Source organism: Miscanthus floridulus, chromosome 15 (genome assembly GCF_019320115.1).
Source record: "Miscanthus floridulus cultivar M001 chromosome 15, ASM1932011v1, whole genome shotgun sequence".
Taxonomy (NCBI): Eukaryota; Viridiplantae; Streptophyta; class Magnoliopsida; order Poales; family Poaceae; genus Miscanthus; species Miscanthus floridulus.
Window position 1 is genome coordinate 45,432,280 of NC_089594.1, and position 72,089 is coordinate 45,504,368.

Sequence of the window (72,089 nt, forward strand, 5' to 3'; positions counted from 1 at the left end):
GCTTGAGTGATCCATCAAAGTACATCTTCCAATGATCAAGGATGGTATTTAACATAGGTTGTTGAATTTCTGTCCACTCAGCAACAAAATCGGCAAGGGCTTGAGATTTAATTGCCTTTCGTGGGGTGAAATCGATATTGAGAGCACCAAGTTCAACTACCCACTTAGATATGCGGCCTGTTGCATCTCTGTTGTGTAGGATGTCTCCGAGTGGGAAATTTGTCACCACGGTAATCTTGTGGCTTTTAAAATAGTGGCGAAGCTTGCGTGAAGTGATCAGGAGGGCGTAGAGTAGTTTTTGCACATGTGGGTACTAGATTTTTTATTCTGACAGTACTTCACTGATGTAGTATACAGGTCGTTGTACTTTATATACATGCCCTTCTTCCTCTCTTTCTACGACAATCGTCGTGCTGATCACAGTAGAAGTTGTCGCAATGTATAGCATCATGTCTTCATATTTCTTTGGAGGTGTGAGAACGAGCGAGGAGGTGACATACGCCTTGAGCTTTTTGAAAGCTTCGTTGGCTTCTTCTGTCCACTTGAACTTATCTTTCTTCTTTAGTAGTTTAAAGAAAGGTAACCCTTTTTCGCCGAGTCTTGATATGAAGCGAATGAGGGCCACCATGCAGCCTGTTAGTTTCTGCACATCTTTGACACTTCGAGGAGGGCCCATCTCTGTTATGGCTTGAATTTGCTTGGCGCTTGCATCGATTCCGCGATGATTGACCAAGAATCCAAGTAGTTGTCCTGAAGGAACCCCGAATACACACTTGTTCGGGTTCAATTTCCACCTCCATCTTTTCAGGTTTTCGAAGGTTTGCTTCAAGTCTTCAATTAGTGTGTCCGGGTTCTTTGTTTTTACTACTACATCATCCATGTATGCCTCTATGTTTTCTCCAATCTATTCACCGAGGCATGTTTGTATAGCTCTTTGATAAGTGGCACCAGCATTCTTTAGTCCAAATGACATTGTCTTGTAGCAGTAGGCACCGAACGGAGTGATGAAAGATGCCTTGCTCTGGTCTTGTTCTTTTAATGCAATCTGGTGATATCCTGAATAGCAATCAAGAAAGGATAATAGGGCAGATCCTGCTGTTTGGAGGGATCACCGGTGCCCAGGTCGATTTGCTTGACGTCGGCTTCTTTTGGTCATGCGAGGATGCTGGGTTTTTTAGTTGGTATCTCTAGCTCTTTTGGGCTTATTTCTGCTGCAATAGTGGCTATTTCTTTTCTACCATTGTCGGCTTGTGCTTTTGCTGTAATTTGGATTGCCTGAATGTCATAGTCAAAAGCGCGCTTCAAATCACTTTGAAGAGAAAGGACACCGTTGGGCCCTGACATCTTAAGCAATAGGTACAGATAATATGGTATCGCCATGAATTTTGCTAGTGCTGGGCGCCCTAGGATTGCGTGATATGATGAATCAAAGTCTGCAACTTCAAACTTGATGAATTCTGTACGGTAGTTCAAGGGAGTTCCAAAAGTAATCGGTAGAGTGATTTGTCCAAGTGGCATTGCTGCCTTGCTGGGTACTATGCCATAAAAAGGAGTGCTCATTGGTGTAATCATTCCATCGAGTTGTAGTCCCATCTTCCTTAGAGTTTCTGAAAAAATGATGTTGAGTCTGGCTCCCCCATCGATTAGTACTTTTGTGACAGTCATTCTGGCAATAGTTGGATCTAGAATCAGTGGGTAATAGCCTACGTTTCCTACGCTAGTCCATTGGTCTTCTCTTGAAAATTGGATTGGATACTATGACCAATTGAGATATCTTGGAGTAGCCAGTTCTGCTGCCATGATGGTTCATAGTGCTAGCTTTTCTTGATGTTTGCTTTTGGAATCTGGAACCCCGGTGAAGATCACTGCTACTGTCCCCCTAGATTTTTGGAATCCCTTGTCTTCGTGGTTGTCTTCTTCTTTTTTCTGATTGTCTTCTTTAGTGTTTACCTTATTATCTTTTCTTATGTATCGCTCGTTGAAGGTGTAGCAATTTCCGGTGGTGTGATTTCCTTTAGGGTGCAGAATGCAACGCATGTTTTCAATGTCTTCATACCGTCTGGGTTTGGAAAACTTCCTTGATTTATCAGTCACCGCCACGGTGTTGTCTGGTCCACGTTTTCTTTCCCGTTGTCTAATGTTTCGATGATTTCGCTTGTTCGGGTTGTCTTGGTTGTTTCTATCCGGGAACCTTTCTCGTGTCTTCTCCTCTGCAGTAATCATTTTTTCTACTATGCGTCTAAATTCATCATTGTTTCTTGGGTTTTCTTTGTAGAAGTCCTAAAATTGCCACCTAGCCATAATTCCATGAGAGAAAGCTTCAATTACTTCTCGTTCGGTGATGTCATGTACTTGAGCACGTAGTTTGCCAAATCGTCGATAGTAATTTCTGAGATTTTCACCTCCTTTCTGCTTGAGTCCTTTTAACTCTGCATGGGTGATTGGGTGTGTAATGATACCCATGAAATTTTCACAGAAAGCTCTTTGCAAGTTCTCCCAGTTTCTGATTGATCCTGGATTCAATTTGTCAAACCATTGGAGGGGCATGGTCTCTAGGGCCATGGGAAAGAATAGGTTTTTGATATCGTCGTCTCCTCTGGCCAGTTCAATCGATTGCGAGTAAATCCTTAGTCACTACCTTGGTTCGGTCTTGCCATCATAGTTAGAGTGGTTGGATGGCTTGAACTTGTGAGGTAGTCGTATTGAAGCAAGTCTGTTTGCAAAGCAGGGGAATCTATTATGCGTTCTGGCTTCTGTGTATTCTGATTCAGCACCCCCTTCTCACCAACTGTTGTCTTGGTGAGAGTAGTTCTACATGGCTATCTGAATAGGTGCTTTACTTCTAACCTTTCTTGGTTGTTCGACTCGGTCATTTTGAGTATGGTCCCTTCTACTTTCTCTGTTGTGACTTCCACTTAGTCCAAGTCTTTCGAAAGCGAATTTCCTTTGATTTTGATCTTCCTACTCATGAGATATTGACCTAGCAGGTAGTCTTGAGCGGGTCCTTCCGTTGTGTGTCCTTAGGACTGTTGACCGAAGAAAGTCCCGAAGCTATTCTTGTTTTTCACCGGGATGTGAGGTCACTCTGAGTTCTTCTAGTGCTTCTCGGATCTTATCGTAGGGAGTATTCACCGTGCGTCTTTCTTTGACTTCTTGTTCTGATTTTCTTCTATTGTACTTGGCCAGATCTGACTCATATCTGATCCAAGCTTCCTTGCGCTGCCTAGCACGGTGTTGATGTCCCTATTTCAATTTGTTCTTTCTTTCTCTAGCTTGCTTCTAATTCTCGGTCTCACCATCGTGCCTTGGGTAAAGGGTGATATGTTGGACTCAGATTCATCTGATGACCTGATGTCGGGCGCTTCTAGGGGGGACCACTGGTGATTGAGAGCGGTGAACCATGAGTACTTCTCGTGCATGAATTGCTCCGCTATCAGCGTCGGTTTTCACACTATCGGAGTAGTTGATAACTTTAGTAGAGGCTTCAAGGTCACAGATTGAGTCTCCTTGATAGGGTAGAATTGTTGTTGTCGTAGTGCCGACTAGTTGGGTGCCGCTGTCCTCAGGAACAGAACCTGGCCAATGGACGATGCAGTCTTGAGATGTTATAGTTAGTACGAGACCTTCCTGAGCTCCTTTCAGTGGCATTCTAAGCACTGGATCGAGGGATCCTTCAGGCCGTGTCTGATAAGACGTTGCCATGTTGTGGAGTCCGAACGGAAAAGGACCCAACTTCTTGAAAAGACTCTGAGTGTACTCCGAGTTGTATTCTTGATAGGCCAATGCCGTGTTCTTAAGCCCCATCGGAAAAGAACTCGGTTTCTCGGAAGAACTCGGGTAAGACTCCATTTCGGATGCCGAACCTGAGTTTGAGTTGGATGTGCAAAGTCACGAACTCTAAGTTGGATCGGACATCGCGAGCTGCACGAATCTTCCAGCAAGTTGATATGTCGTAGTCGCTGAAATAGAATGGTCTTCATGGTGATCTGAATCTTTGAGAAGACGGCCTTAAAGCTTGCCATTGTTGTCTGCCTCGTAGATCCATGAACCGAAGATGAAGGTTGATCCCGTCGAAAAGATCATGCTATCGAGGTCCGTCGAGCTCTCAGATGCAAATTCACCGAAAGCCCCTACCTGGCGCGCTAGCTGTCGATGTTTCACCATCGATAGCCTACCACGGGGGTACCCAGGGCAGTATGTTTGGGCTTCAGCGTATGCGGAACTCGACGATTAACGCAAGAGACAGTCGATTTATCCTGGTTCGGACCCTCGATCGTAGATCGAGTAATAGCCCTACGTCCAGTCGGCGTTAGCCTTTGTGTTGGATTGATTGTAAAAGTGTTGTGTTGTCTAAGTCTCCTCTCTAGGAACCCTGCCCTCCTTTATATAGCCAGGAGGTCAGAATCCTAGTCGGTTTACAATGAGAGTTCCTAGTAAGATTACAGAATAATACTACTTCTAAGATTACATGGGAAGAATCCTAGTTGGACTAGATCTTCTCCCTTCCTTGCGGGGTATCCTATGGGTCCTGCACCGACAATAGGTGTACAAGGTCAAGCGGGACGAGCACGGTGCCATTGTCAAGCACAAGACGCGCCTCGTCGCTCGAGGTTTTTTTCCAGCGTGAGGGCATCGACTTCGAGGAAATCTTTGCGCTGGTAGTACGCAGAGTCTATCCAACTGCTGCTGGCTTTGGCAACAGTGAAGGACTAGTGCGTCCATCATGGACATAAAATTAGCCTTCCTCAAGGGTGAGCTGGCGGAGACGGTCTTCGTCAGGCAACATCTGGGTTTCGCCATCAAGGGAGCGGAGCACAGGGTGCTCCGACTGCACAAGATGCTCTACGGGCTGCGGCCGGCCCCGTGAGCATAAAACGCCAAGCTTAACTCCATGCTGGGTAAGCTTGGGTTCACACGATGCGCAACCGAGCACGTGCTCTACACACGGCGACGGGGAAGGAGGAGCTCGTTGTCGGCGTGTATGTGGATGACTTCATCATCACCGACACGCGTACGCAGGGCATCAATAGCTTCAAGAGTGAGATGGCGGCTCGTTTTCGAATGAGCGATCTCGGAGTGCTCTCCTACTACCTCAGCATCGAGGTGAGACAGGGGAAGAAGACGCTCATGCTCGGTTAGAGCGCGTATGCCTCGAAGCTGTTGGAGCGGAGCGGGATGGCTGAGTGCAAGCCATGCGTGACTCTAATGAAGGAGCGGCTGAAGCTGACGAAGGCTAGTACCGCGGCGAAGGTAGATGCAACACTCTACTAGAGCATCGTCAGCGATCTACGCTACCTAGTCCACATGAGGCTGGACATTGCGTTCGTCGTAGGCTACGTCAGCCGCTTCATTGAGGATCCCTGAGAGGATCACTGGGCCGCGGTGAAGCGGCTGCTGCGCTATGATAAGGGGACGGTGGATCAGGGGATCGTCTTCCCCAAGACCGGCGGAAGTAGGCTGCAGCTCACTGTGTTTAGCGATGCAGACATGGCAGGGGACATCGACGGACGGCGGAGCACCTCTGGCGTGCTCGTCTTCCTCAGGTCGGCTTCAATCTCATGGTTGTTGCTGAAACAGAGGGTGGTGGCGCTGTCCACGTGCGAGGTAGAGTATGTGGCGGCGGTCACAGCGACGTGCTAAGCTGTGTGGCTACGCCGACTACTGGGCGAGCTAACCGATGTGGAAGCTCACCTACCAGAACTGATGGTGGACAACCAGCCCTCTTTCGCCCTCGCGAAGAATCTAGTTCTCCATGACCGGAGCAAGCACATCGACGTCAAGTTCTACTTCCTTAGGGACTGTGTCGATGAAGGGCAGATCGTCATCGAGTTCGCCGAAACTGGTCGGCAACTCGCGGACGTCCTCACCAAGCCGCTTGGCTGTCTTCAGTTCACAGAGCTGAAGACGATGATCGGCATGGTGGAGGTTCTAGGGTTAGTAGCAGGATTATGGAAAGAATTGTAAAGTAATTTGCTGCTCTCCCTATGTACGCGCGGCAGGGGCAGGCGTCGAAAGGGCTCCCCTGCTGCTGCACTGTAGCCGCAGCAAGGGTAGGCGTCAAAGTCAGCCCTGCTGTCACATTTAGCCACTGTAGCAGCTTGACATGTCTGTGTACTGGGGTTAGATGGATAGAGTTGTATATATTGCTTCTCACTGCAACACAGTAAAGGCAGTTCAGTTTGCCACGTCCAGAAACAGAGCTTTCAGCCAATGCTGGGCTTATGCGGTATGTGTGAGCTATTCTTAATATTTTCTTCTATCTCTGGCTATAGTCAATGAGTGTGTTAATAAACTTACTCCTTATCGATGTAGGACAATTGAGGGACCGACAGATCTACCTATCTAGTTCTCATCGTTCTCTAGATACTTTAGCCTTTATAGGCCCCCTTGAACGTGTTTGGAGTGGTGTGTGTGTGTGTTTATGTTTATAGATAGATAGATATAGATAGATAGATAGATAGATAGAGAGATAGAGAGAGAGACATACAAAATGTCGCATCGCAGTTGATCCCTTATCCTAGTCCAGTTCATGTACGGAGACCGGAGAATTTCGAATCCGGGTATAAGGCTATCCCCACTCATCGACTTCTATTTCCATCTCTTAAAAAGAATATTCTATCCTAGTCATCAAGATTCTCTACTCTATACATATTTCTCCCGCACCTGTGTTGTCTCTATCCCATACTCTATACCAACTACTCCATATTTTATTCCCCTCCCTCCCCATTTCTCTCTCTCTGCTACAGTACATTTAGCGTGTAAACAGTGAATCTCTGGAAGTAGCGCTCCACCGGCCGGCCGCTACGCGCGCGCGATACAGGCACGCGGTGCGGGCGCGCACGTACGCCACCGCCTGTGCCGGCCGGTTTAGCGGTCCGCGGTGCAGATAGCCTAAGTCGCACGCGGACAGCGTGAGTAGCCCGTGGGAGAAACTTTTTTTCCGTATAAGAACGGGAATTTTTTTTTTTATTCCGGTGGGCACTTCCCTGCTGTTCATAACGTGTGTCCACTGTCCACCACCATTTGGAGAGCACATCCGCCCGGCTCCGATCCCAGCGCCGTGTAGGCAAAACAACATTACAACAACAAACCTGAAAGGAGTCAACGATGACAACAGCAACAAAGAAAGCAAACCAAAGCGACTACCAAGACAAAACGATAGGCACTGACAAGAACAGAAGACGGCTTATCATGGTCAGCAAAGTCTAGCGGAAAGACAAAGAGGTACACCGCGTCACCGCCACAAGATCCCACAAAGCACGACCTATGCATGAGTGACTCTGCATATTCTTGTAACAAAGCACGACCTTCTCTGAGCGGTGATTTGCACGGAGATCACTGGAAGGTGCTACGCTCAATCCTTCCTCTATACCAGGCCATAACAACTGTCCAAATCGGCAATGGTGCAACTACATCCTTCTGGGGGGATGTTTGGCTTGGTGATGAAGCACCGGCAGAAGTCTACCCTGCGCTGTACAGTCACTGCACCCGCAAAGAAACAATGGTCAAGGAGGTGATGGACAGTGGGCTACAAATACTCTTGGTTCCACGGCTGACACCACTAGCTACACAACAGCTCAACACGCTCCAGGCCAGTTTGTCACCCTATTCGCTTATGCTGAAATTTGGTTTATACTGATACTTATGCTGATTTGTTGTGAGAGAAAAATATTGTTTATTTGCTGAAAAGCGAAGGGTGCTATCAGATGAACAGGATCGCAGGCTATCTCCTTTCAGTAATGGCGATGCGAAGCTTGACTCTGGAATGGTATACAGGCTTCTCAAAGCTCGCAGCCAGGGAACCAACGAAGGATCTGCATTCATTTAGAAAAACTCCGCGCCACCGAGGGTCCAAATGTTTACGTGGCTGCTAACTCAAGGCCGGATACAATACCAAACCAATCTGCAGCGAAAGAACGTGCCAACGGCGCCGTGTGAAGTGTGTGAGCAAGCTGATGAAACCCAGAGCACATCATCAATGGTTGCCCTATTACCATGCAATTCTGGGAGAAGATCGGCGTTACCATGGCTCCGGACTTCACAGTAACGGAGCTGTGCAAGACCAACCAAATTTATATAATAAAATAATAACATTTATTATACCAAACAAGTATCACTAGCTAGATTCTTCATTAATAATATTTTCATATATAGTATACCTATTTAACGTCATAAATATTTATAGTTTTTTCTATAATTTTGATCAAACTTGAGATGCTTTTGACTCTTAAAAAAAATTAGAATAACTTATAGTTTTAAATGGAGGGAGTACTTAGAATACGAACTAGGGGATCCTAGAGGGATCTCTTCACAAGACGAAGAAGAACAAGGAAGGACAAATGTTTGAGTAAGACATTCGACAGTTCAGCTGCAATATCATATGATTTATCAATTGGGGCTTAAGCATTTCTACCCCCATTTTAAAGCGTAATGGTGATTTTGCCCTTATTTTTTTAACTTTATGATTTTACCCCTGCGATTTCAAAACGAAGACACACTTTACACCTACTCTGTGAAGTCTCTCTAACGGTGTTAACTTTTGGACCAAATGATACCTTTGCCCATTATTTTTTTACTCTGTTTTATTTTGATATTATGTTTTTACCCCTATTTATGAAAAGATCTTCCTTCTTTAGAAAATTGCATATTTGAGATTCTAATCATTGTGCTTCGCGTTTCAGGATTTCAATCGTCGACTCCGTAAAAATAACCCTCCAAACGTTGGACTCTTTATTTTCATGATATTATATGTATTTTCTTTTTTTATCTTTATACATGTATTTGGCACCGTACGTACTTGGGAAGGGAAGTCCGGGCCGCCCGACGTTGAGAAGCCTTAACCCTTCGTCTGTTTGTATCCTCGCCGCCCGACGCCGCGACGTTTCTCCCCACCGCGATCCCAACTCCGCGGCAGCAGCCATGAAGGCCCAGCCTCCCGTCGCCAAGGGACAGCCTGCCGACGCCGCGGCCATGGAGGGTCAGGCTCCCGACGCCATGGCCACGGAGGACCAGCCTCCCGATGCCATGGCTGGCCCTTCGCTTCCCCTGGCCGTCGAAGGCCAGGCAGCGGCTGCAAAGCGGCTGGCCACGCGTGCCCGAGATGACCTGACCACGACGGACGCCCCAGACCTAGACGCGACGGACGCCCGAGGCCTGCCCGCGCCGATCGCTCAAGGGTTGGCAGCGGCCGTTGACGACATGGCCGTGCCCGAGGGCTCCATGGATGGCGAATCTCCACCGCCAGCCACTGCTATATTCAGGAATTTTAGCAAAAAATCCAGGCGGTGGCGGCGAGCCAGCCCGCCCAGGCAGCAAGGGCGGCGGCGGCCAGGAAGCCTGCCCAGGCAGCGGTCTCGACCGTACGTACGTACTTACGACAGTAAGAGAAGGAGCGGTCTCGGCCATCAAGTCTCGGCAAATACATGTATAAAGATAAAAAAGAAAAGAAAATACACATAATCTCATGAAAATCAAGAGTCAAAAGAGTCAAGAGGATTATTTTTACAAAGTAACGATTGAAGTACTAAACCTGCGAAGCGTGATGATTAGAGTCTCAAATATACAATTTTCTCTTTCTTCTTCCTCTAGCCATCCATGGCCATGGCAGCCATGGGAGGCTGCTGGACTTGTGCTCGCGTTCAAGGGGGAGGGAGCTCCTGACGGGGTGTCTGGACCCACGGCAGAGGCGCGCCGGGCCACGCCCGCGGCGGTCAGCGGTGCCGGGCTGGGCCCGCTCGGCTTGCACCGGCGCGGGGAGGGGGCTGGGGGCCGAGCGCGGAGGCGCGGTGGCGTCCCAACGAAGGGGCGCGGCCGGGGATGACCAGAAAGCGGAAACAGGAGAAGAAAAGGCCGCACCAGCGGCGGTGCAGACCAACACCGACGCACGGAGGACAGTGCCTCCGCGAGCTCGGGGAAAACTCCAGAGGCTGCGACGGGCCGATTCCAGCAGGGGCCTGCGGCAGGCGCGCCTGATGCCCGTGCCCTGCGCGGCTGGCGCGCCCGACGCCCGTGCCCTGCGCGGCCGCTGCTCGTGCCCTGCTGCCCGATTGGGGAAAAGTGAACGAGTTTGCCTATGTTGGGAGAAGGGATAAGATGGGGGCAGTGTGGTCTTTTTACATGGCCTACTTTTCTTCTTCTAATTTTTTTTGTTATTTAATTCACCAACATTTAACACCGGCACAAAGTAAGGGTAAACGGTAGCTTCGTTTTAAAGGTCCCGTTCGGCTTGCTGAATTTTGGCTGAAAAACATTATTCTGGCTGAATTGTTGTGAGAGAAAAATACTGTTTCGGCTGAAAAAAAGAAGCCGACCAAGCCGGCTTCTGGGTAAGCTAAACATGAAATCATAAGGATAAAATCATAAAGTTAAAAAATAGGGGTAAAATCACCATTGGACTAGAGTAGGGGTACGAACACCAAATTTCCTTATCAATTCATCAAAAGGTTTCTAACAGTTTAGAGACAAGGGATATTAATACTAGGAACAACCCTCCTGTTTAGGTGTGAAAATGAACAGAAGATAGGCTATGTGAAAAGTCTCCACAACATGGAATTCCACATAGTCTCACGCGTCTGTTAGCCTCCTGAGGAGTCTCAACTAATTTAGCCATAACTCTTTATTGGGAAGTGTAAAAGATGTGTCGTTTGTTGCGTTGAAAAGTTAACTTGATTATCCTTCCAACCATATATATAGCATGCACCACAGAACTCTAGTGGATGGTACAATTGAATGAAAAGTTGTATCGATTCAATTCCCAAGAAGAATGTTGACCTTCTGACTTAGTCTAGAAAATTGGTTGCCTAGTCATATTGCTCAGAAACATTGACGTACGAACGCACTTTGCAATAGTACGAGGCTTATTATACATTGGTTCCAAAGAATGCCATTGACATAAAAATTATGTTGGGCTAGCATGTTGGAAAGCGAGGTTTTCTACCTCGACCACCCTTATGCCAATTTGATGATAAGAGGTTCCCTTTTAGTTTAAGAGAAAGTCGGTCTCCATTTGGCTCAGCTTCGCCATGACCATCGATAATGCACGGAGGCAGATTAACATTGGAGGGAACTTGCCGGAGTGTTCTCATATGGACAATTGCATGAAGCGCTCCACATCAAGATCAGACATTGGCCCCGTTCGCTGGTCTGAAACTTGGCTGAAACTGGCTGAAAAACACTGTTCCGACTGAATTGTTGTGAGAGAAAAACACTGTTCCGGCTGAAAAAAGAAGCCGAACAAGCTATTTTTAAGACAAGCGAACGGGGCCATTAGGATTTTGTCCGTTGCAGCTGTTGAGGAGGACATGAACAAGGAAAGAAAAAAATGTCGATGGTAAACGGTACATACACGAAGGATATCATCCACAAAGAGGTGCTAACTCCGCAAACAAGGTAAGATCTCTCATTTATCATGTTGGTTTAATATAATATTTTAATTTATAAATATTATTTTTTAAAATAGTCTGTTCATTTTGACCTGGTTACTATACATTGTCCTTTCTATATTTGTAGCTGTTACTAGGTGATTTTGTTCATGAGAATCAATATTACTTTATCTTTAAATATTAACAAATACTCCGTAGCTTATATGTAGAAGTTTGAATTATTATGCGCCCAACACTACGCTGCATGATGACATTGAATTCGCCATTGTCTATCTGAGCTATTGAGATTGCATAACAAGACAGGAGCACACCGTGAAACCTTCAATTCGTCGCTAGTGTTCGACAACTAGAACCCAAGCAAGAGACTTTTTGATCCAGCTATCGACTTATGATCGAAATTGTAAAAGATTTTTTAATTCTTGCGACTGCAAATCTATAAGACTTCACATACTTAAATTATATGCTAAATGTTTATGCTTTATAAAGACGATTGACTACAAACTGTTGCAAACATCACACTCAAGTATCTTTTTTTAGTAATAATACAACACATTCAAATTTGAAGCATCATATTTTTTTTTATTTCTACTACAACGCACGATTTTAAATTATATGCTAAATGTTCATGTTTCATGAGTAGCAACAAATTGGCTACACCCAATGTTACAAACATCACTCAAAATATATTTTTTAATAATAATCAACATGTTCAAATTTGAATTATTATATTTTTTATTCCTATTGCAACGTACGAGTATAATATACTAGTAAAGAAAATAAACTAGGTAGGTCTAGTTCAGCGGAAATGGAAGACACAGGCAAAGAGGGGAAAGAAAAATCTGGAAGTAAAAAAGGTGAAGCGAAGGTAAGAAAAATATGTCCTACATTTCAAGTTTGGGTTGCGTGTGTAATCGCTATAGGATGCACGAGATGACTCATATCTGACTGGCTTGTCAGTCCCAATATCTGACTGGTGCAAATCGATCTTACATTAACGCGATTTTAGTCCTTATACAAACCCACCATAATAAGACTAGTTTTGGTAAGTAAAAGATGCTACAAAATGGAAAGGGAAAAAAGCTCGACCTCCCGTAATTTATCACGGTTCACGGATCATCGTACCAGATCCCCTAGTTCTGATGCTCTTCAAGGGTTTCTGTGCAGATGCTCTTCAAGGGTTTCTGTGATAGGTTCCGGCGACGTGTCTTCACCAGCGAGTTCTCCAACTCCTGTGACTCGCCAGAAGAGAATAGATTAACCGATTATATATATAGTAGCCAAAAAAGAAATCGTAAAAGTCACAGCTTGCCTATATACACAAATAACTGTACAAATCCATCTCCAAATTCAAAAACGGTACAAGAACTGGACAGTAACCAACCATGGATTGAACAGTACACGTGACATTGGTCCATTGAATTTATAAACAAAAATTCTCCAAGGAAGAAATACTATGTCTATTTGTGGAAAGGTTATGAAAACTATTCTCACCACATTTATCTGGATAATTTGATTCCAACTGAATAATCAGTACACTTTGGACGAAAGCACAGAAATTAACTTCCTAGGCTTTCAGAATGCTCCGAATGATCTCTGCATTGGTACTTCGAATGCATGACAAACCCACACATCCATCCTGCATGCATGAGGAAAGGGACGACTTTGGGAACTCTACTGCCACTGAGACTGAGTATGTCTAGAGCTATATCCTTGGTGCATTGATAACAATGGTAAACGATGATAAATGTTGAGGGAGTGAGGAGTAGCCCCCGCCCCACCCTGGTACTCTCCCGAATAATTTACTTATTTTTCTAGGTCATCCCATGAGGAAGTTCCTTAAATATCCGTTCTAACTGCCAGATACAGACATCTCTCTAAAAAATTCAAAAGTTGCATCCAAGATCAAATTCAGCAGCAAATGCAATCGGATAGCAAATCAGCCCGGTTACCAATAGTATGCATCCACTTCATGATCTGATCGCAACCCTACATACCAATAGTATCAGCCCGGTTAAGAATTTGGATAAACAGCAATGACATTCGTCTTCATGATTTTCCTTTGTACATAGTACATTTAATATGAGAATTGCATGCTTTATTAATTGAGATATACAGCAGAAGTGGGTTACGGTTTTAGAGGCATTGTGGCGTCCTATGGAGTTGGGGTACGCCTGGACGCCTAGGTGCATTTTAGGCAACGCCTAGATGATATAGCATAACTAAAACCTTGTGGCGTCCTGTGCCACCTGGTGTACACTTCAACAGCATGGTGACGACTTAAAAACCATGTTTGATAGGGTTGAATCATTCAATGCCGATGTTAGAATGTTAGGACATAAAGCCGTAAACAATTAGAGCAAATAACTTTAGAATACTGCAGTGTAAAGTTAAATCCAATATTCATTATCAATAAAGCAACCTTATGAGGATTGCCAGTATGAGAATGCAGGACAGGAAGATAACTGAAAACAGGACCGAAGGAAAGGAGTTGACAAAGCAAGTCCATGTTTTCACAATGGTCCTAGCGCTTCTTTCTTTTTGCTTAATGCGTAATTCAGTATTTAGTTTTTGGTTGCAGTTTCATTCTGGTCCAGTAAGGAGTTGTATCGGTCGTTTAAACCTCTATATACTAATTGCTTCCATGTTTGTTGCTACCAGGTGTTTCTCAATAATGCTTTTGTAACCAAATATGTTTCATGAAGCTTTTTATAGGAGATCTTAATGGGCATGTAGGTACTACAAGCACAGGTTTCGAGGCAGTTCATGGAGGTTTTGGGTATGGTAGTAGGAATCAGAAGGGGGAGGAAGTTCTGGACTTCGCGGTAGCTTTTGACCTGATGATAGCCAACACTTTCTTTAGAAAGAGAGAATCTCATCTAGTGACCTTCAGTAGCGGACAACACTGTAGCCAGATTGACTTTGTCCTCGCAAGAAGAAAGGACAAACGAGCATACTTGGATTGCAAGGTGATACCAGGAGAGTGTGTTGTTTCTCAACATAAGCTTTTGGTGGCAGATTTTCGTTTTCAGGTGCGTGTCCGTAGGGATAAACAAGCTAAGATTGAAAGAACAAAATGGTGGAAACTAAAAGGGGAGACGTCAGAGGTATTTAGGGAAAGGGTTATCAAAGAGGGCTCTTGGAAGGAAGAAGACGACATAAACAATATGTGGGACAAGATGGCAACCAACATTCGGAAGGTAGCCTCAGAGGTGTGTGGAGTAACCAAAGAAAGGGGACACGAGGCTAAAGATACCTAGTGGTGGAACGAGGAAGTCCAAAGGGCTATTAAGGAGAAGAAAGAATGCTATAGACGCTTGTACCATGACAGGAGTGTGGACAACATAGAGAAGTATAAGGTGGCAAAGAAGACTGCAAAGCGAGCTGTAAGTGTGGCAAAGGGTAGAGCGTACGAGGATCTTTACCAACATTTGAGTACGAAGGAATGAGAGAAGGACATTTATAGGATGGCTAGGGTTCGTGAGAGAAAGACACGGGACTTCAACCAAGTTAAGTGCATTAAGGATGAAAGGGAGCATCTCTTGGTAAAGGAGGATGAGATCCGACATCGATGGCAAGAGTATTTTGACAAATTGTTCAATGGTGAGAATATGGACACAACCTTTCAGTTAGATGACTCTTTTGATGACACCAATAGGCGCTTTGTGCGGAGAATCCAAGAATCTGAGGTCAGAGAGACGTTGAAAAGGATGAAAGGAGGTAAGGCGATGGGACCGGATGGTATCCCAATCGAGGTGTGGAGATGCCTCGGGGACATAGCTGTAGTATGGTTAACCAAGCTGTTCAACCATATTTTTCGATCGAACAAGATGCCTGATGAGTGGAGGAGAAGTATATTGGTACCGATCTACAAGAATAAAGGGGATATTCAAAGTTGTACAAATTATCGGGGAATTAAGTTGATGAGCCATACTATGAAGCTATGGGAGAGAGTTATCGAGCATCGCTTGAGAGCAATAACGTGGGTCTCTATGAACCAATTTGGTTTCATGCCCGGAAGGTCAACCATGGAAGCCATTTTCTTAATAAGACAAGTTATGGAGCGGTATAGGGAGAAGAAGAAGGACCTACACATGGTTTTTTATTGACTTGGAAAAGGCTTATGATAAAATACCAAGGAATGTTATGTGGTGGGCTTTAGACAAACATAAAGTCCCAACGAAGTACGTTGGACTCATTAAAGACATGTACAGCAATGTTGTGACTAGAGTTCGAACAAGTGATGGAGACACGGATGACTTTCCGATTAGGATAGGACTACATCAAGGGTCAGCTTTGAGCCCTTATTTGTTTGCTTTAGTGATGGATGAGGTCACAAGGGACATACAAGGGGACATCCCTTGGTGTATGCTTTTCGCGGACGATGTAGTGCTAGTTGATGAAAGCCGGACAGGAGTGAATCAGAAACTGGAGTTATGGCGGGAGACTTTGGAGTCCAAAGGTTTTAGACTTAGTAGAACTAAAACTGAGTATATAAGATGTGACTTCGGCACTACTACTCGGGAGGAGGAAGATGTTAGTTTGGAAGGTCAAGTAGTGCCTAGGAAGGATACCTTTCGATATTTAGAATCAATGCTACAGAGGGACGGGGATATTGATGAAGATGTTAGCCATAGAATCAAAGCAGGGTGGATGAAGTGGCGGCAAGCGTCTGGTGTCCTATGTGACAAAAGGGTACCACAGAAGCTAAAAGGCAAGTTTTATAGGACGGCGATTAGACCTGCTATGTTGTATGGTGCAGAATGTTGGCCTACGAAAAGACGACATATTCAACAGCTAAGTGTCGCGGAAATGCGTATGTTGCGTTGGATTTGCGGTCATACAAGAAGGGATCGAGTTCGGAATGATGATATACGTGAGAGATTAGGGGTAGCGCCAATTGAAGAAAAGCTTGTCCAACACCGGTTGAGATGGTTTGGACATGTGCAACGGAGACCTCCAGATGCACCGGTGCGTAGTGGAATCCTAAGTCAGGATAGTAACGTGAAGAGAGGCAGAGGAAGACCGAAGTTGACTTGGGTAGAGGCAATAAAATGAGACTTGAAAGGATGGAATATACCCAAAGACTTAGCCTTAGATAGGAGTGCTTGAAAGACAGCTATTCACGTGCCTGAACCTTGATTGCTTCTGTTGGGTTTCAACTCTAGCCTACCCCAACTTGTCTGGGACTTAAAGGCTTTGTTGTTGTTGTTGTTGTTGTTGTAACCAGATATGTTTCATTTGTTACAAGGTGGAATATGTCCACACATTGGAAAAAATGTGCCCATTTGATTTAGTAAGTATTGCATGATGATCAATGACATCAAATTGTGTTCATAAAAGAGATGTCTATTTTATGGTGTGCTTTCTGTTCTAAATACAATTTTTGTTGTTATATTTCAGTTTTGTTTACTAACTTGTTGGTAGCCAGGATCAAATCTACAGAATCAGATAAACTATTACTAAATGGGAGACCAGTAACCACTGGTCTTGAGGTGAACCCAGTAATGTCTTTTATTAATCAATTCTTTTGTTACACTTTCACTAATTACCTTGAAATAGTCACATTTCATCTAAAGGTACTCAAACCCTGCCGGATGAACGTTTGTTGTTGTATAATCACTAGGTAACATCAAGCTCCCAATAAAAGCTTGTAAGATCAAGGACCCTAAGGAGCACAAAGTTTACGGAAATACATTTATTACATATAGTGTGACTCCCTTCAGCTAATCAGCTTACTACCAACTCAATTCACTAAGCAAACAATGTCTGGTATCTATAATATAACAATTATATAAATAGAAATAGAGAACATTTGGTTACTGAGTTAGATTGGCACAGCCTCATTTTGATGATCTGGGCACATCACGCTTTGATAATTAGATATGCTTGAAAAGACCGTGTACCTGTTTCTTATATCAAATTGTTTACTTAATCACAATATTTCTGTATACACCATCATTTTTACTGGAAAGTTTTTCTGTGGACATGCAGAGAAAAGTCATATCTTCCCACTAGTTGAAGCACATATACTAAATTAAACAGACATGAAACAAATATGCTTTTACACAGAACTCATTTGCACACTATAAAAAAGCAAAATGGACACTAAACAAACACAATTTTACATAGAATGCATGCACTCTAGGCAGATTGGAACGCCCGACAACAGCAGATTTTATTGATATTCAAACACTATCAGGCTTTAAGGCCACTAAAGTTAAAATCATATAACAATTCAGGTTATAGAATGACAAACTACTGTCATGTTTTTGCTCAACATCAAACAAATCACATAAATATTCAGAGAAGTACTGTGCTCAATCGATTTATCCAACATTGACAATAAACAATTAACAACATAAAATACCAGCTATCATTAATAAGAGACTTATGATATCATTTATATGTGGAAACAACAATAAAACACAATTATAAGGGCACTAACCTGAATGGAAGTGTTAGGGGACACCTCTTTTGACCAAATGCTTTCTAAATCATAATACTCTCTTGCCCTTTCTTCAAGTGCGTGGATGATTATGCTTCCTGAGATAACAAAAGGTCAAATTACATGGATAGGGCAAAAGACTTCACCATAAAGCAATCATCCAGAACAACTTCTGATAGCGTGAAACCGAAAATGGTAGAGGTACAAGACATGAAACTGAGTTTGGAATCCAATATGCTCTATTTTTTGGATAGTTTGTTACTAACATCAAATTTGGCCTCTACTTCCTGTAGCGCCATGAAATTCCATAGATTATTACTATAAAATTATCTGATCTATTCCGTTGTTGATGTATATTACAAACAACAAGCATCGGCAATGTGGCATTGCTTTCAAAATCATATTAGCCATACTCAGGAAGTCAGGATACACCAGGAATTCACATGTTCAGTACAGTTTTTCGATCAATGTACCCTTAAATGTAATTAGATTCTCAGAAAAAGTTTTCAAACTCCATAAACAATTTAATGATCAGCTTATGAAGGTTTATATAAAAGGGAAAAGAAACTGTAGTTAATAAAAAAGACAATCTTAATTCCACTGTTGAATTTCTTGAGGATGACTAGAGTGCACCAGCCTAATGTTGAACCCCAAAAGTCAGATATTTGCTAACAGAATTCAAACGCTGTTGATCTTTGGAAACAAATAGAAAGTAAAAGAAAATCAGCAAGTTAACAAACAATTCTTTTTTTTCTCTCGAAAAAAGTTAACAAACAATTCAACTAAAGTTAAGATCACTTAATAAGGAAAATTATCAAATATGACTAGATGTACACATAATCATCACACTTGCGGCATTAGTGATAAGAGAAAAGGTTCAGCATGGCGCATTTTATCAAAACTTGCACTCCAGTTAACAACATTGTATGTACACTGGTTTTCAATTCTACCAAATACTAAGAAATGCAATAATTGTAGGAGCACAGCACAATAAATTGGAAGAAAAAACATGCTTTATGCCATCAATTAGATGACAATACTTAAGATTATTTTCAACACCACAAGATTATTTTCAACGCCACACAGATTTAACAAATAAATTGCCATAATTAAATCACAAAGTGGAAAGGATGAGAATATGAGATGCTCAGATTACCTGAATCAATGACAACCCATTTTCCCGCTTGCTGACCTTCTACACTTGGCATCAATATTCTATCAGAGCCCTTCTGCTTTTGCTTTATCTGTAACAAGATAAGATCAGCCAGTAGAATTTCACAGCATGTTCCAGCAACTGAAGGGGAGACTTAAAATAAACATACACTACATGTCAATATAATGAAAAAATATATTTAAAAACATTACCAGGAAGAAATAAATAATCATTATAAGTAGTCAAAACTGAAAGATGAGGCAGCGGAGTAGAATATTTTATATTGAAATTTTTGTTTCTGCCCTTCAAACACTTGCAATGGTGTTTCTGTCATTCAAAATCACAATCTCTACCAAATCTGGTTGTATATCTCTTCTGCTATTGGTTTAAGTCAAAGGTGTAGTAAAATAAACTGCTATCACAAATCACAAAAACGACAATGACCCTTATTGATTTCACCATACCTTCCTCAGAATAAAACGCTAGCACAAGGCTCAGGTTGATTTAACGCGCCAAGGGAGTTGTCTGACTACCATTGCAAAAAATTGAACTGGAGCCTGGACGGGATCAAGGATTGGTGCTTGGATAGGAGTGCTTGGAAGACAGCTATTCACGTGCCTGAACCTTGATTGTTTCTGTTGGGTTTCAACTCTAGCCTACCCCAACTTGTTTGGGACTTAAAGGCTTTGTTGTTGTTGTTGTTGTTGTTGTTGTGGAGCCTGGACGGGATCAAGGATTGGTGCTAGGATGGACCATATCAGAGCCGACGTTGGGGTGCAACATTCTTAATTTGAAAAGATGGAAAATAATAATAATTACACTTCCAAGAGAAGTATCCAAGACAAATCAATTACATAAATGCGAATGTATAGTATCCATAGATCAGGGAATCATATATAAGTCTAGGATTTGTGGTTTTCTAATCTCTAGAAGACGATACTAACAAACATGAATTTATTAAATCAACAGAAAAAAATCATCTATGAGCCAAATTGTCCAGGTGCTTCTGGAGCCAACCCCAGTTGCTTAATGAGAAACATTTCCAAGTTGCCCATGAATGCACATCAATCAATTGAATTTTATCAATGCCAATTCAAGTAACAAATAAATGCATCTTCAAACCCCAGATATACTGATGTGGTAAATGGTGTGTCTATCTGGCACACCATTTAACAAAACAAGCAGGCTCTAAATTATATACAAGTAAATGTGTAACAAAACACCAAGAATCATGATGGTGTAGTCAGCCATCTAGGGATTGGTGCTACTGAGCTAAGATGGACCATGCGTGAGGCAGGTCCCCCCACGTATCAGAGGAACATAAGAATATTAACTTTTACTTAAATTAAAACTGAAAGAATAAAGATTATCATACCCCATGTGGCATGTGTCCTACACAAATCAGTACATAAACTCACTGGTACAATATCGATGCATCAGAGAAAGGTATAGTTCTCAAGTCTAGAGTTTGATTGCTCAATGTACCAGTATAGTTTCTGAATGATATCCAGCAAAGATACCAACAAACATGAAAACAGACTTCCTAGGTCCTGAATCGGTCGGGGATTCTTGGCTCTTAGCCTGTTTAGCTAGCTTGACTTCCAACTTACCCACAAATGTGAAGCACTCAATTCGAACAACACCCATCTCAATCCAGTTGCCGAATGAAACCTTTGTCAAATCCCAGATGTTATTAATCCAGGAAATGGTGGGATGAACGGTATGAAATTAAGCAAGAACCTTGCAGGCTACAAATCTATAGGGTCATAGGGTGTTTGGATTGAGGAATGAAATAGTCCATCATCTTCACTTACTTTTTGTTTGGCTTTCAGAATGGAATGAGTTGATGCATCAGCACCTCATTCTCATAAGTCAATATTTAACTAGTTTGAGGAATGGAGTCATTCCACCAAATGGGATGGATGTTTGATTTGTAGAATGGAGCGGTCCATCATCATCTCACAAACTAGTTTTTGGTTTAGTTTGTGGAATAAAATGAGTTGATCCATCGGCTAATAATCAGTACTAGTACGAGAAATGAAGTCATTCCACTAAATTTGAGGGATAGACGGTTGATTCCCCAAACCAAACACTCCATTAAAGAATGGACTTACGATGCACCCCATCTAGACGGAGGTGATTCCCCAAACCAAACGCCCTCTAACAGTCCAAGGCAGGATAATCACCAAGAAAATGGCTGGTTGGGATGCCCCGGGAAAAAAAAAACAGGAAACCTTCATTTCGCTCCTCTCGAGGGAGGAAGAGGAAGGGGAAAATCAGGGGAGTGCGTGCCTTGTAGAGGAGCGCCTGCGCGATGTTGCGGACGTGCCAATCGGAGCGGCCTGTGGCGACGACCATGTAGTCGGCGCAGGCACCCCCGTGCAGCCCGCCCTCGCCGACGGGGAAGACGCGCACGTCGCCCGCCCGGACGTCGCGCAGCACCTTCTCCACCTCCGGGAGCTCCAGCAGCGCCGCCGCCTGCGGCCGCGCGGGAGAAGTGCCGGAGGAAGAGGACGAGGAGGAGAGGAGGCGTGGGAGGACGTGCGGCGGCGATCGCCACCGGCCAATGGAACCAGATGGCACGGCGGAGAGCATCGACGGCGGCGGCAGGGTTTTCGATGGCTTTTCTTTTTCCGTTACCTTCTCCGTTTCTCACTCTAGCGAGGAGCCGAAGCCGAGCCAAAAGGGGTCGCCGGTTTTAACGTGCATCAAATTTTCATTGAGAAAATACTCTCTCCTTCCGAAAATAAGGGCTCATCTCATACCTCGACAAGTCAACAGATCTTATGTTTGAATAAATTTTTAGAAATAATAGTATTAACATTTAAATTTCTAAATAGGTTTAGTATGAAACTATATGACATGGTTAATCTAATAATACATATTTTGATATCATTAGTACTTTTTTATACATATTTTGTAAAACTAAAAAATATTTGACTCCTCAAAGTGGGAGACGTGCACTGTCGATGCGGGACCCACATGATACCCGTAAGAAAAAGAGAAGTCTAATTATGATTCTTCCCATGTAATCTCGATGCGTGCACTGTCTTTTTCGTTCGGTCTCGGCAACATGGCAACACCTTATCGGGCACAGCTCGAAAGATCTCTTAATCTAGTGCTTGGAATACCACTGACAGGAGCTCAGAAAGGTCTCATACTAACCATAACATCTCAAGACTGCATCATCCACTGGCCAGGTTCTGTTCCTGAGGATAGCATTACCCGGCTAGTTGACACAACAACGACAACAGCTCTACCCTACCAAGAAGGAGACTCGATCTGTGACCCTGAAGCCTCTACTAAAGTTATCAACAACTCTGACAGTACGGAAACCAATGCTGATGACAAAACAACTCACGCTCGAGAAGTATTCATGATTCGCCGTCCTCGTTCACCATTGGTCCCCCAGAAGCGCCCAACGTCAGGTCTTCAGATGAATCCGAATCCAACATATCACCCTTTATCCAAGGGCACGATGGTGAGACCGAAAATCAAAAGCAAGCCAGAGAGGGAAAGAACAAATTGAAACAAAAACGTTAACGCCGTGCGAGGCAACGCAAGGAAGCTTGGATCAGATATAAGTCAGATCTAGCCGAGTACAATAGAAGAAAATCAGAGCGAGAGGTCGAAGAAGGACGAGCGGCGAATACACCCTACGATAAGATCCGAGAAGCACTAGAAGAACTCAGGGCGACTTCACATCCCAGTGAAAAACAAGAACATCTCTAGGACTTTCTCCGATCAATAGTCCTAAGGACGCATGATGGAAGGACCCACTCAAGACAACCTGCCAGGTCAACATCTCATGAGCAGGAAGATCAAAATCAAAGGAAGTCCGCTTTCGAGAGACTTGGACCAAGTGGAAGTCACAACAGAAAAAAGTAGAAGAGACCATACTCAAAACGACCGAGTCGAACAACCAATAAAGGTCAGAAGCAAAGCACCTATTCAGATAGCCACGTAGAATTACTCTCACCAAGACAACAGTTAGCAAGAAGGGGGTGCTGAATCAGAATACACAGAAGCCAGAATGCATGATAGATTCCCCTGCTTTGCAAACAGACTCGCTTCAATACGACTACCTCACAAGTTCAAGCCGTCCAATCACTCTAAATATGATGGCAAGACCGAACCAAGGACAGTGGCTAAGGATTTACTCGCAATCGATTGAACTGGCCGAAAGGAGACGACTGATATCAAGACCCTGTTCTTTCCCATGGCCCTAGAGACCATGCCCCTCCAATGATTTGACAAATTGAATCTAGGATCAATCAGAAATTAGGAGGACTTGCAAAGAGCTTTCTGTGAAAATTATGTAGGTATCATTACACAGCCCAATCACCCACGCAGAGTTAAAAGGACTCAAGCAAAAAGGGAGCAAAAGTCTCAGAGATTACTATCGATGATTTGGCGAACTACGTGCTCAAGTATATGACATCACCGAACGAGAAGTAATCGAAGCTTTCTCTTACAGAATCATAGCTAGGTGAAAGGTCCTAATGGACTAGAGGGGGTGAATAGCCTAATAAAATTTCTACAACAACACTTAACAAAATGGTTAGACAACTATGAGACGAAGCAAGTGTTGCACTAGAATACTCAAATTGCAAGCCACCTACCATAATTCTAGTTTAGATAGTGTTTATTCACACAATAGTTATGACACTACCCTATGTTAGTGTGCTCTCAAAGGCTAACTAAAGAGCCACACCAACCAACCAACCAAGCTTTCACAACTAGCTACACTAAAGAGCTTGTCAACTAATTTGCGTAAAGTAAAGAGAGTGGTCAAGAAGGTTATACCACCGTGTAGATTAAGAACCAATCAATCACAAAGATGAATAACAATGAAGACCAATCACCTCGGAATCAATGATGAACACAATGATTTTTACCGAGGTTCACTTGCTTGCCGGCAAGCTAGTCCTCGTTGTGGCGATTCATTCACTTAGAGGTTCACGCGCTAATTAGCATCACACGCCAAACCCTCAATAGGGTGCCACACAATCAACACAAGATGAGGATCACACAAGCCACAAGCAATCCACTAGAGTACCTTTTTGCGCTCCACCAGGGAAAGGTCAAGAACCCCTCATAATCACCACGATCGGAGCAAGAGACAATCACCACTCTCCGCTCAACGATCCTCGCTGCTCCAAGCCGTCTAGGTGGCGGCAACCACCAAGAGTAACAAGCGAAATCTACAGTGAAACATAAACACCAAGTGCCTCTAGATGTAAACACTCAAGCAATGCACTTGGATTCACTCCCAATCTCACTAAGATGATGAATCAATAATGGAGATGAATATGAGAGCTTTGGCTAAGCTCACAAGGTTGCTATGTCAATACAAATGGCCTAGAGAGTGAGCTTGAACCGGCCATGGGGCTTAAATAGAAGCCCCCATAAAATAGAGCCATTATACCCCTTCACTGGGTACAGTGCGGGCTGACCGGACGCTTCGGTCCAACTGACCGGACGCTGCTCCTCAGTGTCCGATCGCCCGATGGTGGCCACGTGTCTCTTGTGTTCAACAAGGAATGTTTGATCTCAACGGTCGACATGTTGACCGGATGCTCCGACAGAGTTGACCGGACGCTAAACCCTCAGCGTCCGGTCGTTTACAGTAAGGGCCCAAAACATGTTTTTGCTGACCGAACGTGTTCGGTCAAGCTTGACCGGACACAGCCCAGCATCCGGTGCTTAACCCTAATTACTGTGCCGACCGACAACACGATCAGACGCAACCCTTCAGCGTCCGGTCGCTGAGCGACCCAGCATCCGGTCCTTTGACCGACGCCATCATCATTGCGACCAACTCTATTTCACCTCTAACTTCTTTACCCTTGCTCAAATGTGCCAACCACCAAGTGTATCACCTTGTGCACATGTGTTAGCATATTTTCACAAATATTTTCAAGGGTGTTAGTTCTCCACTAGATCCTAAATGCATATGCAATGAGTTAGAGCATCTAGTGGCACTTTGATAATCGTATTCCGATACGAGTTTCACTCCTCTTAATAGTATGGCTATCAATCCTAAATGTGATCACACTCTCTAAGTGTCTTGATCACCAAAACAAAATATCTCCTATGGTTTATACCTTTGCCTTGAGATTTTTGTTTTTCTCTTTCTTCTTCTCAAGTCCAAGCACTTGATCATCATCATGGTATCATCATCATCATGCTATGATCTTCATTTGCTTCATCACTTAGAGTGTGCTACCTATCTCATGATCACTTGATAAACTAGGTTAGCACTTAGGGTTTCATCAATTCACCAAAACCAAACTAGAGCTTTCAATCTCCCCCTTTTGGTAATTGATGATAACCCTTATACAAAGATATGAATTGAAATTCAATTGAATCCATATTGTTTGCCCAAGTATATTTACCATGTGTAAAAGGATATGGACAAGTTTCATGAACTCCAAATGGTAGCAATTGCTCCCCCTACATATGTGCTAAGAGTTTAGATACCACAGACCTAACATTTGGTGTATGCTTCAAGTACCTCAATAACCTCTTTGTAGCCTTCAAATGACTTTCTCTTGGTGAGGCTTGAAATCTTGCACACTATGCATACACTAAACATGACATCCAGCCTTGATGCGGTTACATAGAGTAGGCTTCCAATCATAGACCGATACAACTTTTGATCCACCATATTGCCACTTGCATCACTATCCAAGTTGTCATTGGTTCCCATTGGTGTGCTAATGGCTTTACCTTCACTCATGTTAAACTTCTTGATCATGTCCTTGATGTACTTGCCTTGACTTATAAATGTACCATGTTTCAATTGCTTGATTTGAAGACCAAGAAAGTAACTCAATTCTCCAATCATGGACATCTCAAACTCATTAGCCATCATCTTTCCAAACTCATCACAAAAATCTTGATTGGTTGATCCAAATATGATATCATCAACATAGATTTGCAAAACAAATAGATCTTTTCCAATCTTCTTGATTAAAAGAGTGGTGTCCACCTTGCCCATTGTGAACCCTTTAGAGAGTAGGAAGTCCCTTAATCTCTCATACTATGCTCTCAGTGCTTGTTTCGATCCATACAAAACCTTCTTCAACTTGTATATATGGTTGGGCTTCTTATCATCTTCAAAACTAGGAAGGTTACTCAACATATACTTCTTCATTGATGTAGCCATTGAGAAATGCACTCTTAATATCCATTTGATAGAGCTTGATGTTGTGGGCACAAGCATAGACTAGTAAGATTCTTATTGCTTCTAATCTAGCAACCGGGGCATATGTTTCTCCAAAGTCAAGACCTTCAACTTGTATATAGCCTTGTACTACTAATCTTGCTTTGTTCCTTACTACTATCCTATCTTGATCTTGCTTGTTTCTAAAGACCCATTTGGTTCCAATCACATTATGTCCCTTTGGTCTTTCTACCAACTCCCATACTTGATTTCTTATGAAGTTATTCAATTCTTCATGCATAGCATTTACCCAATCAACATCCTTTCAATGCTTTATCTATCTTCTTTGGTTCAATGGATGACACAAATGAGAAATGCTTATAAAATGAAGCCAATCTTGATCTAGTTTGCACACCTCTAGAAATATCACCAATGATAGTGTCCTAATGGATGATCCCTTGCAACATTGGTTGGTTGGAGGATTGGAACTTGATTGCTTGCACTTGCTTGATTATTTGGTTGAGATGATGTACTAAGCCACTTGATCTTGATCAATATCATGAGAGCCACTTGTACTAGCTTGATTTGTATCATCTTGCACACCTAAGTTGGAGAGCACTTGTACTTGATCATCTTCATCATCATTCACTTGCCTAGGCCTCAATTCACCAATATCCATGTTCTTCATGGAATTTGAAAGTTGAATGCCTCTAACATCTTTCAAGTTCTCATTCTCTACTTGTGAACCCTTGGTTTCATCAAATTCAACATCATGAACTTTCCTCAAGAGTATCACTATCCAAATTCCAAATTCTATATGCTTTGCTTATAGTGGAATAGCCAAGTAGGAATCCTTCATCACATTTCTTGTCAAACTTACCCAATCTAGTGCCTTTCTTCAAGATATAGCATTTACAACCAAAGACCCGCAAAATATACAATGTTGGGCTTTCTACCATTCAAGAGCTCATATGGTGTCTTCTTTTTCAATCGGTGACAATAGAGGCGGTTGCTACAATAGCAAGCCATGTTGATAGCTTTGGCCCAAAAAGGATTGACTCACATTGTACTCACTAAGCATAGACCTTGCCATATCAATGTGTGTTCTATTCTTTCTCTCAACAAGGTCCATTTGATTGAGGTGTGTACTTGGCCGAGAATTGATGTTTAATTCCAAATTTATCACACAACTCATCAATTCTAGTGTTCTTGAACTCACTACCATTGTCACTTCTAACTCTCTTGATGGTTGTTTCAAACTCATTGTGAATGCCCTTGACAAATGATTTGAATGTTGCAAACACATCACTTTTGTCCACTAGAAAGAATACCCATGTGTATCTAGTGTAGTCATCCTACTATCACAAAGCCATATTTGTTTCCATCCGATACTAGTATATTGTGTTGGCCCAAACAAATCTATGTGCAATAACTCAAATGCTTTACTAGTGCTCATCATGCTTTTCTTAGGCTGGGTGTTTCCAACTTGTTTACCGGCTTGACAAGAGCTACAAAGCTTATCCTTTTTCAAACACAACATCTTTCAAGCCTTTAACTAAGTCATGCTTAACCTAATCTATTCAATTATTTCATTCCAACATGACCAAGCCTTCTATACCATAACCAACCCATGCTAGACTTAATGAACAAGCATGTAGATAATCTAGCTTCACTAGCATTGAAATCAACCAAGTATAGATTCTCATATCTAAAACCCTTTGAAGATCAAATTGGAGCTATCTACACTTATGATTTCTACATCATCTACTCCCAAATATGCATTTGAATCCTAAGATCACACAATTGAGCCACAGATAGCAAATTGAAGTTCAAGCTCTCTACTAGCAATACATTGGATATGCTCATGTCATTTGATATTGCAATCTTACCAAGTCCCTTTGACCTTGCCTTTGCCATTGTCACCAAATGTGATACTATCATAACTATCATTGCCATTGGTGTTGATTGAGTTAAACATTCTTGCATCACCGGTCATGTGTTGAGTGCTCCCACTATCAAGAACCCAATGCCTTCCTCCTAGCTTTATAATTGACCTACAAAAGAAGATCAATTCTTTTTAGGTATCCAAACTTGCTTGGGTCCTTGAAGGTTAGTCACTAGGCTCTTTGGTACCCAAATAGCTTTCTTCTTTGAGCCCATCCATGGTTTACCAATGAACTTAGCCTTCACACCATTTGTACCCTTAGTAAGCATATAGCATGAATCAAGCTTAATAGAGGATACATTAGCATTTTTGCTCTTGTTTTTGTATTCTTGCTCTTTGTGACCCACTTACTTGTAACTAGTGCAAAACCGACCGTTGTTCTTCACAAAACTAGTCTTATGAGGAGCAAAGGTCAGCTTTGTCTTTCTTGGAGGTATAGCCCAATCCCTTTTTGTAGAGAAGCTCTTTAGCTACCTAAGCACATAAGCAAGTGATCCTCACCACCGTAAGCCTTAGCTAAGGTATGAGTGAGCTTAGTGACCTCATTCTTGAGGTTCTCATTCTCAACCACTAGTGAGGCATCACAAGTGAGACCATCACTACTAGATGAGGTAGAAGTGAAAGTGCTACAAGAAGGGTTAGTAGAAGTAACAATGATAGGCATAGATAGTGATTCATCAATTATATCACAAGTTAAACCTACATCACAAGTTTCAACATGTTTCTTTTTATCTTGTTCATTAAGCAAAGTGGAATGAGCCTTTTTAAGCTTTTTTGTGAGGCCTTGCCAAGCTTCTCATGGGCTTCCTCTAGCTTCTCATGAGTTGCTTTGAGCACATCAAGGGCTTGCTTAAGGGCTTTTACCTCCTTATTCAAGCTCTTGCATTCCCTTCTCTTAATGTCAAAGTATTCTTTAGCATCTTCTAGCTTGTCAAATAATTCATCCTTAGTAGGTTCATCATCATCACTATCACTATCATTTTCATTTTCATGTTCATTATCATCAACATGATCTTCATCTCTTTCATCATCACAAGATTGTACCTTAGTGGCCTTAGCTATGAAGCATGATGAAGATTCGAAGAGAGAAGGCTTCTCATTTATAGCAATGCTTGCAAGAACCTTCTTCTTGGTGGTCTTGTTATCATCACTATCATCATCATCATCACTTGAGGAAGCATCACTATCCCAAGTAACTACATATGAACCACCCTTCTTCTTCTTGAATGCCATATTATCCTTCTTCTCTTTCTTTTCCTTCTTGTCCTTCTTCTTGTTCTTCTTGTTGTCATCATCATTGTCGCTATTGTATAGGCATTGAGCAACAAGATGATCTTTGCTTCCATACTTGAAGCACCTTCTTGATTCTTCTTTGTTCTTGAATGAAGATTTCTTTCTTCTTGCATGGTAGCCCTTCTTCACCATGAACTTGCCAAATGTTTTGACAAAGAGAGCCATCTTCTCATCATCATCATCATCCCAAGATTCATCTTCCTCACTTGATGTTTCTTGCTTTGCTTTGCCCTTGGATGATGTGGCTTTGAATGCCACTACTCTTCTTCTTTTCATCCTTCTTCTCATCTTTCTTCTCCCTCTTTTCTTCCTTCTCATCATCATCTCTATAAGCATCATCGGTCTTGATATCTCCCAAGATTTGGTTTGGTGTCATTGTGTTCAAACCGGTCCTCACTAGTAAGGTGACCAACATGCCAAATCTTATGGGCAAGCATCTCAAGAACTTATTGGAGAAGTCCTTGTCCTCTATCTTCTCACCAAGTGCTTTGAGATCATTGACAATCACTTCCATCCGATGGAACATGTCCGGACACACTCTCATCTTCCTTCATCTTGAAGCTTGCAAACTTCTCTTTGAGAATATATGCCTTTGCACCCTTCACGGCTTGAGTGCCCTCAAATGATTCTTCCAATTTCTTCCAAGCTTCACTGAGCCATCTCAATATTCTTGATTTACTCAAATGTTCTCACATCAACTACATCATGAATGGCACTTAGAGCAATGTCATTGTTTTGGAGAAGCACTTCTTCGGCGGCTGGTGGGATTCTCTGGATCACCAATCTCAATTTTGGTTTCTACCACCTTCCACACCTTTCTATTGATTGACTTGATATGTGTGGTCATCTTTGACTTCCAATAAGAATAATTTGAGCCATCAAATTGGGGTGGCTTCTTGGTGTTGTTGATTTGAAGCCTATTTTAACACCGAAGGTTGTTAAGCCTCAAATAACGGTGACCTCGGCTCTGATATCACTTGAAAGGTCCCAATGGCTAGAGGGAGGGGGTGAATAGCCTAATAAAATTTCTACAACAACACTTAACAAAATGGTTAGATAATTATGAGGCGAAAGCAAGTAGTTGCGCTAGCCTACTCAAAATGCAAGCCACCTACCACAATTCTAGTTTAGATAGTGTCTATTCACACAATAGTTATGACACTACCCTATGTTAGTGTGCTCTCAAAGGCTAACTAAAGAGCCACACCAACCAAGCAAGCAAGCTTTCATAACTAGCTACACTAAAGAGCTTGTCAACTAGTTTGTGGTAAAGTAAAGAGAGTGATCAAGAAGGTTATACCGCTATGTAGATGAAGAACCTAATCAATCACAAAGATGAATAACAATGAAGACCAATCACCTCGGAATCAATGATGAACACAATGATTTTTACCGAGGTTCACTTGCTTGCCAGCAAGCTAGTCCTCATTGTGGTGATTCACTCACTTGGAGGTTCACGCGCTAATTGGCATCACACGCCAAACCCTCAATAGGGTGCCACACAACCAACACAAGATGAGGATCACACAAGCCATGAGCAATCCACTAGAGTATCTTTTGGACGCTCCATCGTGGAAAGGTCAAGAACCCCTCATAATCACCACGATCGAAGCAGGAGACAATCACCACTCTCTGCTCAATGATCCTCGCAGCTCCTAAGCCATCTAGGTGGCGGCAACCACCAAGAGTAACAAGTGAAATCCAGTAGCGAAACACGAACACCAAGTGCCTCTAGATGCAAACACTCAAGCAATGTACTTGGATTCACTCCCAATCTCACTAAGATAATGAATCAATGATGGAGATGAGTGGGAGGGCTTTGGCTAAGCTCACAAGGTTGCTATGTCAATGCAAATGGCCAAGAGAGTGAGCTTGAACCGGCCATGGGGCTTAAATAGAAGCCTCCACGAAATAGAGCCATTGTACCCCTTCGTTGGGTACAGTGCGGGCTGACCGGATGCTCCGGTCCAACTTATCGGATGCTGCTCCTCAGCGTCCGATCGCCCGATGGTGGCCATGTGTCTCTTGCGTTCAATAGGGAACATTTGATCTCAATGGTCGACATGTTGACCGGACTGCTCCAATAGAGTTGATCGGACGCTAAACCCTCAGCGTATGGTCGTTTACAGTAAGGGTCCAAAATATGTTTTTGCCGACTGGACACAGTCCGGTCAAGCTTGATCGAACACAGCCCAGCATCGGTGCTTAACCCTAATTACTATGCTGACCGACAACACTGACCAGACTGCAGCCGCTTCAGCGTCCGGTTGCTTGAGTGACCCAGCGTTCTGTCCTTTGATCGACGCCATCATCATTGCGACCAACTCCATTTTACCTCTAACTACTTTACCCTTGCTCAAATGTGCCAACCACCAAGTGTATCACCTTGTGCACATGTGTTAGCATATTTCCACAAATATTTTCAAGGGTGTTAGTTCTCCACTAGATCCTAAATGCATATGCAATGAGTTAGAGCATCTAGTGGCACTTTGATAACCGTATTCCGATACGAGTTTCACTCCTCTTAATAGTACGGCTATCAATCCTAAATAGTGATCACACTCTCTAAGTGTCTTGATCACCAAAACAAAATAGCTCCTATGGTTTATACCTTTGCCTTGAGCTTTTTGTTTTTCTCTTTCTTCTTCCCAAGTCCAAGCACTTGATCATCATCATGGTATCATCATCATCATGCTATGATCTTCATTTGCTTCATCACTTGGAGTGTGCTACCTATCTTATGATCACTTGATAAACTAGGTTAGCACTTAGGGTTTCATTAATTCACCAAAACCAAACTAGAGCTTTCACTAGGTGGCAATTTCAGGACTTCTACAAAGAAAATCTGAGAAATAATAAAGAATTCAGACACATAGTAGAAAAGATGATTACTGCAGAGGAGAAGACACGAGAAAGGTTCCCGGATAGAAACAACCGAGACAACCTGGGCAAGCAAAATCGTCGAAACATCAACAACTGGCGCATACAAGTTGATAACTGAAGATGGAAAAGAAGTCAACAATACATGGCACATCAGCCAACTAAGAAGACTCTACGCATGAAAACAACTCAAGGAAGAATATATATACAAGCCATAAGAGATCAACATTCATGATCAATGAAGATGGTGTTCCTCGACAACATATGTCTTATTATGGCTTTCCCCTAGTTGTTTTCACTGAGCATACCGGCCAAGAGCAAAAGAGCTGAAAAGATGCTTAAGCCCATGATGAGGGTAGCTAATAAGCTAACACCCAAACCAAAAAGAAAAATGGTTGAAAATACACCTGAGCATACCATCCGAGAGCAAAAGAGCTGAAAAGATGCTTGAGCCTGCCGATGAGGGTAGCTAATAAGCTAACACCCGAACCAAAAAGCAAAATGGCTGAAAAGACGCCTGAGCATACCAGTCCGAGAGCAAAAGAGCTAAAAAGATGCTTGAGCCCGCCGATGAGGGTAGCTAACAAGCGAACACCCTGAACCAAAAAGTAAAATGGCTAAAAAGATGCCTGAGCATACTGGCCGAGAGCAAAAGAGCTGAAAAGATGCTTGAGCCCACCGATGAGGGTAGCTAACAAGCGAACACCCGAACCAAAAAGCAAAATGGCTAAAAAGATGCCTGAGCATACCGGCCTGAGAGCAAAAGAGCTGAAAAGGATGCTTGAGCCCGCCGATGAGGGTAGCTAATAAGCTAACACCCGAACCAAAAAGCAAAATAGCTGAAAAGACGCCTGAGCATACCAGCCGAGAGCAAAAGAGCTGAAAAAAATGCTTGAGCCCGCCGATGAGGGTAGCTAATAAGCTAACACCCGAACCAAAAAGCAAAACGACTGAAACTAAGCCTGAGCATAAATCAGAGCAATTTCAAGACAAGACCCTCCAGCTCCTTGTTCCAAATAGCAAGAGGCTCGAGGGCTACACTCACTCAGGAAAGCGCTCAGACGACGCTTGTACCTACTCGGCAGGACATGAAGGAACAAGACGAGGCTTCTAGAACTCAACCATGAAGTACTCGAGGGCTTGTCGATCCTAGGATATTTTTGCAACCAGGGAAAGGACCAGATGCTGAACCACATTCTGAGTTAAGCCGAAAAGAAGAAGCTGAAGATGTCCTAAGTCTTTTTAGTACTAACAAGAACATAAAGTTTGTCTAGACAACGATCTATACCGAGTTGTTTACAAGTCACAGACGAAAGCCAGACAAGCACTCGACAAATCAAGGAAGTTTGTCAAGACATCAATCTACATATACCTGAGTTGTTTACAAGGCACAAATGAAAGCCAGAAAAGAACAATGATCTATACCGAGTTGTTTACAAGTCACAGACGAAAGCCTAGACAAGCACTCGATAAATCAAGGAAGTCTGTCAAAACATCAACCTACATATACCGAGTTGTTTACAAGGCACAAACGAAAAGTCAGAAAAGCACTCGACAGATCAAGAAAGTTTGTCAAGACAATGATTTACCTAAACCAGGTTGTTTACAAGACAAAGAAATACAGACAAAGAAGACATCAACAAAAAAATAAAGAATCTCCATTCAATCTTCAAGTATAGTGTTCTATTATAGAAGCTGGAATACAATGGTCGATTACATCAAGCATTGTCATCAGGAGAAGAAATATCAATATTAAGATTATCCACGATCCTCCTGGCTAAATCTTCGACCTCAGGCTCCACCTTTTCAACGGCATCCAGATATTCTTGACTCTCGGCTTCCTCTGCAATCTTGGACAAAGGCACCTCTAGAGCAAGAACCTGAAAACTAGGCAAGAACATTTCTGGTACATAGTTGGGCGCACCTCTTCACGAACTCCTAGGAAACGGGTCGGAACTTGAGGAATAAACTGAGCCCAAGATTGACCATCATCTGTTGGAGTTCGGAGAAGATCGGCTACTGACCGAAATGATTTCCACAAAGCATTCCAGTTCTCAGTAGCCGTCGCCAACTTGCCAGTCAAGACTTCAACAGTTTTTTGGACCTGCACAAGATCCCTATCAGCTCCATGCCTAATCAACTTGGCAAGCGCGAGTAGTTCTTCAGCACGAACCAGGCACCAAAAAATAAGTCAGCAGAAAGGAAAATTTAAACACAAAAGAAAACAAAAAGAACCCGCAAGGGTATTTAAAGACCAAAGAAGCGGTGCACATGGACCGGGAGCACCAACATGAACAAACTTAACAAAGGACACGGTGAAAAGACAGAATTCAATGAAAGAGAACTCAGGCGTGAAGGAACAGTACTCAAGAACAAGCTATATTCGGAAGAATATATCAACACTATACAACTCGTGAACAAACAAGCATTTACACTCAACCACCACCATACAACTACATCTGACAAAAGCAGACTACTAGAGAATATACCAAGATCTCGTTCTTTTTGAATAAAAGAACCTAGATATATGCTCGGGGGCTGCAACTAGGAGAGGGAACCATTTTCTGGACCACGTCATCAAATAAGGAGCTCGCCCACCGCTGGCTGCCTTACTTGGCCACTACTTCGTTGGGTAAGACACACGACCTGCGCTGTCTTACTCGGTTGCTGCTCTACACGTTGCCAGGACATCCGACTACTCGGCCGCTGTGATCGACTACTTGGTTGGGGTGATCAACTACTCGACAGCTAAGGTCGACCTTAGTTGTGGTGATTTGGAAATTCTAAGGTGGGGGTGATACGGGGGTCTCCGGTGAGGGGACTGCCCACCCGAAGCCTTTTGGCGGATTATCTAGGTTGCCTTACTCGGATCGGATCATGGTCGAACGAGAAGATTTTGCGTCAGCAAGATGAGCACGAATATGAGGATGCACGTGCATATTTATATGTACTTTCATTACTCAAGCGAAACAAAGGAAGAGGCATGACATACAGCAAGCATGTAGGAAGACATGAAGCACGCAAGCTAATTATGGAAAGTACTCGGTGGCGCAACTGTGTTGACTTGCAATGGTATATGGATAGCCTACTTGTAGTTCGCTGGTTACTTAGATACACCCTCGAGAATGTCTACAAGATCCTATATATCCTCAGAAGAGGTTTTTAGTTCTTTGAACAACTCAGATTCAAGACCCTCCAACTTTTATTCTAAATAGCAAGAGGCTCGGGGGCTACACTCAGTGAGTGCACTTTTTTCTTCCAAAAAGCGCACATCACTCAAATTCTTCAAGACAGTGGTTCAAGACCCTCCAACTTTTTATTCCAAATAGTAAGAGGCTCGGGGGCTACACTCAGTGAGTGCACTTTTTCTTCAAAAAACGCACATCACTCAGAAGACTTCTTTCAGAACAGAAATTTTCAAACAACATAAAGATTCAGGACCCTCCAACTTTTTGTTCCAAATAGCAAGAGGCTCGGGGGCTACACTCAGTGAGTGCACTTTTTCTTCAAAAAGCGCACGTCATAGAAAAGATTTCTTCAAGGCAGACCACTTCAAGACCTTACGACAAAAAAAACCTGGACCGAGCCATATCCGAGTTCTTTTTGACCTTCAACGAAGAAACAGAGCAGTTCCAAGACAAGATCCTCCAGCTCTTTGTTCTAAATAGCAAGAGGCTCGGGGGCTACACCCAGACGGATGAACTTTTTTCAAAAAGCACACACCACTCGAAGATCCAAAGAAGCGCTACATGGTTTCACTCAAGAAAGCACACGGACGACCCTTGTTCCTACTCGACAAGAGGAACAAGACGAGGCTTCAAGATTTCAACCATGAAGTGCTCAGGGGCTTGTCGATGCGGGACCCATAGGATACCCCGCAAGAAAGAGAGAAGATCTAGTCTAACTAGGATTCTTTCCATGTAATCCTAGTAGTAATACTATCCTTTAATACTACTAGAACTCTACATTATAAACCGACTAGGACTCTAGCCTCCTGACTATATAAAGGAGGGCTATGGCTCTTTGGATCGGGGGTCAGAGAAAAAACGCAACACAACACTTTACAATCAATCCAACGTAAAGGCTTACGCCGACTGGACGTAGGGCTATTACTCGATCAAAGATCGAGGGTCCGAACCAGGATAAATCGACTGTCTCTTGCGTTAACCGTCGAGTTCTGCATACGCTGAAGCTCGAACATACTACCCTAGGTACCCCCGTGGCAGGCTATCGGTAGGTCAAACATCGACATGCACTTATTTTAGAACTGGAGAAAGTATACTCTATGGACACATAAAAATATAAATAAATCTAAATTAAAACATGTTCAGATAGAAAATATATCAGTGTAAGAATAGTCCATCGGATTGGCGAAAGTCCATATCTATGCCTATGGGCTCTGTTCGGTTTACCCCCATATTCGGGTTATTTTTTTTTCAGCCGGAACAGTATTTTTCTCTTATAACAATTCAGCCGGAACATTGTTTTCAGCCAGTTCAGCAAGTTTCAGACCAGCGAACGGGACCATGATCTACTCCCTCACTTCCAAATTATAATATGCTTTTATTTTTTTACATATATTACTTTAACTATGTAACTAGATATATATGAGAAGTCTACAAGTAGCAGCATAAATAACCCATGAACCCAATTTAGTCTACTAAAAAATTTGAAATGGAGAGTATTGGACTTGGACAATGGGACTGCCTGATTGCAAAGATCAGGAAAAACTGTGGAATGCAACACCGATATGCTTCACTACTTCTTTCGCTCCTGCCTCCAGCACCGTGCACCGGCAGTTTGCCACCAGTGCATTACATGTCGGTCGCCGCCACACCCGGCATCGATGGAGCTGGCATTTAGGTCTGGCCTCTAGGCCTTTGTGTCCGTGTTGGGCCTCCCCTAATAAAGGTCCAATCACACTGCTCTAGGGTTGGGTAGCGCCTGACGAGTAGGATGTGTGAGTGGCAAGAGAGGGAGTGCGAGGCCTCATTTAGTTGGATGAAATTTAGGGAATTTTGGTTACTGTAGTATTTTCGTTTTTATTTGACAATTAGTATTCCATCATGGACTAATTAGGCTCAAAACGTTCGTCTCGCGATTTTCTAACCAAACTGTGCAATTAGTTTTTTTTTCATCTACATTTAATTCTCCATGCACGTATCGCAAGATTCGATATGATGGCTACTGTAGCACTTTTTGGAAAAACTTTTTGGAACTAAACAAGGCCTGAGCAAGGGGGCAGAGGTAGATAGGATATGCGCCTGGGTGAGCCGCAGTCAGGCCCTAGGCCATGTTCGCTTGTGTTATAATTCGTACTTTTCAACTTATTTTTTTAGTTGGAATAATATTTTTTCTCTTACGACTAAATCAGTACAAAATAGTGTTTCGGCTTGTTTTTTCAGCGAGGCGAACAGGGGCCATTTGTTTGAATTAGCATGTGACTTGATGGCATGACCTGTGAACTGTGATCGATGGACTTTCGCTTCTATGCTAGACTACACTTTGGGCCAATTTGAAACTATTGATATTTCTTACGTTCTATTGGATGATTCTGCAAGCACATAAAATATAAGATGTAGTACTCCGCTCAGGAGTATACCGAGGTCGTTTATATTTTACCGCCGGGAAAGCATATGGCTAATAAGATGATTGATGAAAATTATTTCTATGACTAAAGGTCAAGCAATCGTCAGACTCTAGATAGGGATTTAACAATAATGATGCACGTTGTTTAATGCTAAGGTAGGGTACAAGGAAAAAGTTCAAGATAGAAGGCGTAGGTAGTGGAAGAACAATGAGTGAGTACACGAGTCCTAAGTTACTTCTACTACTAAGCACAACTTTGGTATTAACATCAGTAACACAGTTAAACCAACAAATAGAGGGATTCGCGATAGAACTTCGGGGCACGAACCAAACACCAACCGAGACTAATGAAATAAACTGTAAAGAGCCATGCGCTTTAAAAACTAGACTGGAATACATAGGATGGATATGGTTGTCACCACCTGCTAACTACCACAAACTATCCCTCTGCCTAGTCGTAAACATAGGCAAAACCTAAGCACCACGCTTAATCTATAAAACCCACTCCAGGCCGAGCTCCAGTGAAACGAGAATACAACACTCTATAAGAGCAGTGAAACCCGTGCAAAATACAACCACACTAAATAAGGTAGTTAACTATGACGCTAATCATAGTCTAGCAAATCATAGGACTTGTGGCTTTGAAATTAAAATTCTTCTTGAGAGTCTATTTTAAAGCTTTCGACTAAGCTGTTTAGCCCCCAAGTGTTTTCCAAAAATTCAGAAAAAAATTCATGATTTGGAAAAGAGTATTTTATTTATCATGTAATTTAATAGCATATGTTTATGATGAAATCCTAAGTTCCTTCAGAGGCACATATCAAAAATAGAGTTTTAAATCTGAAATTAAATTCAAAATCATTCATAGAATGCTCAAACTTTTCATGAATGCAAGGATAATGCTCGTGTTGTATGCTCCATGTCACGTTTTAGAAATATTTGAGCGGTTACAGAATTGAAATCATCGTCCTATAAAAAATAAGGATTAAGTCCACTTTTGGCCCTCAACTATTGTGTTGGTCTAATTTTAACCCTCAACTACAAAACCGTCTAGTACCGGTACTCCAACTGTCAAAACCGTTCGCTTTTAGCACCTGTACATAGGGCAAGGTTGTTTTGACTCACGTCGAGCGGTTTTGACCACATCCAGTCCGAGCCCCGCACGGTCACCACCGGCACCTTCCCATCCAGCCTGGCCTCCGTGTTTGTCCGCTCCTTGCCGCCCAAGTACGGCTGCACCAGGATGACGCCGGCGAGGCGGTGATGAGTACAGGCCCGATCTTCCGAGAGGTAGCCGGTAAGTTCGATTTGTGGAGATCTCGATGTTGGCGATCCGGCTTCAAATCAGACGCGATTCGAACCCTACAGCCATTACACCACTGCTCCGTTGGTTATCAACCAAGCACAACTTGATTGACCTCGCCAAGAAGGCTTTTCCTGCAAGCGAATCGAAGAGCACAAGCAAGAAGGTAAAACACGCAATCTGAAATTGCAAATATGAATGACGCGAATATCAATAGAGGATTCAAGAACTCGGTTCCAAAGGACTAATCGACACAGTGGAGGAGATCAAGAACGGGGGCCCTGGATCACTGTAAAAGGATTTGTCACCACAGTTACAATGAATGATTCAGTTTCTCGATGGAAAACTAAACTCTAAACAAAACCCAGTTGTGTAGCAGCGGCGGCGGCTGTGTTTATAGTCTAAAACTCGACCTAGGGTTGGGGACGGCCAGGGGTTGGGCGCCCACAACTTGGGCTTAAGGCCCGACACGATACATGGCCAAGTTGGCCCAAATAGGTGATGCAGCACCTTGCCATGGTCACACAGAATGATCCACGGATCTTCTGGAGCTGGGACCATATCCAAAACGACGGCGTCGTCGTCCCCTTTCCAACGCATCCAAGAACGGCCCGTTTCGATGTCGTATGAGAAAGTTATGACCAAAACAGTGACGACGTGTCTGCTGAATCCGAGGGTGACGTGGCAGCTGAGTTGGGAACGAATTGCAACTTGGAGAAGACCATGGCGTCGGTGTGTCCAGCGTGATGATGTCCTCATCATCCTCCCCTTCTCAAATTGGAGTCGTCCTCGACTCCATCTTGGCGATGTCCTCATCATCCCCTCCTTCTAGAATTGGAGTCGTCCTCGACTCCATCCCATCATCAACGAACTCCTGCAAAAGGTTAGTGACAGCAGGCAATGCACCAGACATAAAAGGTTGACAAAACATAGTATAATATGGTGCATCAGGATTATCACATAACTCAGCAGTAGTAGAAGTTGTAGCAAGAAAAACACCTCCTTTTAACTTAATCCCATTATTTTTAGCAATGTCTGTTGGAGGTTTATTTTTGATCTCATTAGCATGTTTAATAATATCCGTAGGAGACAAAGGCAGCAATGTAATTTTCTTGTCCTTATGTATGATAGTGTATGTATTAGTTCTACCATGGTGTAAAGCATCATTACCAAATTCCCATGGGCGACCTAACAAAATGGAGCAAGCTTGCATAGGGACCACATCAAAATCAGCAGTATCATGATAAGAGCCTATGAAAAAGCTAATGCGTGCTGATTTAGTTACCTTAGTCTTACCACTATTATTGAACCATTGAAGTTTATATGGATACGAATGTTGTCATGTGGTCAAGCCAAGCTTGTCAACCAAATCTGAACTCACCAAGTTGTTGCAACTCCCGCTATCAATGATAGTGAGAACACGACAACCCTGCACAATGAGATACATGTGGAACAAATTGTGGTGTTGGATCTTCATCTCTTCTTCATGTCCCACATGTGTACTCAACACACGCTGCACAAGAAGACTAGGGTAGTCCGCGGCAGCAGCCGCGGAGTCAATGGTGATGGCCTCCTTATCTTGATCGTCCTCGGTGGGATCTGCATCAATGTTAGCAGCAAGGGCTAAATCATCTTCAACATCACTAGCACTTACATATCCATCCTCAGTAGCAATGAAAGCGCAACGACTGGGGCATTCCTTCATGACATGTCCCATGCCTTTGCATCGGTGGCAAATGATTTTAGAGCTAGACGAGGAGGAGCTAGTAGAAGCACCTGAAGTGCCACCTTTCTTCAGCTGTGGAAACTGCACATTAGACAATTTACTTACCCCGGAAGAAAATGGAGGTGTAGATGGCTGTGGTACAATAGGAAGCTTGGGCGTCTCTGGCTCGGAATGCTGCTGAAAATTCCTCCCATTGTTAGACCTGAAAGGCTGGTGTTGTTTGCGTCCCTGTACTTCTCGTTCTGCCTTAATAGCAAGATGATACAATTGGGAAAAATTACGTCATTCTTTGTAATCAAGTATGTTCTGTATATCATGGTTTAAACCACCAAAAAATCTAGCACTAGCATCTTGATCATCTTCATTTATACCACAACGTGCTAAACCAATAAGCAATTCTTGATAGTATGCTTCCACTCCTTTATCACCTTGTTTTAAAGTTTGTAGTTTCAAACGTAAATCACGTTGGTAATAAGGAGGAACAAAACGAGATGTCATACGTTGCTTTAAAATATTCCAAGTTTGTGGCACAGCAGCAGCATTATTGGTATTGCAAAGATCACTCCACCAGAACAAAGCAAAATTAGTAAACTCACTAGTAGCAAGTCCAACTCTATGCTCAGCAGGAACATTATGAGAATCAAATTTTTGTTGAACAGCAATCTCCCAATCTAAATATGCCTCTGGATCAACATTACCAGCAAAAGGAGGTAGACTAAATTTAATTTTAGCAAAAGGATCATTATTACCATGATTATTACCTGCCATACCGCGACGATTGAAGTTGAGGCGGCGACGGGCACCACCGTCAGCATACGCATCTTCATCACCAAAAGCATCCGCATCTTCATCATCAGCACGATAAGGTGGAGGGCATTGCTCAAGCTGTTCAATGCGGGTGACCAGATTGTTCACGTTGCGCGTCAGCTCGGTCATAAGATTGCGTTGTTCAGTCATGAACGTTGCAAGCTCGCCCTTAGACACGCACTCATTGAAGTCCGTCGAAGTTCCTGCCATGGTTAGAAGATAGAAAAAGACAACACCAAAGTATTATCTCTATCAACTAAAAGGAAACAAGTGGTGGTGGTGGTGGTGAAAGTGGAATGCAAAATCACAAGCGGCTTACCACCGTCTTGCCTGTATTCTTACCAATGCCAAACAGGAGCAAAACCAAAGTGGCGAAGCAATCTGTTGTTAAGCATGGGTAACAGTTGCAAGATAAACCTGTGCTGACAGAAGAATATGTGGAGCTATGGGTAGGCACACAATATGACAGCAAGGATTAGCAATTAACGAGTGCAGAGTAACGATTGTTCAATCCGGATCCAAAGTACAAATCACAGGTGCTGGCTAAGACGTGTCGAGACATAGCGCAACAAGGTGAAAACAAAGGACGATCGAAAGAACTCACAGAACAAGCAAATAGCCCGGATTTCTCCTTTTTCCTGAATTTTTTCCGGATTTTTCCAAAAGGCACTAGTAGGAAACAAATTTTTTTTCTTACTATTTTTTTATACTTTTCTCTGAACAAGGATCACAAAAGATGCAACCACAAAAATTGGCACCTACAACTGAGGTGGGATGTGGTCTACAGAAATTCAGCACGTTCTCTGAAAAGCGTGCAAAAACTTTGACAATTTTTTTCTATATTTTCCCAAATTTTTTTGGCAATTCTGAGGAAACCAAACAGGGCGTAGCCGAGTTTGGGTCGGCTCCAAATGGTGTCAAGAAGCTGCTGAAAAAAATTCAGATTTTTCTGATAAATGAGCGAAAAGTTATGCCTATTTTACCGAAGGTATCTCAAGGTATGTTTTTCGGAAGGCACAATACGGCGGCGGCAGTTAGGGCAAAGCCTCCCTAAACTCTAACATCGATCACAGGATCGTCACTATGACTAACAGCAGTAGGTATTCGCCTGATGATGTAAGGAGGGCTGCGATGCAGGCAAAATAAGAGCGGCTGGCAACATATCTAGGGTTTGCACGGCGGCGAGAAGTTACACAAGGCGGCTAGCAGGGCAAGTCGAGTAATGTGGTGGCTTCGACTTGTTGTTTGGAAACGGTGGATGGGATAGCGGTGGAAAACAAAAATCACAGCAACGGGCGATTGAACTACGACCACGAACACAATCCTAAACCAGCAACAAGACTCGACCATGGACACAAACTCAACAACACGAATCTGAAACGAAATTGCAAAGGCACAAAGGGCGATAGGACAGCGGAAATTGAAATATTTTTGGGCTTTTTGTGGACTCTAGGTAATGAACAAATATGAATCTAAGGCAAACGAGATTATACCTCGCGGTAAACCTGAAATATATGATACCAATTGATGAGTACAGGCCTGATCTTCCGAGAGGTAGCCGATAAGTTCGATTTGTGGAGATCTCGACGTTGGTGATCCGGCTTCAAATCAGACGCGATTCGAACCCTGCAACCATTACACCACTGCTCCGTTGGTTATCAACCAAGCACAACTTGATTGACCTCACCAAGAAGGCTTTTCCTGTAAGCGAATCGAAGAGCACAAGCAAGAAGGTAAAACACGCAATCTGAAATTGCAAATATGAATGACATGAATATCAATAGAGGATTCAAGAACTCGGTTCCAAAGGACTAATTGACATAGTGGAGGAGATCAAGAACGGGGGCCCTGGATCACTGTAAAAGGATTTGTCACCACAGTTACAATGAACGATTCAGTTTCTCGATGGAAAACTAAACTCTAAACAAAACCCAATTGTGTAGCAGTGGTGGTGGCTGTGTTTATAGTCTAAGACTCGACCTAGGGTTGGGGACGGCCAGGGGTTGGGCGCCCACAACTTGGGCTTAAGGTCCGACACGATACATGGCCAAGTTGGCCCAAATAGGTGACGCAGCACCTTGCCGTGGTCACACAGAATGATCCACGGACCTTCTAGAGCTGGGACTAGATCCAAAACGACGGCGTCGTCGTCCCCTTTCCAACGCATCCAAGAACGGCCCGTTTCGATGTCGTATGAGAAAGTTATGACCAAAACAGTGACGACGTGTCTGCTGAATCCGAGGGTGATGTGGCAGCTGAGTTGGGAACGAATTGCAACTTGGGGAAGACCATGGCATCAGTGTGTCCAGCATGGCGATGTCCTCATCATCCTCCCCTTCTCGAATTGGAGTCGTCCTCGACTCCATCTTGGCGATGTCCTCATCAGGCGGAATGGGTTGGAACGCAGCGGGGACGAGGACGCAACGTCGATCGTCGTCCAGCGCTGCGCCACGTGGTGGGCGATGTTGGCGCCGGCACTATCCCCAGCGAGGAAGCAATGGGAGAGGTCCACCGGGATGGTGACGCCATCGGGAAGGCCCATGAAAGCGAGGTGCAAGAGCACGTCGACGCTGTCCTCGTACGCGGCGGGGCAACGGTGCTCGGGGGCGAGATGATAGTCGACGGACACGACGACAACGCCCAACTCACGACAGAACCGGCGGCACATGGCATCATAGGGGACCGAGGCCCCAGAGAGCAGCGCGAAGGCACTGCCGTGGAAGTCGACCATGACGGGGAGCGAAGAGGCGGAAGCGGCATCCGACGGCGAGAACACGCGCGCCCATAGGCCATGCGATGCGTCCACATCCACGTCGGCGGACTGGACGTCGTGCACGTGCTTGCGCGGGCACGATGCTCGAAGAAGCTGAAGAAGGGGCGGTTGATCGTGCCATCACGACGCATCGAGAAGCCAGCGACCACGTCGAGGCATAAGAGCTAGGACCGCACCTTCCACGGCAGGGACGGCCTACGCGGAGCACTCGGCGCTCCTTCCCTAGGGCCAGCGCCAACGACTTCCATCTCGCTAGTGTAGCTGAATCGCACACCTAGCCAACCACTGTGTTTGAACGGGATCCAGGCCAGCCCAGCCAGCCGACCACGCACCTCGCGCACGCAATCACATATTGTATCTTAGTTTGAACGAAATCTGCATCACTTTCCGTTGACCTGGCTAGCTTACGGGAGGAGCTAATGAGATCAATGCGCACGCCAGCTCTTGTTGCAGGTTAGCAGGGGGGAAGGGCAAGGGCGAGAAGTGGCAGCGGCAACCACGATTCACGTTCATGACCAAGAGTGAGGTTGACCACCTCGAGGATGGCTACCGCTGGCGCAAGTACGGCAAGAAGGCCATCAAGAACAGCCCATACCCTAGGTACGTGGTACTCCTACACATTCATACATACATACATACATGCACAGCACGTATATACAGTTACCCTACTACACTGCACGCACCTCTCTCCGATCCTACTCCCATGTCTGCATGAGCTAATGGTGGAGGTGCAACCGCACGTGTGATGGCACATGTAGGAGCTACTACCGGTGAAGAAGCGGGTGGAGCGGTCGTACCAGGACCCAGTGGTGGTGATCACCATGTACGAGGGCAAGCAGACGCACCCCATCCTGGGCACACTCCATGGCAGCACCCACCTCCTCACCGCGCAGCTGCACCATCATAACTGCCGCAGATGGGCGCATCGTTCGAGCAGGCCTCAGGCGGTAGAGGAGGCGAAGGCATCATCGACACGCTGGGGCTCCTGCCTCCGCGCAACCAGCACGCCATGCTGCCAGCGATAGGCCTCGTGTCGTCCCACGGCATGAGCAGTGGTCTGCCTCCCTACCTTGGTACGTACCTGGAGCAATTGATGGAGGCACTGATGGTGTAGGGGATGCTGACGCCGCACTTGGAGGGGATGCTGGCGGTGTTGCCGGCGTTGAGGACGCTGACACGTCCGGTGGCACGGCCACGATGGCGATCATCAAAGTTGCTGCTTGCTGCCCACTGTGCTACTACTTGCTCTGCTCTGGAGCCACGTGGGCTGTGCGCTCCTCGCGCCTCCCTCACCGCTGGCGAGCCTCCTCCCAGCCGGATTGGCTATCGGCCGCCCCCTATGGCATGCTCTGCTCTAGAGCCGCCCAGGGACTAGGAAAGGTGAAGACAAGATTTTTATGGGTGCTAAATACAAATGTTATGACTCATGTGAATAGTAGTATGGAGTGAATGTTAGTTTCATAAAAATCTAGGGTCTCTTATGCAAAATGCGTAGTGCGCCCTGGGCCTACCCTCCTGGGCTGGCATGCTCCTGCACATGGTCAAAACCGCTCAACGTTAGTCAAAACAGCTTTGTCCCCGCGCCAGGTGCTAAAAGTGAACGGTTTTGACATTTGGGGTACCAGTATTAGACGGTTTTGTAGTTAAGGGTTCAAATTAGACCAACATAATAGTTGAGGGGCCAAAAGTGAACTTAATCCAAAAAATAAAGAGCCCAGTTCTATTTAGCATTTCTCGAAAAAAAGCATGAGCCGTGGTCGATCCACACGCATCACAAAATGACTGCCTTGACGAGGAGACTTTGGCATTTCACCCATCATCAAAAACTGGTTTCGCACTTTTATCATCCTGCAAAGTGGTTTCGCTCATTTGCCATTATGAGACTGGTGTAACCCGCTAAAATAAATTTTGGGTAGTTTTAATTCATGGAAAAAAGAAAACACGTCATTCCACTTCTACCCCTGCTGCCCCCGAGCCCGCGCTACCACCCCGGCCACCGAACCCCCAGCCCACCCGCCGCACCTTAGCCACCTTCTCGTCGTCGATGGTGATCGCAGCTCTGCCTCGCCCCCACCCCGGCACATGTGCATGGCCACCTCGTGCTCGTCCCCGCCCTCCCGGAACCTGCAGCGAGTGACATGTGCCGCCGCCATGCACCGCAGCTGCTCGCGTCGGCTGACGAGGAGCGCGCCGCCCGGGGTGAGGCTGAGGCGATGGGAAAGCTCGCGTGCCATGCCGCCGGAGCCGAGGAGGAGCGTGAGCTCGACGTCGGCCACGACGGTGAGGCAGTAGTCGCGTTTGGGCTCCGGGGACGACGACCCCGAGGCATACTTGGCCAACGCGGTGTCCCAGTGCACGCTGACGGCCATCCTAGTGCCGGTGACCAGCGACCGGCTCCCTCGCCTCTTGTGCAGCAGCAGGACAGGCCGTGTCCTTGCCGGCGGCAGCGACGGCTTTGGCGCGTCGGAGGAGTTGGCGCCACCATTGTTGAAGGTGACCGCGATGCCAAGCGCTCCGGCCACGCTCTGGGTCCATGTCACTCGGACAAGCATCTCCTTGCCCAAGGAAAGCAATGCCCTGTACATGCTGGTGGTTGCCGCCTACAGCGCCCGGTCGAGCACGCCACGGCCGGAGACGGAGGCGGCAGCCGCCGCGACGCTGACGGAGCCGTCGCTGAAGCAGGACAGAAAGCAGGCAGAGGTAGAAGCGGAACGACATGTTTTCTTTTTTTCCATGAATTAAAACTACCTAAAATGTATTTTAGCGGGTTACATTAGTCTCATAATGGTAAACGAACGAAACCACTTTGCGGGATGATAAAAGTGCGAAACCATTTTTTGACAACAGGTGAAATGCCAAAGTCTCCTTGACGAGGGCCCTCGGTCTCGGACAGTGCTGGTGGTTGTAGCAGACCGAAGCATGCCGCCGCCTCATGGGCGACATAGGAGGCAATCCCGACTACCGCCACGGCGACAGAGAAGAGTGAGCCGCCGGTGAACACGCCGACCATGAGAACGGTGCACCTGTACAACGTCGTGACACCCTCCATGGGCCGCCGCTCTCCGCTTTGGTTCTTGAGAGCACCGACAAGGAACGCACTCGCCGCCAGTATTGCTAGAAACCTGTGCACGCCTGCTCTATCAGAGTGCAGCGACGACGCCTGTTCCAAATTACAAACTTCGAGGAACCAATAACAAAGGGTGTGTTCAATGTTTGTGCTACTTACCATGAGAGTAGAGATAAGGCGACCTTGGCGCGTCAGTGGTCGAACCTTGCCCTTCAGTGGCCCTAGCACTCGGCAGCGGCGGTGAGGATGACCTGGCCCGTCAGCAGCGAGGCTGCCGCCGTGACGCCGCACCCGAACGTCGGTGTCCTCCGGTGTTTGTGAGTCAATCATCAGTCAGTTACCCATCTGCAACGGCCAAATTAAAGGGAAGCGTGCGCGCGCGTGTTGCCTCGGACTTGGTTGTTGCCTCGCCAACAATCCCCAGCGCGGCGGCGGTGAGGGCCAGCGCAGCCACTGCGACACATATCACGGCCACATGTCCCTCCATCATGGGTAGCATCACTCCCTCTCTGCTCCTTAAAACATCGGGGTTCACGATTTGTGAAGGATCGCTCGATCGATGGAGACGACAACACCAAGGTAGCTCGAGTTAAATTTCACGGCTTGCTTTAATAATTAACTAACGATACTCCTTGATGTGTGTTTATTGGGATAAACGACACGTCTCCTGGACATAAATGATGCAAGTTATTTAGCTAATCATCTTGATTTCTCCGCATTCAGTTCTTGATTTATCCGCATTTCTATCACTGTTGGGATCTCATTTTGTGAGATGTGACCAATTTAGGGATGAATCTAGTCCAGAACATCGCTAGAGTTATTGAGATCAATGTTATTACATATCGTGAATTTTCTTGTGATCCATATAATGTTTTACTCAAGGATTTGTAGATTTAATAGGAGGTCAATGAACTGATAAATGGGGGCGAAAATTAGTACCTAAGGTTGAAAGCATCGAGGCCCCTAGTTCGGTTTCGGTGATTAATGACAATACGAGATTACTATGACTAACATGTGCTTTGCAGAGGCAATTAAGCTAGGTCATGGTAATGGCAATTGATTGGGCAATCATGGTTGTCATGCCCCTACGATGGAAATCGTTTTGGTTTTCAAAGGATGGACGACAAGGTTAAGGATGGACTAGTTCTAAGTGTCGTTTGGTGTTGAAGAGACACTTAGAGTAGTTTAGGACTTTGTTTTTCCTTTGGCTGTACTATTAAGGGGGTATGGACTAGTAGCTTGACTTAGGTGAGTCTATTGGTTAGGTGTGGTGCACACTTGTCAAATCTAGCACTAGGTAGCTTAAGAGTAGCCCTAAGATCTATTGGAGCAAACTTCATTCACATATGATTTCGAGTTGGAAGTGAATAGAGGGTCAAATGACTGACTGGACGCTAGTCTGGTTGTGACCGGACGCTGAAGGGTGAGTCCGGTCAGTTCATTTGATCAACTGGAGCCATCTGGTTGCGACCGGACGCTGAGTGAAAAGTGATCAAACGCTGGGTGCCAGAGTCTGGTCAACTCCAGGGAGGTTCCAAAGAGGGAGTTTCCTGATCGAACACGTCCGGTCAGTGCTGACCGGACGCTGGTCAGGATCCGGTTGCTGACCGAACGCTGAACAATGAAGTGACCGGACTCTGAGTACCAACATTCGGTCAACATCAGTAAGGTTCCAGAGAGTAGTTTTTGTGACCAGACGTGTCCGGTCAGTGCTGACCGAACGCTGGTCAAAGTCCGGTCACAACTTAATAGCTCTGTGGTGGGAATAACTGACCGGAGCATCCGGTCACCACGCAGAGTGCTAACTCAACCTCCTAACGGTTCATTTTGAATGAGGGTATAAATATTTTCTCTATTCATCTAAGGGAGGTTTCTTGCCCATGTGTTTAGCTGAGAAACACCCTTGAGAGTGCTAATGAGAGCAAGAGTCTAGTAAGGTGATTGAGATTTGAGAATCCAAGATTCTGGCCTCATTAGTGCAAGGAGAGTAGTAAGTGTGCATCCAACCTTCTTATTAGGCTTATTGTGGTCAAGTGAGAGTTTGTGCTTGTTACTCTTGGTGATCGCCATCATCTAGATGGCTTGGTGGTGATCGAGAGTTTGGTGATCATCCGATGGAGCTTGTAGATGACCCAACTTAAGTTGTGAGCGGTTGTGGGTGATTCACCGCGACGGAGTGTCGAAGAATCAGCCCGTAGAGAGCACTTGATCCTTGCGCAGATTAAGGGGGAGCTACACCCTTGCGCGGGTGCTCCAACGAGGACTAGTGGAGAGTAGCGACTCTCTGATACCTCAGCAAAACATCGCCGTGTTCCTTATCCTCCCTTTACTTTAAGCATTTATATTTGAGCAATTTAATTCTTGTCTTTATATTCTTAGAATTGTCATGCTAGAGTAGGATTGCAACCTAGGGTGCTAAACTTTTGTGCAGGTAGAACAATAGGAATACATTCTAGGCACAAGGGGTGAAGTGGGCTAAGTGCAGGGTTTAATTATTGCAAAGAATTTTAGAATTAGTCCAATTCACCACTCCTTTTGGGCATCTTGATCCTTTCGAAGGTAATTATAAAAACTGCAATTTTCATATATTTCAGATGTCTAGATTTTAAGATGATTTAATGCAACACTTTGGTACAACCAATTAGTACAATTAATTTGTTATTTTTGTGATTTGTTATTTATCTTTATATCATAAAATATCACTTTTTTTGTTCTTGTCTGACTATAAAAACAATTGTAAAATGTTAGTTATCTTCGTGCCAACATAGATTAGATTTTGTCGGGTTTGTGAATTTTGTCTAACATGTTTTTTCTTCTCAGAACAAAAAGTTGTAGAACATGCCTACATAAATTACAACGAACTTAAAGCTACAATTCTGGTATAAAATATATGCAATAATTATCATCTCAAAGAAAGCTGAAATTTAGGCACATCCCATTTACAATAATCTTCTATAACTAAAAAGACTAAAACTAAGACTATTTTTTGGTGCGGTTTTTTTTTGGGTCGCTCCTCCCTTCCGGCCATGCGATACCCCACGTGATAGAAAAAGAAACTGTCATTCCTGTGATCCCCGTCTGCCTTGAAGGAAACAAATCGATCACTTGAGGCCACATGCATGGAAGGAAACAATAATCATGTATAGAAGGAAACAATTGGCAAAGATCAAGCAAGACTCCTCCCTTCCGGCCATGCGAATACCCCGCACGATAGAAAAAGAAACTATCATCCCTGCGATCCCCGTCTACTTTGAAGGAAACAAATCGATCACCTAAGGCCACATGCATGGAAGGAAACAATAATCATGCATGGAAGGAAACAATTGGCAAAGATCAAGCAAGATGACTCAATGAGGTTGGCCCTTAATTTTAGTATTTCCAGCATGCAGACCTAAAATTAAAAAGTGGCTGCTTCTTGAGAACATCAGTGGTGCCAAATAAAAGATGTGCAGGTTATACATGGTGAGACTGGTGAACCTTCTATAATTTCCTAAACGAATATTTCCACCATTCATATTGAAAGGATCAAGATGCCCAAGAGGGGGGGGGTTGAATTGGGCTAATTCTAAATTTTCTTGCAATAATCGAATCCTACGGTTAGCCCAATTAACCCCTTGTGCCTAGAAAAGTGTTTCTAATAATCTAACGCACAAAGGACTTGCAACCTATGTTCTAAACTTACTCTAGCATGTCAATTCTATGAATGTAAGAACGAGTATTGAATTGCTCAAAGTAAATGCTCAAAGTAAATGGAGAGAGAGGAATGCGGCGATGTTTTGCCGAGGTATCGGAGAGTCGCTACTCCCCACTAGTCCTCGTTGGAGCACCCGCGCAAGGGTGTAGCTCCCCCTTGATCCGCGCAAGGATCAAGTGCTCTCTACGGGTTGATTCTTCGACACTCCAGTCGCGGCGAATCACCCAAAACCGCTCACAACTTGAGTTGGGTCACCCACAAGCTCCGCCGGGTGATCACCAAGCTCCCAATCACCACCAAGCCATCTAGGTGATGGCGATCACCAAGAGTAACAAGCACGAACTCTCACTTGACCACGCGAAGCCTAATGAGAACGGTGGATGCACACTTTGCTACTCTTGATTCACTAATGAGGCTACTCTCTTGGATTCTCAAATCTCAATCACCTCACTAGGACCTTGCTCTTCTTGGCACTCACAAACATGTTTCTCAGCTGTTGGAATGAGCAAAAGTGACTCCACACACGAGTGGAGCTTCTATTTATAAGGCAGCCTGAAAAACAAACCGTTATGTGCCTCTGCGGGGTGACCGAACGCTCCGGTCAGTTCAACCCGCACACCTAGTGTTAAGTGTTGACCGAACGCTGGCAGGGTCCGATCACCACTGACCGGACACGTCCGGTCGCATTAAACCCTCACTGGATGCTTACTATACTCGACCGGACGCTGAACCCCTAGGGTCCAGTCAGTACTGACCGGACATGTCTCGGTCGTAGATTTCCTTCTCTGGAACCTTACTGGAGTCGACCGGAACTGCTGCCTCTCAGCGTCCGGTCACTTGACCACTCCAGCGTCCGGTCGCACCGAACGCAATCACCTGGTCAAATGACTGACGGACCCTACGGCCAGCGTCCGGTCGCACCGGAGCCAGCGTCCGGTCAGCATTTGACCCTCCATTCACTTCCAACTCTCGAATCATATGTGAATGAAGTTTGCTCCATAGGATCATTAGGCTATTGTAGGAGCTACCTAGTGCTAGTTTAACAAGTGTGCACCACACCTAACTCACTAGACTCATCTAGGTCAAGCTACCCAGTCCATACCCCCCTTAATAGTACGGCCAAAGGAAAAACAAAGTCCTAAACTACTCTAAGTGTCATCTCCAACTCCAATCGACACTTAGAACTAGTCATCCTTAACCTTGTCGTCCATCCTTTGAAAACCGAAACGATTTCCATCGTAGGGGCATGACCACCTCGATTGCCCAATCGATCCCCATTACCATGACCTAACTTAATTGCCTCTGCAAAACACACGTTAGTCATAGTAATCTTGTATTGTCATTAATCACCGAAACCCAACTAGGGGCCTAGATGCTTTCAATCTCCCCCTTTTTGGTGATTGATGACAATACCACCTCGAGTATGTGAAAGAGTGAGGTTTTTGACATGCTTGGTTCATATAAGCTTTTGTCAATAAGAACAAAAGTGTTAGGCAAGCTTATATGACCCAAGCCAACATGATGTACTCAAAGGATATGAAATTAAGCATGAGTACAAGTAATAAAGCTCATTTGCATCGGAGTATAAACGCGGAAGCAAAGGCAAATGAGCATAACACAAGTGATATGACATATAAGGAATTCAAAGTAGAGAGCACACATGTCATATATCACAATCACGTAGATATCACTATCACATAGATATAATAGTATGCATGAAATTAAACACACGAATGCATAAAGTAATAGTGTATCACACAAATAAAACTCCAAATGTATATAATAGACTAATAGCTAACTAGACTCCCCCTAAAAGTCGCTCCCCCTGAGTCCTACATACTCGAACCCTCTCCCCCTTTGGCGTCAAACACCAAAACCTAAGGGTCGGTCGGCGGGGCTGCAGCGGACGAGCCGGACGCTGAGGTACGCGGAGCAAGCTGAAACTGGGCGCCATCATCATCTGACCCTGAGCTCTGTACTAGACTGACCCTCTGTGGCTGGAAGCATCGCTGAAGCGGTCTGGGTCTGAGCTAGGGCAGGTGCTGCCTGTGATGCTGCTAGTATATCTATCATAGGATCTAAGATGCGACAGACGAAGGGAGCCTCTGAGTAGTCACTGATGACTGGAGCTGCTGTAGAAGGACCGGCAGCATGCATATGTGGCGGTGTAGGCATGCCTGTCAACTCGCTAAAAGATGCTCCAAGACTCCTAGGAGACTGACGTGTCAGGCACAAATAGCGAGGGTGACTGATCCGGTGTGAAGCCCGTATGATATGGTGTGAACTGCGGGGCTACCACTGGCGAGGATAACCACTGGGACACCTGTACTGTGGGAGAAGCAAACAGAGCTGGAGGCTGTCCCTGACTCTGAAGCCCACTGGGCTATACTGCTGGAGTCGTCGTAGTGGTGGCTAGGCTGAGCAAGCAGGGGTGAAGGCTGTGACTGTGGAGCCCCAAGTGCTGTTACTACATGCTGCATAAATCCCATAAGCTGCTGCTGCATGAGTAACTGCTGCTGATGCATCTGCTGCTGCTGCTGCTGGAGGACCTGCTGCTGTCGCTAGAACTCGTCCTGACGAGCCTAAAACTGTGCAAAGTTGGCAGCGGTCTCCTGAGCCTGTCATGCCTGATCCTGCTGCATCCGCTCAAGAATAGCAATCAAAGCGGGGTCCGTCTACGGTGTAGGTGGAGCTGAGCTAGAACTACCGACCTCTGCATCATGTCTGCATGGAGGCATATGAGGAATAGGCAGGTAGTCGTCATCAGAACTGTCACTAGGACTCGCTCCTCTCCTGCTGAGCCTCAAGCTGCTCCTCCTCAGTAGCTGCTATAGCCTCTGATAATCTCGTCCTGCTGAGCTACGGACTCTGGTACATCTGGACAATGGCAAGGCTGAGTGGGTGCCTGTGGTGTGCTATGCCTGATCCTCTATGCCATGTTATAAGCTAGAAACTCTATGGTGGCACCTCTGTACTCGACAACCATCTCTGGTGTCCTAACTTGCACTAGCCTTGAGCATCAGGAATGTGATCCAATGTGCATATGGAAGCTGCCTGCGACCCTTGAAGCCCTCAGCTATCGTGTCCTCCATCTCAGACAGAAGAAGATCCCAAATATCGAACACTGTCTGCTGCATCAGGGCATTGAGGAGCCAAAGCTGGAGGCGAGTCAAGCCCTCTCTGTATCCCAACCTGGGAAGTAGTGTCCTCCTAATGATAGCCTCTAGCACTCGAGCTGTAGGAGTAAGGTCACTGGGGTTCCTCCTCGACCCCTCACCAAAGGGCTCCTTGAAGCAATGTCGCACAAGATCTAGTAGGGGGCACCAAACCTACCATGAGGACGCCTGGGAGGCTCTTGCTGTCCATAACATACCTCATGTAACCTGACAGGCTGCTCCTGTAGCCTCAGTATCTCCCTGGCCCTAAAACTCATCACCCTGTAGTCTCTGCCTCTGAATGCAAAGTGTATGAAGTTATGCTGCGGGTCAACGTAGAGCGAAGCATAGAACTACCGAACCCAAGATGGTACATACAATCCTGTCCGGCCAATCAGATCTGTCAGCCCCGACAAATATGATAAGTAGGGGCGGATATGCTCTCCGAGCTGCTGCCACAATAGCCTCAATACTGCAGACTCTCTAAGATCGGAAGACTAGCCCCACTGTTCAGATATGCATTGTAGAAGTCTTCCTGGAGCGGTGTATAGAAACCCTCTGCTGCTCTCTCATCCCTCCTCGGAGGAAACCACACCTCAAACTCTACAAACCTCAGCTGTCGGACCTACTTGGCCATGGCGGCCCTCAAGTCAAGATGGGTCACTAGGAGGCGGACCCTGTGGTCTAGGCGGTGGACGAGATCCCCTCCGCTGAGTCAGGCGGCCTTGGTGAGACTAGAACACGGGAACGACCAGAGCGGCGTAGCAGTGGCTGGGGTGCCTGCTTGGTCTCCTCGGCCTGCTGGCCCTCCTCACCCTCCTGAGGCTGCTGTGACTGCTGTCCCTCCTATGTCTCCTGAGCTGGCTGCGGCTCTGCTGGTGGGGGCTGCTGCTGTGACTCCTCCTATGACTCCCCCTGAGGCTGAGGATCCACAACGGGAAGACGTCGTCCTACCATCATGACAGTCCTAGCTGGACTACCATGAAGACGCTCAATCTGCTCAAGTCTGCCCTGCGCGTCTGGTGCCAGATGATCTGCAATGACAACTCCACTATGGGCACCTCCTCTCTCAGCACTGCTCTGTGGCCTCAGCAACTGCTGCTGCTATCAGCTGTCTCTGCATTAGGGTACTTGCGCTTCTTTGATACAACCTGCTTTGTCGCCTTGCCTTTAGGTCCTACAGGCTAGGCGAGGCGGGGGCCTCCGATCCTCATCCCCTGGACCACCACCAACGTTCTTGGTGTGAGCCATCTGATCTGACAAGAGAAACTAGCCGCTGATAAGATCAACTATCCACTGACACTTTTGAGGCTTGGCCTCAATCCGTACTCGCGAGCTTGGCTCCGAGTTGACTGATAACTGCACCTGACACCTCAACGGTACACTGACTCGCTGCACGATGGAATAGATGGATATACAAGTAAATACGATATATCTAATAGATGCGAAACCCTATTAGAGCAAGCAATTTAGATGCGAAATAGAAATGACTGGCTTGCTACCTGACGAACCGATGAACGAGAAGAGGGGAAGCGACCCATGGGGAACCACCGACTCGGCTAGGGTTGAGTAGTTAATCGATAGACCTAGATGCAATGGAGAACAATGCTTTGAAATCGATTTAGGTTACAAGCGAGGCAATGGACGATAGAGAGGCAGCTCTAGATCACAGGCGGCGTAGCCCACGATGTGGGACGACGGCACTAGGAAACAGAGGTGCTGGAGGCATGGGAGCAGCAGGGTGGGCTATGGCGTGCGTGCGAGCTAGCGCTGGCACGGCGGTGGAGGAGGCATGACGATGTGGACAGAGGCAAGTAGGGCTCGGCAGCGTGCATGCGGGCAGCGGCAGGTGTTTGGCTTGGGGCATGGGTGTACGGCGATGACTGGCGGTTAGGTCAAGGGCACGCGACATTATATAGTGCCCCCCAGCGGATCAGAAATGAAAAAACAGGAAAGAGACCTGATGCTGCACGATATCAACTGACCGGACGCTCCGGTGGTAGCGACAGACGCTACCACCCAACGTCCAGTCGATTCTAGAGAGGTCCAATTCCTCTAGAATCATGACTGGACGCGTCCGGTGGTCCATGACCGGACGCAGCCAGAGTCCGGTTAGTTGCCTTTAACTGCCATGTAGATCGACCGGACGCTGGAACCCTTCCTGACCGGACGCTCAAACAGCAGAGTCCGGTCACTCCTTCAGCTTCTGTTCACCTCCTGTGAACTAACCGGACGCTGGACTAGCAGAGTCCGGTGCAGCGTTCCGGTCACTCTTTTCCAGCAAATCTTCAATGTTCCTCCGCGCTGCCTGTTCCCAATCAAGTCCCAACTTGAATAAGATCCAAATAAACACCAATTGGGACTGATGTGAGTGACCTCTCTCAAACCCTCATATTTTTCAAAATATTTTGCCTTAGGCTATAATTCTTTTTAAGAAAATAGGCAATAAGAGGGCAAATGGAACAAAACGACAAAACAACATCCATGCATATGCAATACTTGTAAGTAAATCTAGTTGCTTGTCAAGTTTGATCCAAGGTTAAGCTTCTTCACACGCTTTTCGGCGGTTATCTTAACCATGTTAGACAAGCCCTATATGCATTACCAAAAATTAAACATGTTGTATATTACAATGAATGCAAGGGACAACACAAGCTCATCTTTTAGTGAAGTTACTAAAATCAAGTACATTGAGCTCATTCCGCAATCTACAAAATGTAGCCTCATCTAGCGGTTTAGTGAAGATATCCTGCTAATTGATCTTCGGTTCTTACACCTTCTAGTGATATATCATTTTTAGCAACATGATCTCTTAGAAAGTGATGGCGGATATCTATGTGCTTGGTGCGAGAGTGTTGAACCGGATTATTTGCAAGTTTTACCGCACTTTCATTGTCGCACAAAAGAGGTACCTTTTCTAGAACTACACCATAGTCTAGCAAAGTTTGTTTCATGTATAATATTTGTGCACAACAAGCACCCGCGGCAATGTATTCCGCTTCGGCGGTGGACAAAGCCACACTATTTTGTTTCTTGGAGGACCAAGACACAAGTGATCTACCAAGCAAATGGCACCCTCAGGATGTGCTTTTTCTATCAACTTTGCAACCGGCATAATCCGAATCGGAATAGCCAACTAACTCAAATATAGCTCCTTTGGGATACCAAAGGCCAATGCTTGGTGTGTGCTTAAGATACCTAAGGATTCTTTTTACGGCAATTAAATGTGTTTCCTTAGGATTAGCTTGAAATCTAGCACACATACACACACTAAACATGATGTCGGGCCTAGATGCGGTTAAATATAACAAGCTACCAATCATGGAACGGTAGAGAGTTTGATCAACCGGGTTACCTCCCTCATCTAGGTCGAGATGTCCATTGGTAGGCATTGGTGTCTTGATTGGCTTACATTCATCCATCTTGAATCTCTTGAGAAGATCTTTTGTGTATTTCTCTTGAGAGATGAAGATGCCTTCTTTCATTTGCTTGACTTGAAAACCAAGAAAGAATGTAAGCTCACCAATCATGGACATCTCGAACTCCTTTGACATCAATTCACCAAATTCTTTGCATGAGTCTTCATTTGATGATCCAAAGATGATATCATCAACATATACTTGACAAATGAAGATATGCCCATCAAGCTTCTTGGTGAATAGTGTGGTGTCGACCTTCCCAATGGTGAAGCCCTTCTCAATGAGGAAGTCCCGAAGGCGCTCATACCTAAGCTCTTGGGGCTTGCTTAAGCCCATATAGTGCCTTGGACAACCTATAAACATGATTAGGATATCTAGGGTCTTCAAACCCGGGAGGTTGATCAACATAGACTAGTTCATTAATAAAGCCATTTAAAAATGCACTTTTCACATCCATTTGATATAGTTTCATTTCATGATGTGATGCATATGCAAGTAGGATACGGATGGCTTCTAATCTTGCAACCGGTGCAAAGGTCTCTCCAAAATCCAAACCTTCAACTTGGGAGAACCCCTTTGCAACTAGTCTTGCCTTGTTCCTCACAACAACACCTTGATCATCTTGCTTGTTGCGGAACACCCACTTTGTTCCAATGACTCTTGCACCTTTTGGTCGCTCTTCAAGAGTCCAAACCTCATTGCGAGTGAAGTTGTTCAACTCTTCATGCATGGCATTGATCCAATCTGGATCTTTAAGAGCTTCTTCTACCTTGGTAGGCTCATAGCAAGAGACAAAAGAGTGATGAGCAATAAATGAAGCAAGTTTTTGAGATCGAGTCATTACACCCTTTGATGGACTTCCTATGATGAGATCTTGTGGATGATCTTGTAGGAGAGGTGTATTTCTTCTATTGACCACTTGAGGAGGAGGTTGTGGAGCATCAACATCTTGTGCTTGTACCACCATTTGCTCATGGGAGATATGAGTATCTTCATTTTCTACTCTCCCATCTTTTTCACCATCTTGTGGCACACTTGATGAAGAGGGTTGATCAATGACTTGTACATCATCTTCATCATCTTTTGGCTTGATGTCTCCCACCGGAATATTCTTCATAGCCTCCCTCAATGGTTCATCACCTACATCATCAAGATTCTCATGTGCTCCTTGGGAGCCATTAGATTCATCAAATTCCACATCATATGTTTCTTCAACCAAGCCGGTGGCATGATTAAATACTCTATATGCTTTGGACTTTGATGAGTAACCAACAAGAAAACCAACATCACAATGTCTTTGGAACTTCCCTAGGTGTTGCCTCTTCTTGTAGATGTAGCATTTGCAACCAAACATCCCTAAAGAAGGAGACGTCCGGCTTCTTCCTATTGAGCAACTCATAAGGTGTCTTGCTAAGGAACTTTTGAAGGAATAGGCGGTTTGATGCATAGCATGCGGTGTTGATTGCTTCTACCCATAGAGCTTCAGGGGTGTTGTATTCATCTAGCATTGTCCTTGCAAGAGTGATCAAAGTCCGGTTCTTCCTCTCAACTACACCATTTTGTTGAGGAGTATAAGTTGCGGAGACTTCATGCTTGATCCCAACTTCATCACAATAAGCTACAATGTTTGTGTTGTCAAATTCTTTTCCATTGTCACTTCTTATCTTCTTGAGCTTCACTTCAAATTCATTTTGAGCTCTCTTGGCAAACTTCTTGAAGCAAGATGCAACTTCGGATTTGTCATGAAGGAAGAATACCCATGTATACCTTGAATAGTCATCAACAATCACAAGACAATAAAGATTTCCTCCCAAACTCTTATAGTTGTTGGTCCAAATAAATCCATGTGAAGGAGTTCTAGCACTCTTGTGGTTGACATGAAAGCTTTGGTTGGATGAGTATTTGCAACTTGCTTGCTGGCTTGACATGCACTACAAAGCTTGTCCTTTTCAAACTTCACATCCTTCAACCCTCTCACCAAATCATTCTTCATAAGCTTCTTGAGTGAGCTCATCCCAACATGAGCAAGTCTTCTATGCCATAGCCACCCAAGTGTTGTTTTGGTGAATAGACAAGTCTTCAAGTTTGCATCTTCGGAGGTGAAGTCCACTAGGTATAAGTTGTTGTATCTAAATCCATTGAATATCACTTGATTGTCATCTACCTTGGATACAACAACCTCCTTCTCGGTGAACAAGCATTGGAAGCCAAGATCACACAATTGTCCAATGGATAGCAAGTTGAAGCTCAATGAAGCAACATATAGCACATTGGAGATGGAATGATCATTTGATATTGCCACTTTGCCCAATCCTTTAACCTTGCCCTTTGAGTTATCTCCAAATGTTATTTTCTCTTGTCCATCTACCTCTTCATCTAGTGAGGTGAACATATGAGGATCACCAGTCATATGTTGAGTGCAACCACTATCAATAACCCAATGACTTCCACCGGTCTTGTAGTTCACCTACACACAAGAGATTCAAGCTTTAGGAACCCAAACTTGTTGAGGGCCCTTCACCTTCTCAACAAGTGACTTAGCCACCCAAATCTTCTTAGGCCTATTCTTGTTAGGGGGTCCTAAGAACATGACTTTCATCTTTCCACTAGAATCCTTTCTAAGCATGTAGTGAGCATTGAAGGCAAAGGGTCTAGCATGCTTGGGCAAGGGTTGTGGCGGTGGAGTTTGGCACTCATGAGCAAAGTGGCCTTCTTGTCCACACTCAAAACATCTCTTTGGCTTTGGTTTTGTCTTTGATTGTTGTTATTGAACTTGAGCCTTCTTCTTCTCTACACTTGCCACATATCCAATGCCACTTCTATCCATCTTCATGATGGTGTTCATGAGTAGTTCACTTTGGAGATGCTTGCCTCTTGCAAACTTGCTCAATCCCATCTTGAGATGCTCTTTCTCCATCTTGAGCTTCTTGTTCTCTTCCTTGAGAACGTCATTGTTCTTCTCTTCCTTGAGCTTCTTGTTCTCTTCTTTGAGCTTCTCATTCTCAAGGATCAACTCTTCATCATGATCAAGATTTTCTAGCACAATGGTGTTGTGGCTTTTCATCTCTTCAAGATCTTTCATGAGCTTTTCATTTGCATTCTTGAGCTTGACATATTCATCATAGTCATTGCACTCAACCACTTTCTTGCCTTTGCCACTAGATCCTTGCTCAATGCTCTCATTAATTAAATCATCACATGATGTAGCTATATCAATCTTAACAACATGGTTAGTAGCATCATGTGGCTCATTTGGTAAAAATTCTTGAGCAATAACAAGGGTATCATGATTGATCTTAAGAGTAGTGTATTCATCTTTTAGCTTGTTGTGGCTAGTGATGAGCTCATTGTGCACCCACTCAAGTTTATCATGTTTATCTCTAAGCTCTTTCTTAGAAGATTTGAGCTCCTTGAGTTTGGATGATATTGCATCATTTGTTTCTTTAAGCTCAACATTAGCCTTTTCCAATGTATCACATTTTGCTAAAAGTGAATCATTTCTAGCATCAAGCTTTTCATTTTTAGCTCTACTCTTTCTAATGATCTTAGTGTATTTTCTTAGTATTTTGACAAGATCATCATATGAAGGTGAATCATCATCATCATCACTATCGCTATCATCATCACTAGCTTGCTCGTCATCACTACTATCATCATTATTAGTTACCTTGCGTTCACCCTTGGCTATAAGGCATAGGTGTGTAGAGGATGATGGCGATGGTGGCGGTGAAGATGAATGATCAATAGCAATGGCGGCCACCTTCTCATCTTCACTATCATCATCGGATGATCCAATAGATGAATCAATGTCCATGAGCCAATCACCGATGATGTAGGCCTTTCCACTCTTCTTCTTCTTGTGGAAGTCCCTCTTTTTGCCATCTCTCTTCTTGTATGGCTTGTTCCTTTTCTTCTCATCTTCATCTTCATTGCTTGAGTCATCTTTCTTGCCCTTGTTCTTGTTCTTGAACTTGTCTTTCTTGGGCTTTGTGCATTGATGAGCTAGATGGCCAAGTTCTCCACAATTGTAGCAATCCATCTCGGAGATTGGCTTTCTTCTTGAGCTTGTGAAGAATTTCTTCTTCTTGCCATCGAACTTGATGCCACTCTTGTTGAGCTTCTTTGGCATCTTGGCGGTCTTTTTCACCATGAGAGCAAGGCTTTCATCATCAACTTCATCTTCACTTGAGCTTTCATACTCAAGTCTTGCCTTGCCCTTCTCTTGGCTAGCTTTGAATGCTAAGTCTTTGTCTTTCTTCTTGGTAGAGGATGGGCCATCTTGTGGCGTGATGTGCATGTACATTTCATGAGCATTGATATTTCCCAAGATTTGTGTCGGTGTAGCGGCGGAAAGATCACCTTGATGTAGCACGGTCACAATATACCCATATTTGTCAATGGGGAGGACACTCAAGATCTTTCTCACAATGTCGGATGGTGACATTTGAGTAAGTCCAAGCCCATTGACTTCCTCTACAAGAACATTCAAACGTGAATACATTTCATTAGCACTTTCTTTGGGAAGCATCTCAAATGAATTTAGCTTTTTAATTACAAGATGATAGCGTTCCTCACTGCTCACTCTTGGTTCCCTCATGGAGCGCACAAACGTCTGACCATAGAGCATGGGCGTCTTTGTGGTTCCTTACGTGGTTGAACACATCTTTGCAAAGGCCTCTAAAGATGGTGTTTCGAGCCTTTGCATTCCACTTTTCATAATTAATCTCATCGCCTTGTAGGTTAGTAGCATCCCGAGGTTTTGGGAAGCCTTGTGAGGTGGCTCTAAGAATACCAACATCTAGAGCTTCTAAGTACGCCTCCATGCTGGATTTTCCAATATGGAAAGTCATCTCCCTCAAAGATAGGAGGAGGTCCTATCCCTGTGAGATATCTTGCTCTAAGCGATTAAGCTTAAAAACATGAGCACGAGGCTCTGATACCAATTGAAAGGATCAAGATGCCCAAGAGGGGGGGTGAATTAGGCTAATTCTAAATTTTCTTGCAATAATCGAATCCTACGGTTAGCCCAATTAACCCCTTGTGCCTAGAAAAGTGTTTCTAATAATCTAACGCACAAAGGACTTGCAACCTATGTTCTAAACTTACTCTAGCATGGCAATTCTATGAATGTAAGAACGAGTATTGAATTGCTCAAAGTAAATGGAGAGAGAGGAACACGATGATGTTTTGTCCGAGGTATCGGAGAGTCGCCACTCCCCACTAGTCCTCGTTGGAGCACCCGCGCAAGGGTGTAGCTCCCCCTTGATCCACGCAAGGATCAAGTGCTCTCTACGGGTTGATTCTTCGACACTCAATCGCGGCGAATCACCCAAAACCGCTCACAACTTGAGTTGGGTCACCCACAAGCTCCGCCGGGTGATCACCAAGCTCCCAATCACCACCAAGCCATCTAGGTGATGGCGATCACCAAGAGTAACAAGCACGAACTCTCACTTGACCACGCGAAGCCTAATAAGAACAGTGGATGCACACTTTGCTACTCTTGATTCACTAATGAGGCTACTCTCTTGGATTCTCAAATCTCAATCACCTTCACTAGGACCTTGCTCTTCTTGGCACTCATAAACATGTTTCTCAGCTATTGGAATGAGAAAAAGTGACTCCACACACGAGTGGAGCTTCTATTTATAAGGCAGCCTGAAAAACGAACCGTTATGTGCCTTTGCGGGGTGACCGGATGCTCCGGTCAGTTCAACCCGCACACTAGTGTTAAAGTGTTGACCGGACGCTGGCAGGGTCCGATCATCACTGACCGAACGCGTCCTGGTCGCATTAAACCCTCACTAGAACCTTACTTGTACTCGACCGGACGCTGAACCCCTAGGGTCTGATCAGTACTGACCTGGACGTGTCCGGTCATAGATTTCCTTCTCTAGAACCTTACTAGAGTCGACCGGACGCTGCCTCTCAGCAGTCTGGTCCCTTGACCACTCTAGCGTCCGATCGCACCGAACGCAATCTCCTTGATCGAATGTACTGACCGGACCCTGCGGCTAGCGTCCGGTCGCACCGGAGCCATGCGTCCGGTCAGCATTTGATCCTCCATTCACTTCCAACTCTCGAACATATGTGAATGAAGTTTGCTCCATAGGATCATAGGGCTGTTGTGGAGCTACCTAGTGCTAGTTTTAACAAGTGTGCACCACACCTAACTTACTAGACTCATCTAGGTCAGGCTACCCATCCATATCCCCCTTAATAGTATGGCCAAAGGAAAAACAAAGTCCTAAACTACTCTAAGTGTCACTTCAACTCCATTCGACACTTAGAACTAGTCATTCCTTAACCTTGTCGTCCATCCTTTGAAAACTGAAAATGATTTCCATCATAGGGGCATGACCACCTTGATTGCCCAATGATCTCCATTACCATGACCTAACTTAATTGCCTCTATAAAACATACGTTAGTCATAGTAATCTTGTATTATCATTAATCACGGAAACCCAACTAGGGGCCTAGATGCTTTCACGTATATAGGTCTATTCCCCTGCGTTTCTTCGTGCTCCAATTAGCATATAATATGAAAGTATTGTTGTGTTTATCACGACTTCCAGTTGACTACTCCCATTAGCATATATTTCACCTTCGCTAAAATATAAGTCGTTATGGGATGTGTGCAGGTCAAACTTTCTCAACTTTGACTAGGTTTGTAAAAAATGCGTGCAACATTTATATCTCCAAATAAGTTTATTATGAAAACATATTCAATGGTCTATGTAATGATACTAATTATGTATTATAAATATTAATATTCCTTTATATATAATTGGTCGAAGTTAAAAAAAGTTGACTTGGAAAGCGAGAATGAATTCTATTTTAGGACAGATGGAGTATATAAAAGCAGTGTGGAAAATATTTTAACGATCAAGTTCGTCTCTATCTGATTGGTAAACTTAGACATCATAATGACATCAAAAAATTCTGACTCTCATGGACACCCTCATGGATCAGTGCAAAGTATCCCAATCCTACGACATACACAAATGGCAACCTTAAAGTTATGATATTTTCAAATGGTGAACAATAAAGATCATCTTAGACGTTCTGGCATTAGAGTATATACGTGCAGACACATAGACATGGTGATGCAAGTGAGCAGCCAGCAGGAGTCGAGAGTTAGGGGGTGTCTGGATCCCAGGACTAAACTTTAGTCCCTATCACATTGAATTTTTAGATATCAATTAGGAGGACTAAACATGAGCTAATTATAAAACTAATTACATAAGTTGTGGCTAATTCGCTTGCCAGCGCCGTGTATAGGATGGTATGGAGATGTGGTAGAACTTATTCATGGATTTGTTGGCGCACAAAAGAAATAGATATCGGAAATCTCTTCCTGCCGGTATAAAAAATGATCTTAGCCGCATTACGGAAAGATCTACACAGTAGAGTTTGTGAGCCTGGGACGCCATGCTCTTTGTGACCGTGTAAATTTCACGAACTTAGCTTTTTAGATTAAATGTCACTTTAACGTCGGTCATATACTTTTATAGTATTGTTATCTTATCGTACGATCCATGTGTTTTTAGTATAAAAGTTTAGCTGTCCCGTAGCAACGCATGGGCACAAACCTATTTACATATATATATATTCGAACCTGTGTGTACATGATTATATGTTGATGCAGTGAAACTTATTCATGGATTTATTGGCGTATGAAAGAAATGGATATCATAGAATTCTTTCTGCCGATATAAAATATTATCTTAGCCGTATCACGAAAAAGTCTATACAAGCCTGCGACGTCGCGCTCTCCGTGACTGTGTTAATTTCATGAACTTTGTTTTTTGAATTAAATGTCAATTTGACGTCGGTATTTAATTTAACTGTATTGCTATCTTATCATGCGATCCGTGTAGTTTTTAATACAAAAGATTTAGTTGTCCCATAGCAACGTACAGACACGCTACCTAGTTTCTGATAAAAAAAGACAAGCAAAGGTGAGTTAACGTTAAGTTTAGGCCCCTTTTTTTTTCCATGAACGTTGGGCCTCAGGACCTAGTTCTTTTGAGCCCGTCAAAATGGTGATTTTTTTTCTTCAAAAAAGGGCACCTCCATCCATCTCATAGCACATTTGCTTGGATCTAGCACCGGGACATGGTGAACTCAAAGCCTACTACCGCTACTCAGAAGCATGGAGTCACTCTAAACCCTTCTATAAATTGCTACCCATAGAAGCTTTAGTGGACGGGCTAAAGATGGAAGATAATGGAAGAAGTCCACCCTAACTTATTTTCCAAGATTGTGTGACTGCACACTTGGGCTGCCCTCCACTTCATAGGTAAAATGTGATCCCAAACCTACTTCCTCCGTCCCTGAAAGGAAGACATTATGGGATGCATGCAAGTCAAACTTTCTCAACTTTGACTAAGTTAGTGGAAAATGCGTGCAACATTTATATTCCTAAATACATTTATTATGAAGGTATATTCAGTGATCTATCTAATGATACTAATTATACATTATAAATATTAATATTCTTTTATATATAATTGGTCAAAGTTAAAAAAATGTTGACTTCTCGGAAAGCGAGAACGTCTTCTATTTTGGGACAGAGAAAGTAGCAGGTCAGTTGCAAGCATGATGGTGAGCATTGGGAGAAATATTCGATGCAAGCTATGTCTATTGTGGAATCATGAAAACCCTCTTGAAAAACATAAAAAATTAAAATAATGTATATCCATGTTTTATCTATAGATGTATATTACTGCAAAAGTTGAGATGCAAACTCGTTTAGTAAAAATCATATCAAAAGAACAAATTCAAGTGATAATTTAGTTCATTTGGACTTGAAATTTGTTATTTTCATATGAATTTTTTAATATTGAGTTTGCACCTTAGATTTCGTGTCAATCTACAGCTATAGATGTACTATTGATGTGCATCGTTTAAAAAATGTGGAGAGCTCCTAAATATTTTTTTGAAGGCGGTTTTCACGGTTTCACCAAAGACATGGTTTGCATTGAATATGTTCCTGAGTATTGGTAAGGTCATTTATTGGCTGCAGACTGGGATTAAGCATATGAAAATGATATAGGTAGATATGTCAAGGGAAAAAAACCATAAATTTATAGTGCTGTTATGCCGTGACTATGTTGTAGTACAAATCAGTAGTGCGTACGATTACCTTTTTAACGACAGTGCTAGTGCCTGGACGTCCGAACGGATGCCCATGTCTGGACGCCTACCCTACACTCTGTTTTGCGAGCTCCGCGCGGGCCCACATCGCCCGAGTGAGAAGAGGGGGAGGGGGCAGCACCTCTGGTTCGAAAGGACCCGGCCATGGCATAGTATGGATGCCCAGCTGGCGCCGGGAGGAGGGCACACTGAGATGAGGCAGCAGAAGGCATGGAGAGGAAGATGCAACACCCAATCTACTTTTGAAACATTCAGATGCAATACTTATAACATACGTCTAAAGACAAATAAACTACTAACAAAACACAACTGAAAAACACTTGAAACCATTGTGCAAGGTCCTAATGGCTAAGGGGGTGAATAGTCTATAAAATTTCTATAACAACACTTAGCAAACCGGTTAGACAAATATGAGGCGAAACAAGTGTTGTGCTAGCCTACTAAAAATGCAAGCCACCTACCACAATTCTAGTTTATATAGTCTCTATCCACACAATGGCCATGTCACTACACTAAGTTAGTGTGCTCTCAAAGGCTAACTAAAGAGCTACACTAACCAAACTAACAAGCTCTCACAATTAGCTACACTAAAGAACTTGACAACTAGTTTGCGGTAAAGTAAAGAGAGTGAGCAAGTTGTTTATACCGCCGTGTCGAGGAGTGAACCAATCAATCATAAGAATGAATACCAATGAAGACTAATCATCTTAGAATCAAATGATGAACACAATAATTTTTTACCGAGGTTCACTTGCTTACCGGCAAGCTACTCCTCGTTATGGCAATTCACCCACTTGGAGGTTCACGCGCTAATTGGCATCATACGCCAAATCCTCAATAGGGTGCCGCACAACCAACACAAGATGAGGATCACACAAGCCACGAGCAATTCACTAGAGTATCTTTTGGCTCTCTGCTGGAGAAATGTCAAGAACCCCTCACAATCACCACGATCGGAGCTGGAGACAATGACCAACCTCCTCTTGATGATCCTTGCTGCTCCAAGCTATCTAGGTGGCGGCAACCACCAAGGGTTACAAACTGAATCCCGCAGCTGAAATACGAACACCAAGTGCCTCTTAGATGCAAACCCTCAAGCAATGCACTTGGATTCACTCCCAATCTCACAAAGATGTTGAATCTATGATGGAGATGAGTGGGAGGGCTTTGGCTAAGCTCACAAGGTTGCTATGTCAATGCAAGTGGCCAAGAGGGTGAGCTAGACCTGGCCATGGGGCTTAAATAAAAGCCCACATGAAATAGAGCCGTTGTACCCCTTCACTGGGCACTGCTCAGGGTGACCGGATGCTCTGGTCAGATTGACCGGACGCACCCTGCCAGCGTCCTGATCAATGGATGGCTGCCACATCATCCCTCTCTTCAAAGACTGAGTGTCTGATCCCAATGGTTAAGTGATGACCGAATGCAGCATAGTGCCATGACCGGACATAGAACCCTAGTAGTAAAGCCACTGGTCCAGTTGAGGCTAGCGTCCGGTGCACTCTGTGAAACCCTATCTTTTCTGTACAGTGCGCCGGTGGCACCATCGGACTGTTCGTCGGTGAAGTTTCTTACTCTTGCTCCTAAGTGCTAAACACAATGTGTATCACCTTTGTGCATGTGTGTTAGCATATTTTTTCACAAACATTTTCGAGGATGTTAGCACTCCATTAGATCCTAAATGCATATGCAATGAGTTAGAGCATCTAATGGCACTTTGATAACCGCATTTCGATACGAGTTTCACCCCTCTTAATAGTATGGCTATCGAACCTAAATGTGATCACACTCGCTAAGTGTCTTGATCACCGAAATGAAAATGCTCTTACAATTTATACCTTTGCCTTGAGCCTTTTATTTTTCTTTCTTCTTTTCCAAGTCCAAGCGCTTGATTATCACCATGGCAACACCATCGTCATGTCATGATCTTCATTTGCTTCACCACTTGGAATGTGCTACATATCTCATGATCACTTGATAAACTAGGTTAGCACTTAGGGTTTTATCAATTCACCAAAACCAAACTAGAGCTTTCACATTGTAAACATAGCAACATCCAGGTAAAAGCACTAGCAAAACATATATGTGAAATATATGCAACATCCAGATAAACACACTTGCAGCATACGTATGAAAAAATAGATGAAACATTGGGAATAGAAGCTTGCAACATACATGTACAACCATTGCAACATATGAAACGCTTATAACATACCTATGAAACATCCAAAACATTTGAAACATATGCTTGCAACAACATGCGCCTTCAAGCGCAACATCTACTTGCTGCTTGGATGAAATAGAGGCTTGTTGACATGGAGCTCTACTGCCGGTGTAGAGCCCGATGCCACGAAGTGGCGAGGGCGATGCCAACGGGCAGGTAGCTACACGGCCCTGGCGAGTGGTAGCACAACTCCACTGATAGGGCGGGTGCGGTCTCCCATAGCGAGGCGTCCCTGTAGTGGAGGTGGCAGCGCTGCCCGTGGCGAGCACATGCGCTGCCTGCGTGGACTGTGGCGCGGTGGCCCTATGGTGGAGGCAACAGCGCTGGCCGCAGTGAGCGCATGCGCTGCCTGCGGCAAGCGACCCTGCGCTGGAGAAGGTGAGTAGTGGGCGGGCAGCGCGGTGGAGTCAGACGCAGAGGTTTGATAGCGCGGTGGATAAGGCCTTCTGAGTGGGGCGGACAGGAGTGGGTCAACGGGTGTGTCCGGGTAGACAGGGCAGACGGACGCCCTATTCTAATCATTATCGCTTTTTTAAAGGAACCAACCACAGCTGCTACTAATTATTTTGATACATAAGAGACCCCGACTGGGTAAACAACAACGGCCCTAGATGGCTTTACAATAGAAAGTAACCACAATAGAGTAACTAAGATAACTCTGCCAACAACAAAACTCTCGCAACACGAGCAAGATAGCAACACAACAACCACAACAAGTACCAAACGATGCAAAGTTGATATCAAAAAATTCATGTTGGTGGGGAAGCTTTTCTCGCAAATGAATTTTTTCATGTTGAATTTTTTGGTACTTGTGAGAATTTCATGTTGAATTTTTTCTACCAACGTCAAATGAAGATGCAAATTAAGCTTGTCCACCATGTACGAAAAGGCAAAACCATTAAAACCCATGAGAGGTTCAATGAGGAATACGAGCACCAATTTCCTGTAGATGGTATGTATACGAGCAACACTTCCCATCATTTTTAATGATGTGCAAATCTTTTAACAATGATGATCTATCATATAACTTATGCCAGCATGTTGCTATCATGGTTCGTGGTGAAGAGGAATGTACACACCCTCAAAATATTTAATTTTAGGATGTGAATAGAAAGTATAACTTAATTCAACATTTTTATAATAATTTTAAATTTATCCAATGTTGGTGGTTCTCATGAATATTTGGTGCAATAAATAATTATTTACTAAATCTAAACTAAAATAATCAGTCATGGATGGACATGGTATGTTTGATGCAGTCATACCCTAGCAACGAGGTTTTATGTGCGTAAAAACGAGTTTTTCTAAACTAAAATAAATCAGCCATGGATGGTGTGTTCAATTCAGTATAATGTGCGTAAAAATACTCTTGTAAGTTATGTGCTGTTGAAAATTGGTTTCGGTTCTTTTTTTAGGAGAGTTTCGGTTCTTTTCTGGAGCTTCAGTAAAAGAAAATTCTTCTTTCCTTTTTTACCTGCGGCTAGCCTTTCGTCCTGCCCCTGTTTTCAGCCAGGCTAAGCCCAGCTAGTAGCGGCCCCTCTCGTGTCTCCTCCTTCCTCCTGCGTGTTGGCGACGACCCATTAAAGCTGTAGCAGCAGGTTGGGCTCCCAACCCAACAGAAGCCAGCATCCCACCACCTCCTCCGGACACTTCAATGCTACATATTGGTTCGGCAGCTGCTGTTGCGCAAGTGTTAAACGCCCAAACTAGGCCCATGCTAATTTTAGAGCCCCTAATTTTAAGCGATAATGCTACAAAAAGGATGTCCGACGCCAACGACTTCCTCAGGACTGGATGCGTGGCGTGACGTGCACCACAACTTTGACTCCCTCTGTCTCTTATTCTCATCTGGACACTGTTCACTCACTCCGCTTGGCCTTCTCCCACCGCGCCATGACCCTGCGCCGCTCGCTCGCTCCTCGCTCCCATGCCATCACGTGCCCCACCTGCGCTGCTCGCTCCTCGCTCCTCTCCTTCACCCGTCGTGCACCCCACCTGCTCCTCGCTCCTCGCTTTGGTCGTGCGCCGCACCTGCCCGCTCCCTCTCGTAGCACGCGCTACCCACCAGGCTGAGCCAATGCCGATGCTGGTAGGGGCTGGCTGGTGGTGGTGCTCGCACGCGCCACTGGTGCTTTGTGCTAAAGGTGCTCGTGCGCCTGCCGCTCGCCGCCCTCTGACCTCGACGGCTGGAATCGATCGGCCCAGGCTTCTCCCCCCTTGTGTTGCAAATGTATGTTTCAGGTGTTTCAGTTATTTCAAAGATATATTACAGTTGTTTCTTATGGATATTGCAAAAATAGATCAGGATGTTGCACATGTTGCAAATATTGCAAGTGTTTCAGAGGCATGTTGCAAGCGTTTGTTCAAAATATTTCATCTGTTCCAGATGTATGTTGCAAGCATTTTGAAATGGATGTTTGCATATGTTTCACATATATGTTGCAACAACATGTTCCATATGTTTTATGTGTTTCAGACGTATGTTGCAAGTGTTCTATCTGGATGCTGCATATGTTTACAATGACTATGTTGCAAGTGTATATTCCAAATGTTTTATCTACTTCAATCGTATGTTGCAATTATTTTATCTGAGTGTTGCAAAAGTAGATCTCAATATAGGGCTATTTAGCCACGAAGAGAGAGCTAGCCACGAAGAGAGAGCCATCGGAGAACATGCAGGCATCAGTGCTGGCACACGTGGCCCGTTCCTATATGACATGCTGCCTCCGTCGGACGTCCTAGAGCAGAAGCTTGTGGCATCTCCCTGCGCGATGGAGATGCAGACCCTAGCTATGGAGGTGACATGGGCGCGATGAGGTTGAGACCCCCTATGGGCACGGTGAGCGAGGCCCATGCTAGTTTTGGCCCAATCTAAAGAAAACTCTATAAAGCGATAAAATAATAGTA

The 72,089-nt window shown here is 44.4% G+C and overlaps 1 protein-coding gene and 3 pseudogenes across 2 annotated transcripts; all 4 read right to left on the bottom strand.

Annotated features, from left to right (window-relative positions):
* Nucleotides 1–12,312: 12,312 nt before the first annotated feature.
* Nucleotides 12,313–21,656, bottom strand: LOC136508824 (protein Iojap-related, mitochondrial-like). Of its 2 annotated transcripts, XM_066503601.1 has the most exons (4): nt 21,272–21,654; nt 18,983–19,070; nt 17,827–17,924; nt 12,313–12,610 (listed from the first exon to the last, which is right to left on the bottom strand). In XM_066503601.1, the coding sequence occupies exons 1-4, from the start codon at nt 21,572–21,574 to the stop codon at nt 12,512–12,514; spliced, it is 588 nt and encodes a 195-aa protein (XP_066359698.1). In that variant the 5' UTR covers nt 21,575–21,654; the 3' UTR covers nt 12,313–12,511. The 2 variants fall into 2 exon arrangements, with proteins under 2 accessions (XP_066359698.1, XP_066359699.1); XM_066503602.1 differs by lacking the exon at nt 17,827–17,924 and having other exon boundaries at nt 21,272–21,656.
* A 17,269-nt stretch (nt 21,657–38,925) lies between these two features.
* Nucleotides 38,926–44,594, bottom strand: LOC136507447 (probable carboxylesterase 18; annotated as a pseudogene).
* A 1,813-nt stretch (nt 44,595–46,407) lies between these two features.
* LOC136507448 (uncharacterized) lies at nt 46,408–47,198 on the bottom strand (annotated as a pseudogene).
* A 44-nt stretch (nt 47,199–47,242) lies between these two features.
* On the bottom strand, nt 47,243–48,029 carry LOC136507449 (uncharacterized; annotated as a pseudogene).
* Between the last annotated feature and the right edge of the window lie 24,060 nt (nt 48,030–72,089).

Bases quoted from the DNA above. Each gene is read 5' to 3' on its own strand.
- LOC136508824 (XM_066503601.1), bottom strand. From the start codon at position 21,574: ATGCTCTCCGCCGTGCCATCTGGTTCCATTGGCCGGTGGCGATCGCCG. The intron at 19,071-21,271 runs GCACGCACTCCC...ATCTTGTTACAG, and splicing joins CGCAGGCGCTCCTCTACAAG to ATAAAGCAAAAGCAGAAGGG. The intron at 12,611-17,826 runs GTTAGTGCCCTT...GGCGAGTCACAG, and splicing joins CCCCTAACACTTCCATTCAG to GAGTTGGAGAACTCGCTGGT.